Genomic DNA, 72,089 nt, shown 5'->3' with positions numbered 1-72,089 from the left:
TGTTACGGTCCGCGGTTAAGGATGTTATATTTGCCGAGCGGAGGCCCCGCGACCTAACAGTTTTTTCCGACTCACCCGATTCACCCAGACGTTGGCCGTATCGCGCCACAGCTATTCAATATGGAAACCTCTAAAGCGACTGAATGTAAAGAGGAAGAAGAAGAAGACGTACGGAGGAATAACAGGTTTTATTAATTATTTTCACAAGCCAAAGCAAAGAGAGCAGTTGGTTATGTTCAGAAAATGGAAGGAGCAGGCACACAGTGAAATCTTTAGCTTACCTATACAAGCTTAATTGCTAAACCCCAGGACAACGTTGAAGACAGACGGACGATCACACTTACACGGGGAAATGCAGGCAGGAATGAATGGCTTGGAGATGGGTGGCTTTTAGAGGCAAGGAAGGTTCAGCGGGTACTGGGCACGGTCGGGCCAGAAGGCACCGCCGTCAAGAAGCCGAGCTTTGGTCCCAAACTGCGCGGGCGAAGTTCCTTTCTCTGTACTGCTGCCTCGTGCGCTCCTTGCGTTGCCCCGGGCCGCTTTTCCTGCAGCGCGGCACGTCTCACGGCGGCTCGGTCACACCTGCTCGTCTCCAGCGCATCTCCTAGACCCATCTCCGTCAAAGCTCATCTCGTATCTCCTTGGGAGCGTCCCGCGGCGGGTTATATAGGCCCCGCCCTTCACCCTTTTCGAACCTTCCCCAAACGTTCTCTCTCCGCCCTCTCAAGCCAAACCCCTCGTTCTGGGTTGGATGAGCAGGGCTGACTTACTCCTCCCCTCTATGACGAGGTGGAGACCCGCCTTTCTTCTTCGGCGTTACCTCGTGCGTAATGGAGTCAAATGCAGCACAGTGGACGGCAGATGGAAATGCAGCAAAGTGCCTAAAGAGGAAATTGCAGCAAAGTGGCGAACCTGGCACTTGGAAGCTGCCATGGGGCGTCAGAGGGCCTACTCTTATTTAATCTATCTATAATTCCACTAATCTCTGTGTGTATGTGTGTATACGACAACGATTTCTCGACAACTACCGGTCCGATATACTTGAAACTTGCCAGGTATATTGCTGGGGACCCGAGGATGTGCCTTTTCAAGGTTTGAAATTAATCGGACAAGTACTTACCGAGCTATGTCCAAAAAACGATTCAACCAATCAGAGAGCAGCGAGCTATCGCGTGTGCCGAACGTGGCGAACACACTCTGCCTCGGACGGCACATTTGAGAGCGTATTCATTTATTTCACGTTGGCAAACTATGTTGCCGCTATGTTGGCGTTAAACTATGTTTTAAAACTAATTAAAACTAATTTGCGATTCTTTCGCTTTCCTGCGCGTTTGTGCACGCTATGGCGATTTCTTTACCAAACTCCGCAAGCCGTTCGCTTTGGACCAAACCATTTCATGTAAATACAGGGGGGGGGATTGTCACCGTACTCGCAAGCCGTTCGCTTTGGACCAAACCATTTCATGTAAATACAGGGGGGGGATATAATTTTAGATAGAGATATAGTACGGGCATGCGCCCGTATACGGGAAAATAATAATTTCTCGATTTCTTATGCGCACTTTAAAAACATTCTCCCAATTCAGTCAGAGCGAAGGGCGGAAGCGAAGAGCGTTTTTTTTTTTTTTCCCCCCCCCACGCACGATCACGCGAAAGCGAAGAGCGTTTATTTTATTTTTTTTAAATTCAGTTGCCGGACGGTGAAGGTTTTTTTTTTTGGGCGCAGGTACAGCCAATCACAGGACACGTTGTTGTGTAGACGTGCCGTGTTGTTTTTGCCTCGCGGTTTGGAATGTTTTCTCTTCTCTTTCTACTTTTCATTGCGATTAAATTGCAAAAAGCCAAAATACGTTGGCGCTGGCGCTAATTGAATAATTAACACTAAATGTCGAATAATCGTAACTGCGATATGCCAACTTCCGGACAGTGAAGACTGCACTTCCGGCAGCCAATCACAGAAGCCGTTGTTGCGTAGCCTATTAATGTTTTTCCTTTTCTTTTTTTTATTGAATTGATTGATTCCTTGCGATTAAATTGCACAAAGCCAAAATACGTTGGCGCTAATTTAATACTTGGACATTAACACTAAATGGCGAATAATCGTAACTGCGATATGCGAACTTCCGGACAGTGAAGACTTCACTTCCGGCCTTACGAAAGTGCCGACTAACTGTCTCGATTGTTACGATTGTATCTTCCCACTGTCTTATTGTTAGATCTATCTATTCTATCTTCTCTATATTATACTTACCGTCTATATACTTACTGTCTATCTTATAGATAGATTGTAGATAAAGACAATGCCCCAATCGAGTCGTCGTTTACGAGAACGAAGGAACGAAGCTGCACGCCGTGCGCGCGCAATGCAATCTGACGAAGAACGCGCTGCTCGCTTGACACGCGCCGTTACGCACGTGACAAGTCGTCGTGCAGCTGAAACGGATGAAGAACGGACTGCTCGCTTGGCAGACAACACTGCACGCATGACAAGGCGTCGTGCAGAAGAACCGGATGAAGAACGGACTGCTCGCTTGGCAGACAACACTCGACGCATAACAAGTCGTCGTGCAGAAGAAACGGATGAGGAACGGACTGCTCGCTTGGCAGACAACACTGGACGCGAGACAAGGCGTCGTGCAGAAGAAATCCCTCACCAGCGAGAAGACCGGCAAGTAAGGGATGCCCTGCGCCATCAGGATGTACACCGTGTGAGACTAGAGCAGGCTCACCATGCCAATCGCAACCTTGCTCGATACGATGATACCGATTTCTTCCGAGAGGTACTTCATGGTGAGTACAGGCACGCGCTGAGCAGGACCTCAATATTTCAATGCACTAAATGCTCGCATTGTGCTGCTTTGGTGTGGAATGAGGAGAGAAGAGGATTTTGCTGCAACCACGGCAAGGTCGATCTTATGCATGATCCTACGAATCCAAAACCCGGTTCAATTCCATCACAACCTCCAGATGCTATTAAAAACCTTTTCCTTAACCAGGCCTTTGTGAAGCACGCGAAACAGTACAACAACGCGCTGGCAATGGCAAGTATCGGTGTCCGAGAGATACGTATGCCTGGCTTCAATCCTGGAGTGCGCATACAAGGTAAGGTTTACCATTACATTGGTGCTCCTCTTGCCGATCTGGGTTGTACCCCACGCTTTGCTCAGATCTACTTTCACGATCCAGCCCATGAGCTGGATTATCGTCGTGCCCACACCTCGAACAGTGACCTGAATGAGCAGTTTTTGCTAAGAGCACAACAGGCCATTCATGAGTGCAACCCATACGTCCAGCAATTCAAAACTGCCATTGAGTATGTGGTTCATAATGATAGCGCCAATGAACTGAATATTGTGTTAACAGGTCGCACGCGGCGCCGAGACCTTCATCATGGTACCGTCAACCTTCCCTCACCAGACAGCGATGTGGCTGTCATTGCTCCAGGGGCTATGACAACAGAGCAGTTTGGAAGGCTGGCAGTCGCTGTTCACCTCAGAGGAGGAGGTTTACAGACAATAGATGCCATGCATCCAGCGTATGACCCACTATCATACATACTTCTGCTACCCTGCGGCTCTCAGGGGTACCACACTGAGTTGGCAGGGACAACGCCAACAACTTTCTACCGCTTCCATCTACAAGTACGTGATCCTACTCATCACTTCAATCTACTGCTTCGTGGTGGAAAGTTGACACAGCAGTACGTATGCGACATGATGGCAAAAATTGAGTCGCACCGTCTCACTTGGATTCGCTGCAACCAGAAGTCAATTAAGGCAGAAAAGTATAAGATCATCGTTGATGCGTTGAACAGTGATGCTGAGGTGCTACCTGGACGCCTCACCATTCTGCCACCGTCAATTTATGGGTCGCCACGTTGGTATGCCAAAGAGTTTCAGGATGCAATGGCTTTAGTCCGAGTCAAGGGAAAACCAGACTTTTTCCTAACATTCACCTGCAACCCAAAGTGGCCAGAAATTAAAGAATCGGTTTTTGAGGGTCAGCCACCCAATGCAAGACCTGATATCATCGCCCGGGTGTTTCATATGAAGGTGGAAGCACTCCTCGCTGACATCCTCAAGCATGACATCTTGGGGCATGTGGACGCTTACGTGATGGTGAAGGAAACGCAAAAGCGTCACCTTCCCCATATACACATGCTCCTGACCGTGGTACCTCGCGACAAGCCCAGAACACCAGCAGATGTCGATCGCGTGGTCTCTGCTGAGATTCCTGACAGACTCACAAATCCGGAACTACACCGTATCGTGACATCACACATGATTCACGGCCCATGTGGGGAATGGAACATCTTGAGCCCTTGCATGGCAGACCGGAAGTGCACAAAGGACTATCCCAAAGCCCTACGACAAACGACAAGCTTCTCTGATGACTCCTATCCCCTGTACAGAAGACGGGCAGAAGCAGCACCTGGTGATCCCATCATGAAGACAATACGAGGCGGTGCTAACGTATTAGTTAACAATGCATGGGTTGTGCCTTACAATCCATATATTGTCCTCAGGTACGATGCTCACATCAACCTTGAGATCGTCTGTGCTGTCACCTGTGTCAAGTACCTGTACAAATACCTTGAAAAGGGCCCGGACCAGTGCCTGGTCAGACTGGAGCCTCATGAGAGGATGCGAGAGGCATTACGACATGATGAAGTGGCACGCTACGAACTAGGGCGTTACATCACCGCATCTGAGGGATACTGGCGCATATACGATTTCCCCATTCAACGCAAGTACCCACCAGTCGAGATGCTGGCACTCCATCTACAGGATGAGCAGGTGATCACGTTCAATGACGAAGGTGCCGTACAGAACGTGGCAGAGTCAGGACCCCCTGCAACAACCCTCACCGCCTTTTTCGAAGCCATGAATCTCCATCCACACATGCGTCATGTTCTATATCCAGATGTATTCCAACACTTCACCTACTTGAGGAAAAGGTTTCAATTGCGGAAGAGAAGGCTGAGTTTCCAGGATAACCATAAGGCTGATACGGTTGGGCGGCTCCCCATTATTCCCGTCAACTCACATACTGCCGAGTTGTACTATCTCCGCATGCTACTGTACCGCGTGCCTGGCCCCACATGCTTTCAGGATCTCCGTCGTGTTGGTGGTAGGGTCATGGAGACCTATCTGGCAGCCTGCATTGCATATGGCATCGTTGACAATGACCAGGAGGTGGATTCTGTTATGGAAGAGGCTGCAAATATTGCATTTGGCCCTGCAGTCCGCGAAGTATTTGCCAACATGCTCATTTTCGTTCTCAGAGGCAACCACGTGCAGTTCTGGGAAAGGCACAAGTATGTGCTGTGCGAGGACTTCATGCGTGCAGCAGGTGTGAATGAACCAAATGGACGCATTGTGAGTGCAGTGCTACTAGAGCTGAGGAACAAAGTTGAGTGCCACGGCTTTTCGCTCAGTAAGACCTTTGGCCTTCCTGAGCCTGAACCAGTTCATTTCCAGTCTCGCATTCCGCGCGTCATCGAGCACGAAACAGTGCACAATATAGGAGAACTTGAGGCTCACATCGCTCAAACAGAGTGCCTTCTTAATGACGAGCAGCGCGTTGTTGTCGATAAAGTGATGCGGAGTGTGGAACACGGACATGGCTGCATGCTTGCAGTTGATGCAAGTGGTGGGACTGGGAAAACATTCACATTGTCTCATATACTCAACAAAGTGCGAGCAATGGGCAAAGTGGCTCTTGCAACTGCTGCAAGTGGTATTGCAGCTACGCTGCTGCCTAAAGGGGCCACCTTCCATAGTAGGACCAAGTGTCCTCTCATTCTCACTGATGAGTCCACTTGCAACATCAGTGAAAATGACACCACTGCAGCACTCATACGCATGACTAATCTAATGGTGGTGGATGAGGTTTCAATGATGGATCGTCGAGCATTGGAGGCAGCAGATCGAACATTCCAGTGGCTTCGGGGCTCAGAGGAACCATTTGGCGGCATTACAATGCTTTTCAGTGGTGACTGGAGGCAGATCCTTACTGTTGTGCCACACGGTAGCCGTATTGACATAGTTGGAAGGTGCTTCAAGAGCTCATACCTGTGGAGAAAAGTGCAGATACTTCGTCTCAGAGTAAACATGAGGATCATGCAGGGTGCTGGAGAACAACAGGACGAATCTGCTTTTGCAAAATTCCTGCTGGATCTGGGTGAAGGGAAGATTCCTGTCCATCCAGCAGAGGGTGAATTTGCTATTGAGCTCAGGGAACCGCTCATTCTTCCAGGTGAAAAACTTCAGGATATTGTCACTTGGGTGTACGAAGACTTGCATAACAACATTAGCAACCCCAAGTGGCTATGCGAGCGTGTTATACTATGTCCGACCAATTCCGAAGTCGATCAGGTAAATGCCTACATGACGACCATATTCCCAGGGGAGGAACATGTTTGCTGTAGCGTCGATACAGCGGAATCTGAGGGTGATCATTTGTATCCGCCTGAGTTCCTGAACACCCTCTGTCCATCTGGTATGCCTCCACATCGAATCTCTCTCAAGGTGGGTATGGTAATCATGCTGCTGCGAAACTTCGACCAGCAGAGCGGGCACTGCAATGGCTCAAGGTACATCATACTTCAGATCCTTCCAAATCTGTTGGTTGCAAAATCTGTGATGGGTGTCAATTCTGGACGCACATTGCTCATTCCACGCATAACCTTGAGTCCATCTGACAACATGTTCCCGTTCACTCTGCGGCGTCGGCAGTTTCCGGTACGACCCTGCTTTGCCATGACTGTGAATAAATCCCAAGGACAGTCGCTACACCATGTTGGGATCTTCTGCACAAGAGACTTCTTCAGCCATGGTCAGTTCTACGTGGCGGCCAGTAGGGTTGGCAGTTCCAGCAGCCTCCGCATTCTTGCCCTGGACGAGGAAACAAAGAAGAAGCGCCGTTTCCTCAGCAGCGTTGTTTATGAAGAGGTGCTAACGACATAAAGGTGTGTACAATGTACATGTAGACAATTTTTATTATTATTTATTTATTGAAGAAAAATTGTTTCGAAACGAATTCATCAAAAAAAGTTCACAACTTCTTTTGCCAGTCGTACACCATGTTAGGATCTCCTGGAGAAGTGCCGTTTCCTCAGCAATGTTGTTTATGAAGAGCTGCTAACGACATACAGGTGTGTACATGTGGACAATTCTTATTATCTATTTATTCATTGAAGAAAAATTGCTTCGAAAATAATTCATCAAAATAAGTGCACAACATATTTTGGCAGTCGCTACAACATGTTGGGATCTTCTGCCCAAGAGCCTGCTTCAGCCATTGTCAGTTCTACGTGGCGGCCTGTAGGGTTGGCAGATCCAGCAGCCTCCGCATTCTTGCCCAGGACGAGGAAACAAAGAAGAAGCGCCGTTTCCTCTGCAATGTTGTTTATGAAGAGGTGCTAACGACATAAAGGTGTGTACAATGTACATGTAGACAATTTTTATTATTCTTTGTTTGGGAGGGAGATGGGAGGGTGATGGGGCAGGGTGATGGGCCAGGGTGATGGGGCAGGGTGATGGGGCAGGGTGATGGGAGGGTGATGGCAGGGTGATGGGAGGGTGATGGCAGAGGGTGATGGCAGAGGGTGATGGCAGAGGGTGATGGCAGAGGGTGATGGCAGGGTGATGGCAGAGGGTGGTGGGAGGGTGATGGGAGGGGGATGGCAGAGGGTGATGGCAGAGGGTGATGGCAGAGGGTGATGGCAGAGGGTGATGGCAGAGGGTGATGGCAGAGGGTGGTGGGAGGGTGATGGCAGAGGGTGATGGCAGAGGGTGATGGCAGGGTGATGGCAGAGGGTGATGGGAGGGTGATGGGAGGGTGATGGGGCAGGGTGATGGGAGGGTGATGGCAGGGAATTAACATTAACGAATAAAATTTGTAATGTAATAATTTGTAATAATTTAATAACGAATTCTGCTCTGTTTAAATTCTGTTTCAATTTGTTGATATGCTTTGCAAACCTTTTTGGAATACATACTGACACTGCACTTTCAGGTCTCCTACAAATCCTACCCTGTCGCCTCACCGTGGCGTAGGAGTGGCAATGGTCAATGGCATCGAATGTCATGGCTAGCAAAGACAGGGAGGTAAACTTGATTTAAATTTGGAAAAAATTTTTTTTATTTTTTTCCCCCAAGGAACGGGCACCCACGTACGGGCACGTCCTAGTTCGGTGCAATGAAGAGTCAAACTAGTGGGAAACACATCCTTAGCCTACACAGAGAATAAGGGACTAACTATTTAAAAGGATATATCGTGTCCTGTGTGTAGGTTTATGGAATTAACTAAGAGGACGAGCTGCGACCATTCTTTACATTACGAGGGTCAGTTACACACAACAAAACCATACTTTTCACATTCGTTACACTTTCTCAAAATTGTTACACTTCTCAAATCCGTTACACTTCTCAAATTCGTTACAATATATATATATATATATATATATATATATATATATATATATATATATATATATATATATTGAGTTTGACACACAGTCGCGGCTGAAACTATTGGCACCCTCGCACATTTTTCAAATAACACAATTTTCTCGAAAAATAAGTTGAAATTCACAAAAGTATTTGGTCTCCACAATTCTTTGTTTCACTTAATATTACACAACCTTTGTTTTTGTTCCAAAACTTAATATATCCTTTTTAGTCACAAAATAGAAAGAAATGGCATTGACAAAATTATTCACACCCGAGACTTAACATTTGGTAGCATGGCCTTTGGACAAAATAAGCGCTTCAAATAAGCGGTGTCAAGCGATTTCCTTTAGCCATGAATGAGCTTCCTACACCTCTCTACTGACAGTTCCACCCACTCTTCTTGTGCAAACTGCTCCAGTTCTCCCAAATTTGAAGGGTACCTTCTCCCAACTGCTGTTTTCAGATCTCCCCACTGGTGTTCAATAGGATTTCGATCTGGACTCATTGCTGGCCACTTTAGAACAGTTTAGTGTTTTGTCTTGAACCATCCCTGGGTGTGTTTTTGGGGTCATTGTCCTGCTGCAAGAACCATGACCTTTGACGGAGATTCAGCTTTCTGACACTGGGTTGAACATTGTGCTCCAAAATGCCTTGGTAATCTGATTTAATGATGCCATACACACACTCAATGCACCCAGTGCCAGAGGCAACACAACAACCCCAAAATATCATTGAACCTCCTCCATGTTTGACTGTCGGGAAGGTGTTCTTTTCTTTAAGGCTTCATTTTGTTTTCTGTAAACATAGAGATGATGTGCTTTACGAAAAAGCTCTAATTTGCTCTCATATGTCCACAGGACATACACCCAGAAGGATTTGGCTTGTTCAGGTGTGTTTTGGCAAACTCCAGTCGGGCTTTCTTAGCAGCAGGGTCCTCCTGGGTCTCCTGCGATAGAACAGCCTTTCATTGAGTTGGCGACGGATGGTGCGAGTTGAAACTGTCGAACCTTGTGTCTCACGGTCAGCATAAATCAGTTTGGCAGTTCATTGAGGTGCTTTCTTCACCATTCGAACAATCCTTCGCTGCAATCTTCAATCAAGCTTTCTCTTGCAGACAATTATCTGGTTTTCTTTCTTTTCTCCATGCTCATTGCGGTACACATCGCGACACAAAACAGCAGAATGACTCCTTTTCTCTCTTCAAACTGGTTGAATGAGTGATTTTTATATTGCAGGCATTTTGAACTCACCACAGGTGAGGTATTTTTAACATGGTGGTGAGGTATTTTTTAATAACGTGGTGGTGAGGTATTTTTAATAACGTGGTGGTGAGGTATTTTTAATAACGTGGTGGTGAGGTGTTTTTAATAACGTGGTGGTGAGGTATTTGTTAAAACGTGGTTGTGAGGTATTTTTAATAACGTGGTGATGAGGTGTTTTTAATAACGTGGTGGTGAGGTGTTTTTAATAACGTGGTGGTGAGGTATTTTTTTTAAACGTGGTTGTGAGGTATTTTTAACAACGTGGTGGTGAGGTGTTTTGAAATACGTGGTGGTGAGGTGTTTTTCATAACTTGGTGGTGAGGTGTTTTGAAATACGTGGTGGGGAGGTGTTTTTAATAACGTGCTGGTGAGGTGTTTTGAAATACGTGGTGGTGAGGTGTTTTTAATAACGTGGTGGTGAGGTGTTTTGAAATACGTGGTGGTTCGATGTTTTTAATAACGTGGTGGTGAGGTGTTTTTAATAACGTGGTGGTTAGGTGTTTTTAATAACGTGGTGGTGAGGTATTTTTTAAAATGTGGTTGTGAGGTATTTTTAATAACGTGGTGGTGATGTGTTTTGAAATACGTGGTGGTGAGGTGTTTTTAATAACTTGGTGGTGAGGTGTTTCCAAATATGTGGTGGTGAGGTGTTTTTAATAACGTGGTGGTGAGGTGTTTTTAATAACGTGGTGGTGAGGTGTTTTTAATAACGTGGTGGTGAGGTGTTTTTAATAACGTGGTGGTGAGGTGTTTTTAATAACGTGGTGGTGTGGTGTTTTAATAACGTGGTGGTGAGGTGTTTTTAATAACGTGGTGGTGAGGTGTTTTTAATAACGTGGTGGTGAGGTGTTTTTAATAACGTGGTGGTGAGGTGTTTTAATAACGTGGTGGTGAGGTGTTTTTAATAACGTGGTGGTGAGGTGTTTTTAATAACGTGGTGGTGAGGTATTTTTTAAAACGTGGTTGTGAGGTATTTTTAATAACGTGGTGGTGAGGTGTTTTGAAATACGTGGTGGTGAGGTGTTTTTAATAACTTGGTGGTGAGGTGTTTCGAAATATGTGGTGGTGAGGTATTTTTAATAACGTGGTGGTGAGGTGTTTTGAAATACGTGGTGGTGAGGTGTTTTGAAATACGTGGTGGTGAGGTGTTTTGAAATACGTGGTGGTTAGATGTTTTTAATAACGTGGTGGTGAGGTGTTTTTAATAACGTGGTGGTGAGGTGTTTTTAATAACGTGGTGGTGAGGTGTTTTTAATAACGTGGTGGTGAGGTGTTTTTAATAACGTGGTGGTGAGGTGTTTTTAATAACGTGGTGGTGAGGTGTTTTTAATAACGTGGTGGTGAGGTGTTTTTAATAACGTGGTGGTGAGGTGTTTTTAATAACGTGGTGGTGAGGTGTTTTTTAATAACGTGGTGGTGAGGTGTTTTTTTATAACGTGGTGGTGAGGTGTTTTTAATAACGTGGTGGTGAGATGTTTTTAATAACGTGGTGGTGAGGTGTTTTAATAACGTGGCGGTGAGGTGTCTTTAATTGCATGGTGGTGAGATGTTTTGAAATATGTGCTGGTGTGTTTTGAAATACGTGGTGGTGAGGTGTTTTTAATAACGTGGTGGTGAGGTGTTTTGAAATGCATGGTGGTGAGGTGTTTTTAATAACGTGATGGTGAGGTGTTTTGAATTTACGTGGTGGTGAGGTGTTTTGAATTTACGTGGTGGTGAGGTGTTTTTAATAACATGGTGGTGAGGTGTTTTTAATAACGTGGTGGTGAGGTGTTTTGAAATGCATGGTGGTGAGGTGTTTTTATTAACGTGGTGGTGAGGTGTTTTGAATTTACGTGGTGGTGAGGTGTTTTTAATAACATGGTGGTGAGGTGTTTTTAATTTTGTGGTGGTGAGGTGTTTTAAATTACGTTGTGGTGAGGTGTTTTGAATTTACGTGGTGGTGAGGTGTTTTTAATAACATGGTGGTGAGGTGTTTTTAATAACATGGTGGTAAGGTGTTTTTAATAACGTGGTGATGAGGTGTTTTTACTAACGTGGTGGTGAGGTGTTTTTAATAACGTGGTGGTGAGGTGTTTTTAATAACGTGGTGGTGAGGTGTTTTTAATAACGTGGTGGTGAGGTGTTTTTAATAACGTGGTGAGGTGTTTTTAATAACGTGGTGGTGAGGTGTTTTGAAATACGTGGTGGTGAGATATTTTTAATAACGTGGTGGCGAGGTGTTTTTAATAACGTGGTGGTGAGGTGTTTTTAATAACATTGTGGCGAGGTTTTTAATAACGTGGTGGTGAGGTGTTTTTAATAACGTGGTGGTGAGGTGTTTTTAATAACGTGGTGGTGAGGTGTTTTTAATAACGTGGTGGTGAGGTGTTTTTAATAACGTGGTGGTGAGGTGTTTTTAATAACGTGGTGGTGAGGTGTTTTTAATAACGTGGTGGTGAGGTGTTTATAATAACGTGGTGGTGAGGTGTTTTACTAATGTGGTGGTGAGGTGTTTTTAATAACGTGGTGGTGAGGTGTTTTTAATAACGTGGTGGTGAGGTGTTTTTAATAACGTGGTGGTGAGGTGTTTTTAATAACGTGGTGGTGAGGTGTTTTTAATAATGTGGTGGTGAAGTGTTTTGAAATACGTGGTGGTGAGGTGTTTTGAATTACGTGGTGGTGAGGTGTTTTGAATTACGTGGTGGTGAGGTGTTTTGAATTCCGTGGTGAGGTGTTTTAAATTACATGGTGGTGAAGTGTTTTGAATTATGTGGTGGTGACGTGTTTTGAATTACGTAGTGGTGAGGTGTTTTAAATTACATGGTGGTGAGGTGTTTTTAATTACGTGGTGGTGAGGTGTTTTTAATAACATGGTGGTGAGATGTGTTTAATTTCGTGGTGGTGAGGTGTTTTGATATATGTGGTGGTGACGTGTTTTGAAATACATGATGGTGAGGTGTTTTTAATAACGTGGTGGTGAGGTGTTTTAAATAACGTGGTGGTGAGGTGTTTTTAATAACGTGGTGGTGAGGTGTTTTTAATAACGTGGTGGTGAGACATTTTTAATAACGTGGTGGTGAGTTGTTTTTAATAACGTGGTGGTGGGGTGTTTTTAATAACGTGGTGGTGAGGTGTTTTTAATGACGTGGTGGTGAGGTGTTTTGAATTCCGTGGTGGTGAGGTGTTTTGAATTCCGTGGTGGTGAGGTGTTTTGAATTCCGTGGTGGTGAGGTGTTTTGAATTCCGTGGTGGTGAGGTGTTTTGAATTACATGGTGGTGAGGTGTTTTAAATTACGTGGTGGTGAGGTGTTTTTAATTATGTAGTGGTGAGGTGTTTTAAATAACATGGTGGTGAGATGTTTAATTTCGTGGTGGTGAGGTGTTTTGATATATGTGGTGATGACATGTTTTAAAATACGTGGTGTTGAGGTGTTTTTAATAACGTGATGGTGAGTTGTTTTGAAATATGTGGTGGTGAGGTGTTTTTTTAACGTGGTGGTGAGGTGTTTTTATAATGTGATGGTGAGGTGCTTTTAATAACGTGGTGGTGAGGTGTTTTTAATAACGTGGTGGTGAGGTGTTTTTAATAACGTGGTGGTGAGGTATTTTTTTTAAACGTGGTTGTGAGGTATTTTTAACAACGTGGTGGTGAGGTGTTTTGAAATACGTGGTGGTGAGGTGTTTTTCATAACTTGGTGGTGAGGTGTTTTGAAATACGTGGTGGGGAGGTGTTTTTAATAACGTGCTGGTGAGGTGTTTTGAAATACGTGGTGGTGAGGTGTTTTTAATAACGTGGTGGTGAGGTGTTTTGAAATACGTGGTGGTTCGATGTTTTTAATAACGTGGTGGTGAGGTGTTTTTAATAACGTGGTGGTTAGGTGTTTTTAATAACGTGGTGGTGAGGTATTTTTTAAAATGTGGTTGTGAGGTATTTTTAATAACGTGGTGGTGATGTGTTTTGAAATACGTGGTGGTGAGGTGTTTTTAATAACTTGGTGGTGAGGTGTTTCGAAATATGTGGTGGTGAGGTGTTTTTAATAACGTGGTGGTGAGGTGTTTTTAATAACGTGGTGGTGAGGTGTTTTTAATAACGTGGTGGTGAGGTGTTTTTAATAACGTGGTGGTGAGGTGTTTTTAATAACGTGGTGGTGTGGTGTTTTAATAACGTGGTGGTGAGGTTTTTAATAACGTGGTGGTGAGGTGTTTTTAATAACGTGGTGGTGAGGTGTTTTTAATAACGTGGTGGTGAGGTGTTTTTAATAACGTGGTGGTGAGGTGTTTTTAATAACGTGGTGGTGAGGTGTTTTTAATAACGTGGTGGTGAGGTGTTTTTAATAACGTGGTGGTGAGGTGTTTTTAATAACGTGGTGGTGAGGTGTTTTTAATAACGTGGTGGTGAGGTGTTTTACTAACGTGGTGGTGAGGTGTTTTTAATAACCTGGTGGTGAGGTGTTTTTAATAACGTGGTGGTGAGGTGTTTTTAATAACGTGGTGGTGAGGTGTTTTTAATAACGTGGTGGTGAGGTGTTTTTAATAATGTGGTGGTGAAGTGTTTTGAAATACGTGGTGGTGAGGTGTTTTGAATTACGTGGTGGTGAGGTGTTTTGAATTACGTGGTGGTGAGGTGTTTTGAATTCCGTGGTGAGGTGTTTTAAATTACATGGTGGTGAAGTGTTTTGAATTATGTGGTGGTGAGGTGTTTTGAATTACGTAGTGGTGAGGTGTTTTAAATTACATGGTGGTGAGGTGTTTTTAATTACGTGGTGGTGAGGTGTTTTTAATAACATGGTGGTGAGATGTGTTTAATTTCGTGGTGGTGAGGTGTTTTGATATATGTGGTGGTGACGTGTTTTGAAATACATGATGGTGAGGTGTTTTTAATAACGTGGTGGTGAGGTGTTTTAAATAACGTGGTGGTGAGGTGTTTTTAATAACGTGGTGGTGAGGTGTTTTTAATAACGTGGTGGTGAGACATTTTTAATAACGTGGTGGTGAGTTGTTTTTAATAACGTGGTGGTGAGGTGTTTTTAATAACGTGGTGTTGAGGTGTTTTTAATGTGGTGGTGAGGTGTTTTGAAATACGTGGTGGTGATGTGTTTTGAATTACGTGGTGGTGAGGTGTTTTGAATTCCGTGGTGGTGAGGTGTTTTGAATTCCGTGGTGGTGAGGTGTTTTGAATTACATGGTGGTGAGGTGTTTTTAATTATGTAGTGGTGAGGTGTTTTAAATAACATGGTGGTGAGATGTGTTTAATTTCGTGGTGGTGAGGTGTTTTGATATATGTGGTGATGACATGTTTTAAAATACGTGGTGTTGAGGTGTTTTTAATAACGTGATGGTGAGTTGTTTTGAAATATGTGGTGGTGAGGTGTTTTTTTAACGTGGTGGTGAGGTGTTTTTATAATGTGATGGTGAGGTGTTTTTAATAACGTGGTGGTGAGGTGTTTTAATAACGTGGTGGTGAGGTGTTTTTAATAACGTGGTGGTGAGGTGTTTTTAATAACGTGGTGGTGAGGTATTTTTTAAAACGTGGTTGTGAGGTATTTTTAATAACGTGGTGGTGAGGTGTTTTGAAATACGTGGTGGTGAGGTGTTTTTAATAACTTGGTGGTGAGGTGTTTTGAAATACGTGGTGGGGAGGTGTTTTTAATAACGTGCTGGTGAGGTGTTTTGAAATACGTGGTGGTGAGGTGTTTTTAATAACGTGGTGGTGAGGTGTTTTGAAATACGTGGTGGTTCGATGTTTTTAATAACGTGGTGGTGAGGTGTTTTTAATAACGTGGTGATTAGGTGTTTTTAATAACGTGGTGGTGAGGTATTTTTTAAAATGTGGTTGTGAGGTATTTTTAATAACGTGGTGGTGATGTGTTTTGAAATACGTGGTGGTGAGGTGTTTTTAATAACTTGGTGGTGAGGTGTTTCCAAATATGTGGTGGTGAGGTGTTTTTAATAACGTGGTGGTGAGGTGTTTTTAATAACGTGGTGGTGAGGTGTTTTTAATAACGTGGTGGTGAGGTGTTTTTAATAACGTGGTGGTGAGGTGTTTTTAATAACGTGGTGGTGAGGTGTTTTTAAAAACGTGGTGGTGAGGTGTTTTTAATAACGTGGTGGTGAGGTGTTTTTAATAACGTGGTGGTGAGGTGTTTTAATAACGTGGTGGTGAGGTGTTTTTAATAACGTGGTGGTGAGGTGTTTTTAATAACGTGGTGGTGAGGTATTTTTTAAAACGTGGTTGTGAGGTATTTTTAATAACGTGGTGGTGAGGTGTTTTGAAATACGTGGTGGTGAGGTGTTTTTAATAACTTGGTGGTGAGGTGTTTCGAAATATGTGGTGGTGAGGTATTTTTAATAACGTGGTGGTGAGGTGTTTTGAAATACGTGGTGGTGAGGTGTTTTGAAATACGTGGTGGTGAGGTGTTTTGAAATACGTGGTGGTTAGATGTTTTTAATAACGTGGTGGTGAGGTGTTTTTAATAACGTGGTGGTGAGGTGTTTTTAATAACGTGGTGGTGAGGTGTTTTTAATAACGTGGTGGTGAGGTGTTTTTAATAACGTGGTGGTGAGGTGTTTTTAATAACGTGGTGGTGAGGTGTTTTTAATAACGTGGTGGTGAGGTGTTTTTAATAACGTGGTGGTGAGGTGTTTTTAATAACGTGGTGGTGAGGTGTTTTTAATAACGTGGTGGTGAGGTGTTTTTAATAACGTGGTGGTGAGGTGTTTTTTAATAACGTGGTGGTGAGGTGTTTTTAATAACGTGGTGGTGAGGTGTTTTTAATAACGTGGTGGTGAGATGTTTTTAATAACGTGGTGGTGAGGTGTTTTAATAACGTGGCGGTGAGGTGTCTTTAATTGCATGGTGGTGAGATGTTTTGAAATATGTGCTGGTGTGTTTTGAAATACGTGGTGGTGAGGTGTTTTTAATAACGTGGTGGTGAGGTGTTTTGAAATGCATGGTGGTGAGGTGTTTTTAATAACGTGATGGTGAGGTGTTTTGAATTTACGTGGTGGTGAGGTGTTTTGAATTTACGTGGTGGTGAGGTGTTTTTAATAACATGGTGGTGAGGTGTTTTTAATAACGTGGTGGTGAGGTGTTTTGAAATGCATGGTGGTGAGGTGTTTTTATTAACGTGGTGGTGAGGTGTTTTGAATTTACGTGGTGGTGAGGTGTTTTTAATAACATGGTGGTGAGGTGTTTTTAATTTTGTGGTGGTGAGGTGTTTTAAATTACGTTGTGGTGAGGTGTTTTGAATTTACGTGGTGGTGAGGTGTTTTTAATAACATGGTGGTGAGGTGTTTTTAATAACATGGTGGTAAGGTGTTTTTAATAACGTGGTGATGAGGTGTTTTTACTAACGTGGTGGTGAGGTGTTTTTAATAACGTGGTGGTGAGGTGTTTTTAATAACGTGGTGGTGAGGTGTTTTTAATAACGTGGTGGTGAGGTGTTTTTAATAACGTGGTGAGGTGTTTTTAATAACGTGGTGGTGAGGTGTTTTGAAATACGTGGTGGTGAGATATTTTTAATAACGTGGTGGCGAGGTGTTTTTAATAACGTGGTGGTGAGGTGTTTTTAATAACGTTGTGGCGAGGTTTTTAATAACGTGGTGGTGAGGTGTTTTTAATAACGTGGTGGTGAGGTGTTTTTAATAATGTGGTGGTGAGGTGTTTTTAATAACGTGGTGGTGAGGTGTTTTTAATAACGTGGTGGTGAGGTGTTTTTAATAACGTGGTGGTGAGGTGTTTTTAATAACGTGGTGGTGAGGTGTTTTTAATAACGTGGTGGTGAGGTGTTTTACTAATGTGGTGGTGAGGTGTTTTTAATAACGTGGTGGTGAGGTGTTTTTAATAACGTGGTGGTGAGGTGTTTTTAATAACGTGGTGGTGAGGTGTTTTTAATAACGTGGTGGTGAGGTGTTTTTAATAATGTGGTTGTGAAGTGTTTTGAAATACGTGGTGGTGAGGTGTTTTGAATTACGTGGTGGTGAGGTGTTTTGAATTACGTGGTGGTGAGGTGTTTTGAATTCCGTGGTGAGGTGTTTTAAATTACATGGTGGTGAAGTGTTTTGAATTATGTGGTGGTGACGTGTTTTGAATTACGTAGTGGTGAGGTGTTTTGAATTACGTAGTGGTGAGGTGTTTTAAATTACATGGTGGTGAGGTGTTTTTAATTACGTGGTGGTGAGGTGTTTTTAATAACATGGTGGTGAGATGTGTTTAATTTCGTGGTGGTGAGGTGTTTTGATATATGTGGTGGTGACGTGTTTTGAAATACATGATGGTGAGGTGTTTTTAATAACGTGGTGGTGAGGTGTTTTAAATAACGTGGTGGTGAGGTGTTTTTAATAACGTGGTGGTGAGGTGTTTTTAATAACGTGGTGGTGAGACATTTTTAATAACGTGGTGGTGAGTTGTTTTTAATAACGTGGTGGTGGGGTGTTTTTAATAACGTGGTGGTGAGGTGTTTTTAATGACGTGGTGTTGAGGTGTTTTTAATGTGGTGGTGAGGTGTTTTGAAATACGTGGTGGTGAGGTGTTTTGAATTACGTGGTGGTGAGGTGTTTTGAATTCCGTGGTGGTGAGGTGTTTTGAATTCCGTGGTGGTGAGGTGTTTTGAATTACATGGTGGTGAGGTGTTTTAAATTACGTGGTGGTGAGGTGTTTTTAATTATGTAGTGGTGAGGTGTTTTAAATAACATGGTGGTGAGATGTTTAATTTCGTGGTGCTGAGGTGTTTTGATATATGTGGTGATGACATGTTTTAAAATACGTGGTGTTGAGGTGTTTTTAATAACGTGATGGTGAGTTGTTTTGAAATATGTGGTGGTGAGGTGTTTTTTTAACGTGGTGGTGAGGTGTTTTTATAATGTGATGGTGAGGTGCTTTTAATAACGTGGTGGTGAGGTGTTTTTAATAACGTGGTGGTGAGGTGTTTTTAATAACGTGGTGGTGAGGTATTTTTTTTTAACGTGGTTGTGAGGTATTTTTAACAACGTGGTGGTGAGGTGTTTTGAAATACGTGGTGGTGAGGTGTTTTTCATAACTTGGTGGTGAGGTGTTTTGAAATACGTGGTGGGGAGGTGTTTTTAATAACGTGCTGGTGAGGTGTTTTGAAATACGTGGTGGTGAGGTGTTTTTAATAACGTGGTGGTGAGGTGTTTTGAAATACGTGGTGGTTCGATGTTTTTAATAACGTGGTGGTGAGGTGTTTTTAATAACGTGGTGGTTAGGTGTTTTTAATAACGTGGTGGTGAGGTATTTTTTAAAATGTGGTTGTGAGGTATTTTTAATAACGTGGTGGTGATGTGTTTTGAAATACGTGGTGGTGAGGTGTTTTTAATAACTTGGTGGTGAGGTGTTTCGAAATATGTGGTGGTGAGGTGTTTTTAATAACGTGGTGGTGAGGTGTTTTTAATAACGTGGTGGTGAGGTGTTTTTAATAACGTGGTGGTGAGGTGTTTTTAATAACGTGGTGGTGAGGTGTTTTTAATAACGTGGTGGTGTGGTGTTTTAATAACGTGGTGGTGAGGTGTTTTTAATAACGTGGTGGTGAGGTGTTTTTAATAACGTGGTGGTGAGGTGTTTTTAATAACGTGGTGGTGAGGTGTTTTTAATAACGTGGTGGTGAGGTGTTTTTAATAACGTGGTGGTGAGGTGTTTTTAATAACGTGGTGGTGAGGTGTTTTTAATAACGTGGTGGTGAGGTGTTTTTAATAACGTGGTGGTGAGGTGTTTTTAATAACGTGGTGGTGAGGTGTTTTACTAACGTGGTGGTGAGGTGTTTTTAATAACGTGGTGGTGAGGTGTTTTTAATAACGTGGTGGTGAGGTGTTTTTAATAACGTGGTGGTGAGGTGTTTTTAATAACGTGGTGGTGAGGTGTTTTTAATAATGTGGTGGTGAAGTGTTTTGAAATACGTGGTGGTGAGGTGTTTTGAATTACGTGGTGGTGAGGTGTTTTGAATTACGTGGTGGTGAGGTGTTTTGAATTCCGTGGTGAGGTGTTTTAAATTACATGGTGGTGAAGTGTTTTGAATTATGTGGTGGTGAGGTGTTTTGAAATACGTAGTGGTGAGGTGTTTTAAATTACATGGTGGTGAGGTGTTTTAATTACGTGGTGGTGAGGTGTTTTTAATAACATGGTGGTGAGATGTGTTTAATTTCGTGGTGGTGAGGTGTTTTGATATATGTGGTGGTGACGTGTTTTGAAATACATGATGGTGAGGTGTTTTTAATAACGTGGTGGTGAGGTGTTTTAAATAACGTGGTGGTGAGGTGTTTTTAATAACGTGGTGGTGAGGTGTTTTTAATAACGTGGTGGTGAGACATTTTTAATAACGTGGTGGTGAGTTGTTTTTAATAACGTGGTGGTGAGGTGTTTTTAATAACGTGGTGGTGAGGTGTTTTTAATGACGTGGTGTTGAGGTGTTTTTAATGTGGTGGTGAGGTGTTTTGAAATACGTGGTGGTGATGTGTTTTGAATTACGTGGTGGTGAGGTGTTTTGAATTCCGTGGTGGTGAGGTGTTTTGAATTACATGGTGGTGAGGTGTTTTTAATTATGTAGTGGTGAGGTGTTTTAAATAACATGGTGGTGAGATGTGTTTAATTTCGTGGTGGTGAGGTGTTTTGATATATGTGGTGATGACATGTTTTAAAATACGTGGTGTTGAGGTGTTTTTAATAACGTGATGGTGAGTTGTTTTGAAATATGTGGTGGTGAGGTGTTTTTTTAACGTGGTGGTGAGGTGTTTTTATAATGTGATGGTGAGGTGCTTTTAATAACGTGGTGGTGAGGTGTTTTTAATAACGTGGTGGTGAGGTGTTTTTAATAACGTGGTGGTGAGGTATTTTTTTTAAACGTGGTTGTGAGGTATTTTTAACAACGTGGTGGTGAGGTGTTTTGAAATACGTGGTGGTGAGGTGTTTTTCATAACTTGGTGGTGAGGTGTTTTGAAATACGTGGTGGGGAGGTGTTTTTAATAACGTGCTGGTGAGGTGTTTTGAAATACGTGGTGGTGAGGTGTTTTTAATAACGTGGTGGTGAGGTGTTTTGAAATACGTGGTGGTTCGATGTTTTTAATAACGTGGTGGTGAGGTGTTTTTAATAACGTGGTGGTTAGGTGTTTTTAATAACGTGGTGGTGAGGTATTTTTTAAAATGTGGTTATGAGGTATTTTTAATAACGTGGTGGTGATGTGTTTTGAAATACGTGGTGGTGAGGTGTTTTTAATAACTTGGTGGTGAGGTGTTTCGAAATATGTGGTGGTGAGGTGTTTTTAATAACGTGGTGGTGAGGTGTTTTTAATAACGTGGTGGTGAGGTGTTTTTAATAACGTGGTGGTGAGGTGTTTTTAATAACGTGGTGGTGTGGTGTTTTAATAACGTGGTGGTGAGGTGTTTTTAATAACGTGGTGGTGAGGTGTTTTTAATAACGTGGTGGTGAGGTGTTTTTAATAACGTGGTGGTGAGGTGTTTTAATAACATGGTGGTGAGGTGTTTTTAATAACGTGGTGGTGAGGTGTTTTTAATAACGTGGTGGTGAGGTATTTTTTAAAACGTGGTTGTGAGGTATTTTTAATAACGTGGTGGTGAGGTGTTTTGAAATACGTGGTGGTGAGGTGTTTTTAATAACTTGGTGGTGAGGTGTTTCGAAATATGTGGTGGTGAGGTATTTTTAATAACGTGGTGGTGAGGTGTTTTGAAATACGTGGTGGTGAGGTGTTTTGAAATACGTGGTGGTGAGGTGTTTTGAAATACGTGGTGGTTAGATGTTTTTAATAACGTGGTGGTGAGGTGTTTTTAATAACGTGGTGGTGAGGTGTTTTTAATAACGTGGTGGTGAGGTGTTTTTAATAACGTGGTGGTGAGGTGTTTTTAATAACGTGGTGGTGAGGTGTTTTTAATAACGTGGTGGTGAGGTGTTTTTAATAACGTGGTGGTGAGGTGTTTTTAATAACGTGGTGGTGAGGTGTTTTTAATAACGTGGTGGTGAGGTGTTTTTAATAACGTGGTGGTGAGGTGTTTTTAATAACGTGGTGGTGAGATGTTTTTAATAACGTGGTGGTGAGGTGTTTTAATAACGTGGCGGTGAGGTGTCTTTAATTGCATGGTGGTGAGATGTTTTGAAATATGTGCTGGTGTGTTTTGAAATACGTGGTGGTGAGGTGGTTTTAATAACGTGGTGGTGAGGTGTTTTGAAATGCATGGTGGTGAGGTGTTTTTAATAACGTGATGGTGAGGTGTTTTGAATTTACGTGGTGGTGAGGTGTTTTGAATTTACGTGGTGGTGAGGTGTTTTTAATAACATGGTGGTGAGGTGTTTTTAATAACGTGGTGGTGAGGTGTTTTGAAATGCATGGTGGTGAGGTGTTTTTATTAACGTGGTGGTGAGGTGTTTTGAATTTACGTGGTGGTGAGGTGTTTTTAATAACATGGTGGTGAGGTGTTTTTAATTTTGTGGTGGTGAGGTGTTTTAAATTACGTTGTGGTGAGGTGTTTTGAATTTACGTGGTGGTGAGGTGTTTTTAATAACATGGTGGTGAGGTGTTTTTAATAACATGGTGGTAAGGTGTTTTTAATAACGTGGTGATGAGGTGTTTTTACTAACGTGGTGGTGAGGTGTTTTTAATAACGTGGTGGTGAGGTGTTTTTAATAACGTGGTGGTGAGGTGTTTTTAATAACGTGGTGGTGAGGTGTTTTTAATAACGTGGTGAGGTGTTTTTAATAACGTGGTGGTGAGGTGTTTTGAAATACGTGGTGGTGAGATATTTTTAATAACGTGGTGGCGAGGTGTTTTTAATAACGTGGTGGTGAGGTGTTTTTAATAACGTTGTGGCGAGGTTTTTAATAACGTGGTGGTGAGGTGTTTTTAATAACGTGGTGGTGAGGTGTTTTTAATAACGTGGTGGTGAGGTGTTTTTAATAACGTGGTGGTGAGGTGTTTTTAATAACGTGGTGGTGAGGTGTTTTTAATAACGTGGTGGTGAGGTGTTTTTAATAACGTGGTGGTGAGGTGTTTTTAATAACGTGGTGGTGAGGTGTTTTACTAACGTGGTGGTGAGGTGTTTTTAATAACGTGGTGGTGAGGTGTTTTTAATAACGTGGTGGTGAGGTGTTTTTAATAACGTGGTGGTGAGGTGTTTTTAATAATGTGGTGGTGAAGTGTTTTGAAATACGTGGTGGTGAGGTGTTTTGAATTACGTGGTGGTGAGGTGTTTTGAATTACGTGGTGGTGAGGTGTTTTGAATTCCGTGGTGAGGTGTTTTAAATTACATGGTGGTGAAGTGTTTTGAATTATGTGGTGGTGAGGTGTTTTGAATTACGTAGTGGTGAGGTGTTTTAAATTACATGGTGGTGAGGTGTTTTTAATTACGTGGTGGTGAGGTGTTTTTAATAACATGGTGGTGAGATGTGTTTAATTTCGTGGTGGTGAGGTGTTTTGATATATGTGGTGGTGACGTGTTTTGAAATACATGATGGTGAGGTGTTTTTAATAACGTGGTGGTGAGGTGTTTTAAATAACGTGGTGGTGAGGTGTTTTTAATAACGTGGTGGTGAGGTGTTTTTAATAACGTGGTGGTGAGGAATTTTTAATAACGTGGTGGTGAGTTGTTTTTAATAACGTGTTGGTGAGGTGTTTTTAATAACGTGGTGGTGAGGTGTTTTTAATGACGTGGTGTTGAGGTGTTTTTAATGTGGTGGTGAGGTGTTTTGAAATACGTGGTGGTGATGTGTTTTGAATTACGTGGTGGTGAGGTGTTTTGAATTCCGTGGTGGTGAGGTGTTTTGAATTCCGTGGTGGTGAGGTGTTTTGAATTACATGGTGGTGAGGTGTTTTAAATTACGTGGTGGTGAGGTGTTTTTAATTATGTAGTGGTGAGGTGTTTTAAATAACATGGTGGTGAGATGTGTTTAATTTCGTGGTGGTGAGGTGTTTTGATATATGTGGTGATGACATGTTTTAAAATACGTGGTGTTGAGGTGTTTTTAATAACGTGATGGTGAGTTGTTTTGAAATATGTGGTGGTGAGGTGTTTTTTTAACGTGGTGGTGAGGTGTTTTTATAATGTGATGGTGAGGTGCTTTTAATAACGTGGTGGTGAGGTGTTTTTAATAACGTGGTGGTGAGGTGTTTTTTAATAACGTGGTGGTGAGGTGTTTTTAAAACGTGGTGGTGAGGTGTTTTTAAAACGTGGTGGTGAGGTGTTTTTATTAACGTGGTGGTGAGGTGTTTTGAAATGCGTGGTGGTGAGGTGTTTTGAAATGTGTGGTGGTGAGGTGTTTTTAATAACGTGGTGGTGAGGTGGTTTTAATAACGTGGTGGTGAGGTGTTTTAAATTACGTAGTGGTGAGGTGTTTTAAATTACGTGGTGGTGAGGTGTTTTTAATTGCGTGGTGGTGAGGTGTTTTTAATAACATGGTGGCGAGATGTGTTTAATTTCGTGGTGGTGAGGTGTTTTAAATAACGTGGTGGTGAGGTGTTTTTAATAACGTGGTGGTGAGGTGTTTTGAAATATGTGGTGTTGAGGTGTTTTGAATTACGTAGTGGTGAGGTGTTTTAAATTACGTAGTGGTGATGTGTTTTAAATAACGTGGTGGTGAGGTGTTTTTAATAACGTGGTGGTGAGGTGTTTTGAAATATGTGGTGGTGAGGTGTTTTTAGTAACGTGGTGGTGAGGTGTTTTTAATAACTTGGTGGTGAGGTGGTTTTAATAACGTGGTGGTGAGGTGTTTTTAATAACATGGTGGTGAGGTGTTTTTAATAACATGGCGGTGAGTTGTTTTGAAATACGTGGTGGTGATGTGTTTTAATAACGTGGTTGTGAGGTGTTTTTAATAACGTGGTGGTGAGGTGTTTTTAATAACGTGGTGGTGAGGGGTTTTTAATGACGTGGTGGTGAGGTGTTTTTAATAACGTTGTGGTGAGATGTTTTTAATACGTGGTACGTGAGGTGTTTTTAATAACGTGGTGGTGAGGTGTTTTTATTGACGTGGTGGTGAGGTGTTTTGAAATGCGTGGTGGTGAGGTGTTTTAATAACGTGGTGGTGAGGTGTCTTTAATTGCGTGGTGGTGAGATGTTTTGAAATAAGACAAGGAAGACAGGGAAACGCAACAGTCAAGAGGGTTCGGCTTTGTCACGTTTGCAAGCACAAAAGACGCCAGAGAGGAATTGGAATGGTAAGGATTTGGAGGGTCGGACCATAACAGTAGGGAAAGCATTTCGTAGGCGTCGAGAGGTCTACAGAAGAGGAAAACTTGGCGGTAGTTTTGGTGTTGGCAGCAGCCGATATTACTATGGAGGCTCCCAGAGTTACGGCATCCCCCGAAAGAATGATTGTCAGAGCACTGGCCGAGACGGAGACTGCCAGTCAGGTGACTACTGGGTCAAGTGGTCCCACCGTAACTGTTAGGAGTCCAGAGAAGTTGAAGCACTATATACGGCGGAGCCGCTGAGCCTGGGCTCCTACACGGACTAACCGACCGTGAACGCCACGTTCTTAAAGGCGTCCAGGTAGTGAACTTTCCTGCACAGACTAACCGTGAACTCCACGTTCTTAAAGGCGTCCATGTAATGAACTTTCCTCCCCGGACTAACCGTGAACTCCACATTCCTTAAGGCGTCCATGTAGTGTATACTCAGCTTGGCCTCCAGAAAAAGTGCTAGCGAGTTGTTTAACTTTGGGGTTTTGGTCACCACCCCTTAACCGGCATTCAAGAGAAACTAGAAGTGTTGACGCTTGGTCCAGAGTGAATTACCTTTGGAATCTCTGGGGGTTTTGTGAAATTTTGTTGCTTTGTTTTTGAGATGTGATAATTGTGCCCGGGGGAACTGATGATTTGGGGGGTGAGTTATCTTGTTTGTTTATCAAAGTTGGCCTGCAAAGAAAGTTTTCGCTGGGTTCAAACTTTCTTTCTTGAAGGTGGGGAGTGTTACGGATTCCGGATTTATGTGAATTACTATTCAGGTCATTGCTTATTAATGTTTATTCTATTAAAGGTTGTTGTGGTTAAATGGTTAGAAGCGCTCCTGATAACAGGAGACCGGAAACGGGATGGTGAACCGGAAGAAGAAAAAGACAAGGTCGGGAGAGAAGCGGCCATCTTGTTCCTCGACCAGCTCCGACGCGAGCCGAGTCGATCTTTATCCGCTTTGGAACGCTGCGTTTGAAAAGCCCATCTGGCGAGAGGAGTTACCTGCGCGGGGTGAATGCCTGTTACGTGTCAGGTTGCCGTGGGCTCCTGGAAGGAACCAAGCGTCTGGCACTGTTCGCCTCGACGCCTACGAGGGCGTGTACGGGTCGCACCTTGGGCCTCGCACGCTTTGCGAGCCGTTCACAGCCCAGAGGCCGCGATCACGGGCTCCGACCCCGGTGGCGTCCCGAGGAGGTGTCCGCTGCAGCAGCCGTTCCCGGTACGGGCCGTTCACGTTTGGAGCACGTCAGCCAGGGGTCCGTTCAACCGCCCGTGTGTGGAGAAGTCGACCTTCACCTTGGTCTGGAGGGGCCCAGCGACATTGTGAGGGACAGTGACCATTGAGGGTGCAGTGAGTGGGGTCAAGGGGGGAAATATATGATATGGCCATCTTAGTCATATTGTTGATTGATTGTTGATTGTTGTTGATTGATTGGGAATATATTATTGATTAATCCGGATCCTTGGTGTGGGGTTTCTTATTGACTGGAATTCATATTGATTGCGTTACGAAAGCGTATAAATCATATATCTTTCTGGCGGGGTTCCTCTCACGGTCCGGGGGTCACCGAGACCAGGTAGTCACCGGGAGGACCACGTAACACGATCAATATTGTTGAAATGAAGATCAAATAGCTGTATGTTGAAAAAGTCAAAACTTTACATGGGGTGTACTTACTTTTTCACGTGACTGTATATATATATATATATATATATATATATATATATATATATATATATATATATATATATATATATATATATATATATATATACATACACACACATATATATATATATATACATACACACACATATATATATATATATACATACACACACATATATATATATATATATATACACACATATATATATATATATATACACACATATATATATATATATATATATATATATATATATTGGAACCTTGACTTACGAGTTTAATTCGTTCTGTGACGGAGCTCGTAACTCAAATTGCTCGTATCTCAAATCAAATTTCCCCATTGAAATGCTATTAATCCGTTCCAGCCCGCCAAAAACCACACCAATTTTTTTTTAAATATACAGTATATATAAAAATATCTCGCGCTTTATATTTCACCTGTATGCAGCATACAAGTTGGCAGGATGGCCTGGACTGGAGGTACGCACACTTGACTCTAAAGTCTAAACTGTCCAGCCTGGGTTTGAATCCCGACCCAGCTATAACCTGTCATGGGTGAATCACAGGCAGGGTGATTCATCAATGTGTGTACCGCTAAACTGGGCGCCCCGTTTGCGTCCCATTAGTTGTTGGATGTTAAGGATCTCACCGTGTTTTCCACAAAGAGAAGGCGAGCTATCGCCGGCACTCTGAACAAGTTGTGGCCTGGCATGGCATGAACATGAAAACATGAACATGAACATGAAATGTTCGACATGAACATGAAATTTTCCAAAATAACCAAAATGCGAAAACAAAAATGCAGCGCTATACGACAGATACTGTACGTGCACGTCAAGATAACCACGTGACCGGAACCCACCTGGCGGCGTAAACTCAAAATAACCTAAATGCGAAAACAAAAATGCAGCGCTATACGACAGATACTGTACGTGCACGTCAAGATAACCACGTGACCGGAACCCACCTGGCGGCGTAAACTCAAAATAACCTAAATGCGAAAACAAAAATGCAGCGCTATACGACAGATACTGTACGTGCACGTCAAGATAACCACGTGACCGGAACCCACCTGGCGGCGTAAACTCAAAATAACCTAAATGCGAAAACAAAAATGCAGCGCTATACGACAGATACTGTACGTGCACGTCAAGATAACCACGTGACCGGAACCCACCTGGCGGCGTAAACTCAAAATAACCTAAATGCGAAAACAAAAATGCAGCGCTATACGACAGATACTGTACGTGCACGTCAAGATAACCACGTGACCGGAACCCACCTGGCGGCGTAAACTCAAAATAACCTAAATGCGAAAACAAAAATGCAGCGCTATACGACAGATACTGTACGTGCACGTCAAGATAACCACGTGACCGGAACCCACCTGGCGGCGTAAACTCAAAATAACCTAAATGCGAAAACAAAAATGCAGCGCTATACGACAGATACTGTACTTTCACGGAAAGATAACCACGTGACCGGGTGGCGAACGCTCGTAACTCAAATCTCGGCTCGCATCTCAAAGCAATAAACCGCCCGAGCGACGGCTCGTATCTCGAAAAACTCGTAAGTTGGGGCACTCGTAAGTCGAGGTTCCACTGTATATATATATATATATATATATATATATATATATATATATATATATATATATATATATATATATATATATATTCAGACTTGGCATTTAATATGGGATTTTTTTTTTTCTTGACTTGGGTTTACTTTCTGATCTCAGTATATCAATATGGTGAGTTTCTTTTACCCTTCGGTGATGTCTTTGTTGAAAGAACCATGTCACTGATTGTCTTTCGCAGCAAGAAGTCAATAACAGGATTATATCACAGGTGGTGTGACAAAAGGTAAGGACAGGTACATTTGACGATTGGCTTCACAATCGGGTATATAAGGGTTGTTGCGTTCTGTATTAGTGGAAAACAACTGCTGCACGTCTACAAAAGTTATTGCCGCTTCCTCTGGAGATGGTCCGTCACCTTGACAATGCTGTTTGTCATGGAGTGGTGGCTTTCCGAAATTCTGGCATGAAACAGCGTGCTATTGCTCGGCAGTATGGCATCACTCAAGGTCAGGTGTCAAAGATCCTGAAACGAAATGCTTAGAGGGGTGTCCCTACTCCAATACCGAGGCCAGGACCTCCACACAGAACCACAAGGAGAGATGATCGCCAGCTGCACCGGTTAGTCTGCAATGGCCGTACCAAGTCAGCTAATCGGCTTTGGGCTGAATGGCAGCAACTGACAAATGTGCCTGTTTCCAGAAGGCTAGTCAACCAACGACTGGTTCAAGCAGGCTATCGTGCCAGGTGTCCCCTGAGAAAGCCAGGCCTGACCAGACAACACAGCCATCGCCGATTGCAGTGGGCCAGAGAGCACCGTCAATGGCAGCCAGGACACTGGAATCACATGACCTTCAGTGACGAGTCGAGATTTCTGGTCTATCATCAAGATGGCCACATCCGAGTGCGCAGACAAGTGCAAGAAGCCCACAACAAAGATTGTATAGTGCCAAGAGTCCAAGCTGGAGGTGGTGGGGTGACCGTTTGGGCTGCTTTTCATGCAGGGGGCAAAACCGATCTGGTTGTTCTGAATGGAAACCTGAACCAGTTCAAGTACAGGGTCATTCTGGGAGAAACATTGCTTCCATTTGCTCGTGCAGCCTTTCGAGGAAACTTTGTCTTCCAAGATGACAATGCACGGCCTCATCGTGCTCGCATGATCCAACACATTCTTGCTGACCGTGGTGTAGAGCATATGGAGTGGCCTGCCATGTCCCCGGATATGAATCCGATAAAGAACTTGTGGGCAGAATTAACGCGTGAAATCGACAACTTGTACCAGCAGCCTACCTCTGTGCGTGAATTGCAGCAGACTATTGTAACTGCATGGCAAGCGATTCCTGTCCAAACCTTGGCAAATCTCGTGAACAGCATGCCTCGACGTGTACGTGCTCTCCTGAATGATCGTGGGGGTTACACGAAGTACTGAACTGTAATTTTACTGTCCGTAATCCCAGTCATAATTTAGCTTTTGTTTTTGTTGAAATTTTTTTGGGCTAATGTGTAAAATAAAGAGATACTTCTGGAAAACGTACAGAAGTTTAACACAGTACTGTCCGTGAATTGAGTTCGATATCAGTTTACATCACTTTCAAGGATCAATTTATTTGCTTCGAAATGTCAAATGTGGTTTTTGTTTCTTTTAAAGGTCACATTAACAAAATCTAGAATAATTTCAACATAATTCCAATGAACTTTTGGTTCTAAGTCATCTTGAAAAGTAAGTTCACCCCCACAAAAAAAATATTCCATATTAAATGCCAAGTCTGTATATATGTATATTAGTCAGGCAGCTTAGCAGCATATTTATCGAAAATGGGGAACGGCTTGACAAAAGCGCCATTTTTATTTCGGTGGTCCATGAGACCATATACAATACATTTAGGACCGGAGGCAAGAAATATACAGTGTTCTTCACCTTTTTATTGGACAAAAACCAAGGACAAAAACCAATTATGTATATATTTTCAACAAGGAGGCTAACTTTTATTTCATTACATGCAGTGTTATTTGTAAAACTTATGCATGCCTGCATAATAAATCTTACGCTTCCGTGTAATAATAATTAGTAATATAATACCGAGTGTTTATACAAATGTGTTATACTTGTGACTCGCGCACCTCTCATATATCTATCATGTACGCAACTACAAGGATGTAATGACAATATAGCTTTAGAACAGACAACATGTTGTTCAAGGTCATTTGTCCAGCAATTTATGTATTTACGATTTTAGTCTAACTCCAATAGCTGATGATTTATTTGCATAAATGTATTGCTCGATATTATGCTGTGCGAGTCGTATTTGCGCAAAAGTCAAACACTGTATATGTCTTGCCTCCGGTCCTAATTCTATTGCATATGGTCCAATGAACCACTAAAATAAAAATGGTACTTTTGTAAAGTCGTTCCCCCAAAAATTGCTCAGCTGCCTAATTATATATACACACTATTTGGGATCCTAGGATCCTGGGTTCGAATCTCGGTTGATCGCTAAATTAATGCCAGGGGGTTGACTCAGCCTGTCATCCTTCCGAGGTCGGCAAATTGAGTACCAGTTCACCGGTAATTCCCTGTGTGTCACAAGAGGCGACTAACAGGGTTGGCGGCAGGAAGGGCATCCGGCTGTAAAACATTGCTTCTTAAAAAAAGGGGACCACGGTGCCCAAAAAGGGCGAACCCCTGCTCTGCAGGGAAAAATGGCCTCTAAAGGTGGTTCTTCTTTATATATGCACACACTGTATGTATGTTTGCCTCACAAAATAGGGGGAGAAGGGTGATGCTCCTGTTGCAATTGCTCTGGTAGTGGGAGAAGGGTGAAGACAAAGTGGGATGTCAGGCATGAACAGCTGGTTCGTGAAGGACTTGGGCAAAAAACGGCGAATGGAAAGCCATGAGCCAATAAATTCCACATTCCTGTGCCACCTTCTGTCAAAAGTCAGGCATTGACAACCAGTTTGTGAAGCACTTGGGCAGAAAAGGTACTGCAGCTGAATGTTTCTATACCCAGTCAGTAATGAAACTGCAAATTGTGAATCCATGAATGTCATGGGTGGAAACCCTCACATCATTTCCTTTAAACTAAATGTCTCTGTATTTTCATTCCAAACAGCATCATTCCAATCACAAATTAATACTACAGCATTAATATAACAAAATACAATGTTCCAAACACTCATTTGGTGAACGAATATATACACAAAGAAGTAAGTTAAGCACCCCCCCCCCCGTTTTTTTTACAACCTCGCACATTACAAGTTTGTTGTCGTCAAAACAGTGTAATATACCCATGATATTGCTATATTTTCTGGAGAAGTGATATTATGGTCACATAAAAACATAACAATCATGCCGTTTTCAATATTTTATTCTGAATAATTTAAGGTGAAATTTTTTGGGAATTTTAGGCATATTTTCACCTCAATTTAAGTATGGAGCTATAGGTCCATCACGGACAGTGTGGATGACGTTTATGTTTTCTAACGTACAGTCATTGTTCTGAGAAGACCTCTAGCGATCTTTGCGTCAATAACGTGTGTAGGACCCACGTGATCGGATCACTGACTCAGCCCTACGTCTCATAGACCCTGTAAGCCGTCGTATGCGTTGCTGTGGCAGGTTGAACCCCCTCGAGCACGTTTGGGACATGTTGGGACGACAAATTGCGAAGATGGTCCCTCCAATAGCCAATCTGGATGAATTGGAACGTGCATTACATCGGGAATGGAACAACCTGCCACAGCAACGCATACGACGGCTTACAGGGTCTATGAGGCGTAGGGCTGAGTCAGTGATCCGATCACGTGGGTCCTACACACGTTATTGATGCAAAGATCGCTAGAGGTCTTCTCAGAACAATGACTGTACGTTAGAAAACATAAACGTCATCCACACTGTCCGTGATGGACCTATAGCTCCATACTTAAATTGAGGTGAAAATATGCCTAAAATTCCCAAAAAATTTCACCTTAAATTATTCAGAATAAAATATTGAAAACGGCATGATTGTTATGTTTTTATGTGACCATAATATCACTTCTCCAGAAAATATAGCAATATCATGGGTATATTACACTGTTTTGACGACAACAAACTTGTAATGTGCGAGGTTGTAAAAAAACGGGGGGGGGTGCTTAACTTAATTCTTTGTGTATAGATGCCATTCTGACACAATAACCCATACAGACAAATTTACCAGCGAGAAAGAGCGGATACGGAACAACTCGTACAGATCGAAAATCAAAATCATAATTTTATTGAGAAATTTATGGAATCTTCCACCCACCTTTGGATGGATAAAAGCGACGTCGGTCAGGTGGAAACTCAAAATCACAATTGCGTTGAGATATTATCAAACCAGCGAATGTTTCTGCTGAAGCCGTGAATGTATGTTTTCTTCCGGATCGGGAGCAGCTTTGCAGAGATCGAAACTCAAAATCATAATGGTACTGAGGAATTTACGAAAACTTGCACCTTAGTACAGACACCTGCTAGGACCCCAAAACGTGGTTTGGCTGGTTTTGCCAGGGATAGCCCCAAAAACTGAGGGAGTAGTTCGAGGACGGACAGATGGATGGGCAGACAGATGGACACTCCTGTTTTATAATATAGATATATCAGATCAGATATTATGCGACTCCAAACAGTGAGTGGTAAATGCAAAAATACATTTGGTATGAGCGAAAGTACCCATCCCCAGTGATGGGAAAAGTAAGCAGAATACCCTTTTCCAGTGATGAGATATGTTAAAGTTTATGTTAATCTATCAATTTAAATTATGTAATAGACTTTTAAAAGGTTGATTGTGTTGAACGACAAATATCCGGCCTTTTCAATCAGAGACCAATTGGTCGTCCTGTTTGCCAAAAATTGCTATATTGGTAACTTTGGCTTCAATTTGCGGCCTCAAAATGGCATCTGAGGCCACAGCCACATGGCCCATGTTGCATAAACACACATTTGTATCTTTATCCCGAGTATGGAGTTTGTGGCTTTAAATATGTGGCCGCGCATATGGAACAGAGAGAGAGAGAGAGAGAGAGAGAGAGAGAGAGAGAGAGAGAGAGAGAGAGACAGACAGACAGAGAGAGAGACAGAGAGAGAGAGAGACAGACAGACAGAGACATAGACAGACAGAGAAAGACAGAGACAGAGGCAGAGACAGACAGATTCAAATATATACATATACACTACATGACCAAAACTATGCCGACACCCCTTCTAATTAGTGGATTTGGCTATTTCAATCACACCCACTGCTGAGAGGTATATATAATCAAGCACACGTCCATGCAATCTCTATAGACAAACCTTGGCAGTAGAATGGGCTGGACTGAAGAGTTCAGTGACTTTCAATGTGGCACCGTCACAGGATGCCACCTTGCCAACAAGTCAGTTCATCAAATTTCTACCCTGCTAGAGCTGCTCCGGTCAACTGTAAGTGCTGTTATTGTAAAGTGGAAACGTCTCGGAGAAACAACAGCTCAGCCGCGAAATGGTAGGCCACACAAGCCCACTGAATGGGACCGCCGAGTGTTGAAGCGCGTAGTGCATAAAAATCGTCTGTCCTCGGTTGCATCACTCACTGCCGAGTTCCAAACTGCCTCTGGAAGCAACGTCAGCACAAGAACTGTTCGTCGGGAGCTTCATGAAATGGGTTTCCATGGCGGAGCAGCCACACACAAGCCTAAGATCACCATGCGCAATGCCAAGCGTCGGCTGGAGTGGTGTAAAGCTTGCTGCCATTGGACTCTGGAGCAGTGGAAACGCGTTCTCTGGAGTGATGAATCATGCTTCACCATCTGGCAGCCCGATGGACAAATCTGGATTTGGAAGATGCCAGGAGAATGATACCTGCCCGAATGCATAGTGCCAACTGTAAAGTTTGGTGGAGGAGGAATAATGGTCTGGGGCTGTTTTCATGGTTCGGGCTCGGCAGCTTAGTTCCGGTGAAGGGAAATATTAATGCTACAGCATACAATGGCATTCCAGATGATTGTGTGGTTCCGTCTTTGTGGCAACAGTTTGGAGAAGGCCCTTTCCTTTTTCAGAAGGACAATGCCCCGGTGCACAAAGCGAGGTCCATATAGAAATGGTTTGTCGAGATCGATGTGGAAGAACTTGATATTTTCATCAAACCCCATCAAACACCTTTGGGATGAATTGGATCGCCGACTGAGAGCCAGGCCTAAATCGCCCAATATCAGTGCCCGCCCTCACTAATGCTCTTGTGGCTGAATGGAAGCAAATCCCCGCAGCAATATTCCAACATCTCATGGATGTTGAACGGTCTCATTCCCAGAAGAGTGGAGGCTGTTATAGCAGCAACGGGGGGACCAACTCCATATTAATGCCCATGATATTGGAATGAGATGTACACATCGACAAGCCACACCATAGACACATAGACAAGCCACACAATCACCCGCATTTAAACTCACTAATTAAAAAGCTAACCGGAAGTCATGCATCAAGCCCTACCGCTGACAACCCTGACTTGGGAAGCAAACAGGTCGGGCAGACCGAGACCATGCCCCGAGGAGTCATGATTTGGCGGGGTTTTGATTGACAGGAAGGACTGGTAGGGAGCAATTTGCTGATTGGTAAAGCAGGACAGATGACGTGAGAGCCTGGGTGAGAAAAGAATTATATTGCAGACATTTTGCGCTTCTTCTTGGCTTCTCGCTGCGAGTGGACATTCTCTTTGTTCTTTGTTATTCGCTCTTCTCTTTGCTCTGTTCTCTTCTCCTTGGCTCCTTGTTCTGACTGATTCCCTCTTGTGCCTGCTCGTTTTGAACTTTGTAGGTGAACGATCGCATTTTTATCTCTCTCCGCATCGGCGCCTTCTGACCTTTCTCTGATTTTGGATCTCATCGCGGGCGGCCGTGTGCCAACATCTTGCTGATGGTCGTGAGGAGGAAGAGCCACGGACTGGGAGCCGCAGGTTTCCAAGCAGGAACGGTGAGTGGACAGGCGCGGCCCATTCGATTCGCGCACAAGGCCCGGGGTGAGCACGACCCACCGCGAGGCCTAGTTTTTAACTGCCCACGGGCTGCGTGGAAGAGCGAGTGCATTTTACCGCGAAGGCCTGAGACAACTTTGACGATTCCTGGCAAGACGCACCGATCGAGTTGAGCTAAGTGCAATAAAATTACACCTTTTATTTTTACATCATTATATTTCCCTTTGTCCGTGTTTTGGTCTGGCGTGGAGGGTCCCTCAAGTTAGGAATTTAGTTTATCGCACAGTTTCTTTGTACTAACCGGCATTTCATTTAATAAACCTGTTATTTTTGTACATTTTAATTCCGTTTTTGTTTGAGTTAATTTATTGCAGGGTTTGGAGACTGCCGGTGGGACCGTGAAGGTAAGTGCTCCGGTTTCTTGCCCTCCCTCTTGTTTCCCCATGCGTATTCTCCGCCATTTGATGAACGCCTCGGAGTAACAGCTCATTTGGTCATCCGTGCTACCCTACGGTGGTCATCACACAAGGTAGTCATGCAACAATATAATCAAGTACACAGCCATGCAATCGCCATAGACAAACATTTTCAGTAGAATGGAGCATACTGAAGAGCTCAGTGACTTTCAACGTTGCACCGTCATAGGATGCCACCTTTCCAACAAGTCAGTTAATCAAATTTGTGCCCTGCTGGAGCTGCCCCGGTCAACTGTAAGTGCTATTATTGTGAAGTGGAAACGTCTGGAAACAACAACGGCTCAGCCGCGAAGTGGTAGGCCACACAAGCTCACAGAACGGGATCACCAAGTGCTGAAGCGCGTCGTACATAAAAATCGTCTTTCCTCGGTTGCAACACTCACGACCGAGTTCCAAACTGCCCCTGGAAACAATGCCAGCATAACAACTGTTCGTAGGGAGCTTCATTAAATGGGTTTCCATGGCCGAGCAGCTGCACACAAGCCTAAGATCACCATGCTCAATGCCAACCGTCGGCTGAAGTGGTGTAAAGCTCGCCGCCATTGGACTCTGGAGTACTGGAAACGCGTTCTCTGTAGTGATGAATCACGCTTCACCATCTGGCACTCCGACAGACGAATCTGTGTTTGGCAGAAGCCTGGAGAACGCTACCTGCCCAAATGCATAGTGCTAACTGTAAAGTTTTGTGGAGGAGGAATAATGGTTTGGGGCTGTTTTTCATGGTTTGGGCTCGGCCCCTTAGTTCCAGTGAAAGGAAATCTTAACTCTACAGCATACAATGACATTTGAGATGATTGTGTGGTTGCAACTTTGTGGAAACAGTTTGGGGAAGGCCCTTTCCTGTTTCAGCATGACAATGCCCCCGTGCAAAAAGCGAAGTCCATACAGAAATGGTTTGTCGAGATCGCCGTGGAAGAACCTGACTGGCCTGAACAGGGCCCTGACCTCAACCCCATCAAACACCTTTAGGATGAATTGGAACACCCACTGCGAGCCAGGCCTAATCGCCCAACATCAGTGCTCGACCTCACTAATGCTCTTGTGTGGCTGAATGGGAGCAAATCCCCGCAGGTTCCAACATCTAGTGGAAAGCCTTCCCAGAAGAGTGGAGGCTGTTATAGCAGCAAATGGGGGGACCAACTCCATATTAATGCCCATGATTTTGGAATGAGATGTGTGATGTTCGGCTGTGCACATACTTTTGGTCATGTCGTGTATGTGTATATATATATGTGCCTATATATATATATATATATATATAGGCTAAGGGGAAGGGAGAGTTTAATTCGATATATTTGATGTCTCCTATGTGCTATTTTACATGTCTATCATTTCTCTGATTATTTCATTGTTTTTATTATATTTTCCATGTTCTTCACGGATAGTGTCATGCGTGACATGACGTAAGCCCTATGCCGTCACTGAGCCCCAGGCCACATCCTGATTGGACAGTCTGAATGCCAGGGTATGAGTGTTCCGCTTGCTGGACCAATCATAGATTGCAACCTCTGGATGTTTTCTACCAGTGTTTTCTGAACTGACATCTGCTCCTTCATTCAGGACGTGGATAGTCCATCCTCCAATCAGAAAGGCAGGATGACACATCTCCACAAGTTGGTGCAGAATTGGATGGTTGGCTGGATTGGTTCACGATGTACTTACTGCAAGAAGAGAAAAATCAAATGTGCTCCATTGAGTTCGTTTTGCTGAGAGCTCTGCAAACATCTCAGTCCCATGGAGTTTGCTTCACCCGGGGACCTGCCAACTCACAAGGTCCCCAAGAGTTTTTGACGAGTTGCCCCAGGTGAGTATACCATAATTTTAATAATGCATGATCAATGTGGAGTACAGAATGAATAACACAGGTGAAGAAAATTATAATTTCAATTTAATAATGCCACCAACATTTATTGAAATAATCTTTACACAAGTTGTCAATATGGGTTTTCCATGACAATTTATCATCAATTGTTAGACAAAGTAACTTGGTACAATAAGCTTTGTTCACATTTATATATGAACACAGGTGAAGGTGAAGAAATAGGTGAAGGTGAAGAAAAGGTGAAGGCATAACACAGGTAAAGAAAAGTATAATTTCAATTTATTAATGACACCAACATTTATTGAAATAATCTTTACACAAGTTGTCAATATGGGTTTTCCATGACAGTTTATCATCAATTGTTAGACAAAGGAACTTGGTGCAATAAACTTTGTTCATATTTACATTGTCAATCATAACATCCCCTGGGAGGATAATTATGGAATTACTAAACACTATGTAATTCGTTTTCGGTAAATTAAGTGACCATTTATTGGCTTTTATGCAGCCGGAAATGGATTTCAATTCCAAATTAATATTTGTGAGACCATTTGGGTCTCGATGGGAGAAACAAAAAGATTTGAATAATCAGCAAAAATAATAAAAGACATAGCATTTGATGACTTGCAACAACGGACCCTTGCTGCACACCACACCTGACCAATTTCATAGCGGAATCACAGCCATTCGGAAAGACAAATTGTTTCCTTTTACGTAAAGAATACCTGAACCACTCCAAGGCCACACCTCTAATTTTGATGATAGTTTATACAAGAACATCATGATTAATTGTATCAAAAGCCTTGGAAAAGTCCAGGAAACTACCCACTGTGTGAGATAACTTATCAATGGTGTGGGCTGCTTTTTTAATGAAAGTTAAAACTGCATGTGACATGTTATGTTTTTCTCCAAAGCCAAATTGTGAGTTACAAAAATATACTGTATACCTTTTTAAGAATAACAGTTTGTTAATAAACAACTTTTTGAATAAATTTTGAGAATGAGGTCAGTAGAGATATTGATCTATAATTGCTTAACCTCTATCCAAATTACCTTTTAATAATAGCGATCACTTTAGTTACAGGATCTTCATTTTATCAGGTATAACACCAATACTAACAGATAGCTCACTATAATTCACCAAATGTCCGTCCGTCCGTTCGAAGGTACCGCAAAAACGGCTCGACCGAACGCAACGATATTTTGGGTGGGTATTCCTGGGACCCCTGGGAGTAAAATAGGCTATATTGTTTTTCAAAGTTTTCCAATTTTCCAATTTTCCAGTTTTTCCAAACACGATGGAATAATATTTACCGATATGAACAGTGATGTGGCTTTTGTTGAAATTCTACAAATACTGTTTATTCTACGTACCAGGAGAGAGTAGATCGACTCCTAACGAACTCTTCCTCTATAAACGTGTGACTCCGAAGTAACATGGCAGCGTGTGCAAAGCGATGCAGCAGCCATGCCGTTTTGCAGAATTCAATCTTTTTTCAAAATTTAGCGCCATGTACTTTTTAGATTTTGATGATTTGCGTGTGATATGATTCAACGGATGTTTATATGAATCGTTTAAAATAAAAAAGCCTTCAATTTCTGATATTTTTCCTTTCCATTTGGGCCTCCCAATTCAAGCCCCACCCATAGGGTGTGTAACATGTCATCAATTCAAGACCCACCGTTGCTAGTATTCAAAATATGAACAAATGGATGTGCAATTTCCAAAAAGATGTTTTTTAAAGAAAATTCTCTGTCCCATCATGTCCAACACTTTTCTTGTGTTTGGTATGTAAATTATTCACAATATATACAACCTCTGTTTCGTGAATAAGGATACAAATATAAAGAGTTCGAGTTTGGATTTTTCAAAAATTCATCAAATGATCTATTTATAACAGGAGTAATTATAGAAAGATTTAGACCAACATTATCAAAAACTCATGAAAACATTTAGCCATGGTGTGTGGATCCTCAATATAATCAATACTCTCTCTCTCTCTTTCCAAAAGGACCGTTCAGCAAACCCTCCACTCTACTTTCTCAACAACAGTCTCGAAGAGATTCAGTCACTCAAACTCTTGGGTCTCACTCTCCGCTATGATATATATTGGACAAGCCACATTTCCAAGTTGGCCTCCAAAGCCAGCCGCCGACTGGGCATCCTCCGTCATGAAAATTCCTTCATTGATACACCTGAGCTACTATCCACATTAAAGGCTTTCATCCTGTGACTGGTGTTGGGTTGGTGTTGGGCTACCCTGGTGTTGGGCTAGCGGCTAGGGTGTCAGCTTAGGATCCTAGGATCCTGGGTTCGAAACCCGGTCGATCGCTGAATTAACGCCAGGGGGGTTGACTCAGCCTGTCATCCTTCCGAGGTCAGCTAATTGAGTACCAGTTCACTGGTAATTCCCTGCTTGTCGTTAAAGGCGGCAAAAAGGGTTGGCGTCAGGAAGGGCATCCGGCCGTAAAACATTGCTTCAAAAAGGGGACCGAAAAACAACAACTACCACGGTTCCCGAAAAAGGCCAACCCCCGCTTGCGGGGAAAAATGGCCTCTAAAGGTGGTTTTTTTTTTTTTTTTATCCACAACTTGATGGAGTACTGCTCTCCCCTCTGGGCTGGCTCTCCAGCCTTACATATTTCTAAGCTTGACACGATGGAAACCAAGCCTTTCAAGATCAATGTAATCTCTCGCATTGAAGCTGAGTCTATGGGCCTATCACTTTGCCATCGCTGACAGGTCAGTAGACTCCCTGTCTTCTTCCACCTCATTTCTGGCCTTGCACCCTCTGCCCTCTCTGTGCTCTGTGTAACCCTCCCCCCACCCCCCCCCACCCCCCCCCCAAGTATCTGCAGGCAACCCCGTCCGAGTGAAACTGCCTAAATCCAGAACCACTTGTCACCTCCACTCATTTATTCCTCTATTTTCCTGCCTGTGGAAATGCCTTCAACACTCTCTTCAATATCATTCTTCCCTCCGGATCTCAGGTCATCCCCCATCCAAAGCCATGATCTTTTCTGCACCCATTAAACCACCCCCACCCTTCACAAACTTTTGCTTTTGCATCCACCTTTTCCACCCCTCACGTTCTCCCCAGACCCTCATCGATACCTCCCTTGTTTGTCCGTCTCCGTGTAACTTCTCCCTCTGCCCTGCTATTGGCGTTTCCCCCCCTTCTCCTGCCCGTGCGTGGGAACGTTTGGGAATGGGCGCACTTTCCATTAGTATTTAATAACATTTGTATAAGAATTAAATTGGCTAGAAAAAATAACTCTTTTTCTCTCTCTGAAACACTCGTGAGAGTATTTTTACAAGTTGTATTTGTTTTTTGGGATTGCTCATCAGCATTTAATTTGTATTTATAGAATAAATGTTTTTTTGCGGTTGATTGATCTTCAGAGTCTTTTGTTCATGTTGATGTAGATACATTTTAAAGTTAGAATAACTTTTGATGCACACAATAATATTTTGGTCATAATGTGACATAAGAATATCCATAAAAATATCAAAACATTGATTTACATTTTCTAAATCATAAAAGCTTTAGCCAGTTAACTAGATTTAAGACTTTTTCATCCTCCTTTTGGATCTTCAGAGGCATAGGGCTGCTGGGGCAGTTTCTTGGCTATTGGGCACAATCCTTAATGGTTCACCACTCCAACGTAGGACACTCGAATGGATCATTCATTCCAGTAAGCTGGTACTCATTTTGTCGACCTTGGAAGGACGGCAGGTTGAGTCAACCCACCTGGTGTTATTTCATTGGAATGACAGGGGCTCAAAATCAGGACCCTAAGATGTTAAGCCAGCCACCACCTTTGGGGAGCAGTTGAATATTGGTTAAAAAATAATAATAATATCAACAAATCAGGTTGGCTGACTGGCTGGATCAAGAGGAATAAAAGCCGTGAAATCTTCACTTGCCACTTTGCATCACTTTTGGAGACTTTCAGCTTTCGACTTTGATTACCTCCATTATTCACACAAGCGTGACTTTGTGCGCTCCGTGCGCCTCACCACACGTCGTTTCAGAGGGATAGGCATCTTTGACCATTTCGGTGTCTTTGGGGTATTTTGGGTCTTCATGGTGTTTTGTGTCTTCTGGGCCTTTGAGGGTATTTTTGGTCTTTGGGGTGTTTTGGGTCTTTAGGGTATTTTGGGTCTTCGGTGTCTTCGGTGTCTTCAGGGGCTTTTGGGTCTTAATGGTCTTTTGCTTCCTCTGAGTCTTTAAGAGTCTTTGGGGTATTTTGGTTCTTCAGGGGTATTTACAGGTCTTTTGGGTCTAAAGGGTCTTTAAGGATCTTTGGGGTCTTCAGGGTGGTTTGGGTCTTCAAGGTGTATTGGGTCTTCATGGTGTCTTTCTGGTCTTTGGGGCCTTCGGGGTCTTTTGGTTATTCAGGGTCTTTTGGGTCTTTGGGACCTTCAGGGTCTTTGGGGTCTTCAGTGCCTTCAGGGGCTTTTGGGTCTTAAGGGTCTTTTGGTTACTCTGGGCCTTCAAGGGTAATTTGGGTCTTTGGGGTAATATGGGTCTTTGGGGTATTTTGGGTCTTCGGGGTATTTTGGGTCTTCTGGGTCTTTTGGGTCTTCGGGGTATTTTGGGTCTTTGGCGCCATTTGGGTCTTCAGGATCTTTTGGATCCTCTTGGCCTTTAAGGGTATTTTGGGTCTTTGGGGTGTTTTGGGTCTTCAGGGTATTTGGGGTCTTTGAATATTTGGGGTCTTCAGGGTATTTAAGGGTCTTTGTGGTCTTCAGGGTGTTTTGGGTCTTCAGGGTGTTTTGGGTCTTCATGGTCTTTTGGGTCTTCCAGGTCTTTTGGGTCTTCGGGGTGTTTTGGGTCTTCGGGGTGTTTTGGGTCTTCAGGGTGTTTTGGGTCTTCGGGGTCTTCAGTGCCTTTAGGGTCTTTTGGTTACTCTGGGCCTTCAAGGGTATTTTGGGTATTTTGGGTCTTTGGGGTATTTTGGGTCTTTGGGGTATTTTGGGTCTTCGGGGTATTTTGGGTCTTCCGGGTCTTTTGGGTCTTCGGGGTATTTTGGGTCTTTGGCACCATTTGGGTCTTCAGGGTCTTTTGGATCCTCTGGGCCTTTAAGGGTATTTTGGGTCTTTGGGGTGTTTTGGGTCTTCAGGGTCTTTGTGGTCTTCAGGGTCTTTTGGGTCTTCAGGGTGTTTTGGGTCTTCAGGGTGTTTTGGGTCTTCATGATATTTTGGGTCTTCATGGTCTTTTGGGTCTTCGGGGTGTTTTGGGTCTTCGGGGTGTTTTGGTTCTTCGGGGTGTTTTGGGTCTTCGGGGCCTTTGGAGTATTTTGGGTCTTCAGTGCCTTCAGGGGCTTTTGGGTCTTATGGGTCTTTTGGTTACTCTGGGTCTTTAAGGGTCTTTGGGTCTTTGGGGTGTTTTGGGTCTTCGTGGTGTTTTGGGTCTTCGGTGTCTTTTGGTTCTTCAGGTTTTGGGTCTTTGGTGTCTTTTGGGTCTTCAGAGTCTTTGAGGTATTTTGGGTCTTCAGTGCCTTCAGGGGCTTTTGGGTCTTATGGGTCTTTTGGTTACTCTGGGTCTTTAAGGGTCTTTGGGTCTTCAGGGTCTTTGGCACCATTTGGGTCTTCAGGGTCTTTTGGATCCTCTGGGCCTTTAAGGGTATTTTGGGTCTTTGGAGTGTTTTGGGTCTTCGGGGTCTTCAGGGACTTTGGGGTCTTTAAGGGTCTTTGTGGTCTTCTGGGAGTTTTGGGTGTTTTGGGTCTTCGGGGTGTTTTGAGTCTTTGGGGTGTTTTGGGTCTTCGGGGTGTTTTGGGTCTTCGGGGTGTTATGGGTCTTCGGGGTGTTTTGGGTCTTCAGGGTCTTTTGGGCTTCGGGGTCTTTTGGGTATTTTGGGTATTTTGGGTCTGCGGCACCATTTGGGTCTTTCAGATCCTCTGGGCCTTTAAGGGTATTTTGGGTCTTTGAGGTATTCAGGGTCTTTTGGGTCTTCGGGGTGATTTCGGTCTTTGGGGTCTTTTGGGTCTTTGGGGCCATTTTGGGACTTTAGGATCTTTTTGAGCCTCAGGGCCTTCAAGGGTATTTTTGGTCTTTGGGTTGTTTTGGGTCTTTGGGGTGTTTTGGGTCTTCGGGGTGTTTTGGGTCTTCGGGGTGTTTTGGGTTTTCGGGGTGTTTTGGGTCTTCGGGGTGTTTTGGGTCTTTGGGGTGTTTTGGGTCTTCGGGGTGTTTTGGGTATTTGGGGTCTTTTGGGTCTTCGGGGTGTTTTGGGTCTTTGGGGTCTTTTGGGTCTTCGGAGTCTTTTGGGTATTTGGGGCCATTTGGGTCTTTAGGGTCTTTTTGAGTCTCAGGGCCTTCAAGGGTATTTTGGGTCTTTGGGGTGTTTTGGGTCTTCAGGGTCTTGGTGGAATTAAAGGGTCGTCAAAGGTCTGAGGTGTCTCAGCAGTCAAAACGTAATTAAGATGGTTAATTAAGAGGGTAATAATTTTATTTGAAGAAGAAGACGTTTTGGCCGCATATATACGTAACGACATAACCACATACGTTTGCTCTATAATAATAATATTCTCAGTTTCACATACACCAAACAAGGAGTGTGGCCACGGTTTATTGCATGTAGTGTCCTTCACGTGCAAACCTTGCATTTTGAAATGATGCAACATGGATCTGATGACCTATATGTTTTTTTTTCTGTACGAATTCATATATTTTGTTATATTTCCCTGTATTTCCATCTCTTAGATTGATTCATTCTAGTCTAGTAGGAAGACTAGGTCCCCCTGCACCCCCCGGAGATATACTTCTAATCAGTGTTTCTAGATTGGAAAAAATGTGTAGAAAATGACTAGCTATGGCCCCAAGCTGAAAAAATGTCCCACATACCATTTTTATGCAAATTACTGCTGCCATTATCAAAAAAAGACTAGGTCCCCCTGCACCCCCCGGAGATATACTGAAACTGGCAGTGACTGGTGATTGAAATGCGGTGCCTTTTTGTGTTTCAGGTCGAGGTACGTGAACTCCCCACGATCTACAGCAACCAGGAAGAGACTGATACCAGGGTGGTTCTGTACCTCCATCATGCTGCTACCATCGGATACAAGAACGCTGTAGTCAGAACACCGGACACAGACATCCTCCTGATCCTGCTCCACCATGCCCACAACATCAAGCTGACGGTGTACCTGGATACAGGGTCAGGGAAGCATCGCCAACTTGTCAACGTCTCTGAGCTGGCAGAATCCCTGGGAGAGGACTACTGTGCCACTCTCCTGGGGTACTATGTGTTCAGCGGAGAAGACTGCACCAGTGCCTTCAAAGGGAAGGGAAAAGTCGGGCCCTTGAAAAAGCTGGAGAAGAATCCCAGGTTTCACAGGGCATTCGGTGAATTTCACAGGGTATTTAGAAAAATAAAACTTTGTGTTAACGTCTGTGTAGACGGACCTTAATATGAGTCTATTATTTCGTAAAACTGTGATTATTTTGTAAATAAAGCACTAATTAGCATACTAGTATACCATAGACACATGTAATCATGTTATGAATAGTTCTATCATGATCTATGCCCTTCAAAACATGGGTCTAGACACCTTCATTTTTCAATTATCTGCAATATTGGCTGAGATATGTCAAAAATCGTTTTTTTGATAATGGCAGCAGTAATTTGCATACAAATGGTATGTGGGACATTTTTTCAGCTTGGGGCCATAGCTAGTCATTTTCTACACATTTTTTCCAATCTAGAAACACTGATTAGAAGTATATCTCCGGGGGTGCAGGGGGACCTAGTCTTTTTTTGATAATGGCAGCAGTAATTTGCATAAAAATGGTATGTGGGACATTTTTTCAGCTTGGGGCCATAGCTAGTCGTTTTCTACACATTTTTTCCAATCTAGAAACACTGATTAGATGTATATCTCCGGGGGGTGCAGGGGGACCTAGTCTTCCTACTAGACTATTCAATTATTTTCACCGAATACAAGTTAAAATAAAATATTTTAATGATCATAAAACTATTATTGAATATAATTCTGATTTAGTTAGCCTCTGACTTCAACATGCTCAACCAATACCAAACGTTGCCGTATCTGTGGTATAAACCTACAATTCTGGACGGGAATAGTTGAATATCTCGTAATCTCGCCGATAAAATTTATATAGTGCCTTGCGTTGCTCATGGCTTAGTTGTTGCAGAAAGTGCTTTGTCAAAGCCACATCAGTCCTTGAATCATTTGTCGCCTTATGGCGTGAGTATGAAAGAGGCACTCCAACACTCTCTAAGAACCATGGTGCTTCAACAGAAATATGTTCAATTTTCCCAATGAAGTCATAGTTAATATCACAGGGATAACAGATATTTCCCATGGGAAACCAGTGCCAATTCTTGAAATTATTATGTTGGATGACAAATTGGGCAAATTCCGAAAAAGTTACATTATCACCAGTGGCAAGTAGAGATTTATCGGCATTGGGCCGAAACTCTCTTAGGATCAAACGACCTAGAGTTTTATGGAAAAGAGGATTGGGTCGCTCCATCTTATCACGGTAACAAGAGACCAGGCGGGTGAAGGGCTCACGTACGAACAAGAACTTTGTATAGTTATGGAGCCGCACACGTATTTCATCTTCACTGTAAGAGGAAAGCAAGCGCAGAGCTTTATTGGAATGTATATCCTTCCCTGTTAGTGAATCAGGTGGGACTTTCAGATGACCACCAAGTGTGAGCAATAATCGACGCCAGTTGGTGCAACCCACCTTGGGCACCTGACAGTACAGCAGCTGAAAGTTGTCTTCGACAAATATTCTTTGCAGCTTATTTCCGTTGATGTTCTCACTGGTTTCAGCAAATGGAGACATGGAAAATATTAAATTGAAGAATGCATTATACACTGGGCAACAAAAAAAACTTTTCGTCTGCTACTCAGGGAAATGCAGGTGTTCTTGGCTAAATCTAGGCCACTGATTTCAAATCTGGAATAAGAATTTAGCCAGCACGTCAGGTTTTCAAAATATGTATATATATATTAATGATACTCGGCATGCTATATTAGATACTTTATTATTGCAGATCGCCATATTGTACATCTAATATCAGTGCTTAGTAATTACTTTCACGTTGAAGGAACTGCGCTCCAACGCGAGTCGAAAGAATTGACGCGACCAAAGACGGAATTCGTCCGAGTTGCTTTATTGAAACAAAACAGCTCAGGTATTCTGACAAGCCCGTTTATCGGGCAGCAATATATATACACATTTATGTCGGGAAGTTTGCCCGGCAAAAGCTATACCGGGCATGCCCGGGTGTCAAGGGCGAGCCTTGGAAAGGCGAGTCTGGACCTGCCCGGGCGTGTTTGGCTGCGGCCTGGCAAGTCGAGGCTGGGCGTGCCCGGGCGCTCTGGACGAGCACTGGAAAGGCGATAGCGGGCGTGCCCGGGCGCTCTGGGCGAGCCCTGGAAAGGCGATAGCGGGCATGCCCGGACGCTCTGGGCGAGCCCTGAAAAGGCGATAACGGGCATGCCCGGGAAAGACGAGACCGGGCGTGCCCGGGAGGTTCGGGCGTGCCCGGGAACAGTGAGTCCGGGCATGCCCGGGAGAGGCGCGTCTGGCCGTGTTCTGGCCGGTGCAAGGCGATTGTGTGCATCCAGCGGTAACCGCTACAACGTCATAAATAATATTATAATGAAGGAGCTGGGGCTCCCACGTCGATCGGAAGAATGGACGCGACAAAAAGCTGGAATTCATCCGAGTTGCTTTAATCAAACCAAACACTCAGGCACTCTGAAAAGCCCGTTTATCGGGCAGAAATATATATACATATTATCCCGGAGCGTTTGCCCAGGAAAGGCGAGAGGGGGCGTGGCCCAGCGTTCTTGCTGCGGCCTGGCAAGTTGAGGGCGAGCCTGCCCGGGCATGCCCGGGCGTCCCGACCGAGGCCTGGCAAGTTGAGCGCGGGCCTGCCCGGGCGTCCTGGACGAGCCCGGCATGGTGATTGCTCCGCGTCCTTGATAGGTGCAAGGCGATTGTGAAAACCCAGCGGTAGCCGCTACACACGTCCCCGCAGAAACGACTTGCACCGGCAGGGTCAATTTGAGGGGGGTCCTGATGACCCGGCCGAAGCGACCCCTGGCGGGTCGTGGGAGGGGGTCCGGTGTGGTGGTGGGCGGTCGAGTGGGGGGCACCGTGGACGGGGGGCGGCCTCGCCGCGGCGGAAGGGCCACCCGTGGTGGGTGGTCGACGTCCACGTGCGCCGGCTTGAGGCGGTCCACCGCAATCCGGTCCGACTTGCCGCCGATGTCGATGACGAACGACTTGTCGTCCGGTCGCAGCACCCGGAAGGGCCCGTCGTACGGCGGCCGGAGTGGCCCCCGATGTGCGTCGTGACGCACAAAAACATACTCCGCTGTGCGAAGTGCTGGGGGGACGTAGGACTGGGGGTCACCGTGGTGGGATGTTGGCATGGGGGCAAACCGTCGGGCGGCCTCCTGGAGGTCCGAGCGCTGGTGAGCTGCGGACCAGGGACTGGTAGCGTCGGGCACGAATTCGCCCGGGACGCGTAGCGCCTGGCCATAGACCAGCTCGGCGGTGGATGCCTGGAGGTCCTCCTTGGGGGCCGTGCGGAGGCCCAAAAGGACCCACGGCAGCCGGTCGGCCGAACCGCCGTCTTGAAGGCCGGCCATGAGCGCAGCCTTCATGGAGCGGTGGAATCGCTCGCACAACCCGTTTGCTTGGGGGTGGTAGGCCGTAGTATGGTGGAGCTTGACCCCCAGGTTGCGGGCGACCGCGCCCCACAGCTCGGAGGTGAACTGTGGTCCGCGGTCTGACAAGATGTCCGCCGGTGCACCGAAGCGGGCGACCCAGGTGGCGATGAAAGCCTGCGCCACGTCGGCGGTGGTGGTGGAGACGAGGGGAACGGCCTCCGGCCACCTGGTGGTCCTGTCCACCATGGTGAGCAGGTGTGTGAACCCCCGTGACGGGGGGAGGGGGCCCACCAGATCCACGTTGACGTGGTCGAAACGTCGTTCGGGCACGGTGAAAGGTGCCAGCGGGGCCTGGGTGTGTCGGTGGACCTTGGCCCGTTGGCAGGCCGTGCAGGTGCTGGTCCAATCGCGGACGTCCCGAAGAAGGCCGTGCCAGACGAATCGCGCCGACACCAGCTTCTGGGAAGCTTTCCGGCCCGGGTGGGAAAGGCCGTGGAGGGATGCGAAGATGTGGCGTTGCCAGGTGACGGGCACGATGGGGCGAGGCTGGCCTTGGGAGACGTCGCAGAGCAGGACAGTGTCCGCGAAGGGGATGTCGGCCAGGCGGAGGCCCGTGGCCGCCGCCCGGAGGGCTTGCACCGTGGTGTCGGTGGTTTGGTCCGCCGCCATAAGCGCAAAGTCCACGCCCAGGTGGACCGCGTTCGCGCTGGCCCGGGAAAGACAGTCGGCCACGGCGTTGTTTTTGCCGGCGACGTGCCGGATGTCCGTGGTAAACTCCGACACGGCGGAGAGGTGGCGCTGTTGGCGGGCCGACCACGGCTCCGTGACCTTGGCCATGGCGTAAACCAACGGCTTGTGGTCGACGAACGCCGTGAAAGGTCGGCCCTCCAGGAGGTGGCGGAAATGGCGGACGGCCAGGTGTAGACCGAGGAGCTCCCGGTCAAACGTGCTGTATTTGAGCTCGTTCGGCCGGAGCTGCCGGCTGAAAAAAGCGAGTGGCTGCCAAACCCCGTTCACCCATTGCTCATGTACGGCGCCCACCGCGTAGTCGGAGGCATCCGTGGTGAGGGCGATGGGAGCGTTGAGCACCGGGTGAGCGAGCAGTGTTGCGTCGGCGAGGGCCCGCTTTGAGCTTTGGAAGGCCGCATCCATTGCTGCGGACCAGGCGATGTCGTGCTTGGCCGGCTTGCCCCGGAGGGCTTCGTAGAGGGGCCGCATGAGTTGAGCAGCGCGGGGCACGAAACGGTGAGAAAAATTCACCATTCCCAGGAATTCCTGCAGGGCCTTTATGGTGCGGGGACGCGGGAACGTGGTGATGGCCTCGACCTTGGTTGGCAGCGGCACGGCCCCGTTCTTGGTGATGTGGTGGCCCAAAAAATCAACGGCCGTCGTGCCGAAGTGGCATTTGGCTGGGTTGACGATGAGGCCGTGCTCGCTGAGGCGCCCGAACAGTGTTCGGAGGTGGAGGAGGTGCTCGGCCCGGGACGTGCTGGTGACGAGGATGTCGTCCAGGTAAACGAAAAGGAACGGCAGGTCACGCAGCACGCCGTCCATCAAGTGCTGGAACGCCTGAGCCGCGTTCTTGAGACCAAACGGCATCCGCAAGAATTCGAATAAGCCGAACGGCGTGATGACTGCCGTTTTAGGGACGTCGGCCGCCCTGACAGGTACCTGGTGATATCCCCGTATGAGATCAATTTTCGAAAAAATGACCCGTCCCGCCAGACGGGCGGAGAAGTCTTGGATATGCGGGATCGGGTACCTGTCGGGGGTGGTAGCGTCATTGAGACGGCGGTAGTCGCCACACGGGCGCCATCCACCCCCCGGCTTTGGCACGATGTGCAGTGGCGAGGCCCACACGCTATCGGAGCGCCGCACGATGCCGAGGTGCTCCAACGCGTCGAATTCGGCCTTCGCCACGGCGAGCTTGGCTGGGTCGAGGCGGCGGGCCCTGGCGTAGACCGGCGGGCCCGTGGTTGGTATGTGGTGCTCGATCCCATGCCGTACTGCGACGCCCGAAAACGTCGGCCACGTGAGGGCCGGGAACTCCGTGAGCAGGCGAGCAAACTCGTTCGCCGCCGGGACGGCGCATGCCAGCTCGGTCGGCGCGGAGCTGCTCAATGTGCATACCAGGGAGCTGAAGGCTTCGGCGTTGATTAAACGACGCCGTTGGACGTCCACCAGCAGTCCATGTGCGCAGAGGAAGTCGGCGCCTAGCAGAGCCATGGGCACGTTTGCGGTTACAAACGTCCAAGCAAAGCGTTGGCCGCCGAAGCAGAGTGTGACGTTGCGCGGGCCGAAGGTGCAGATGGTCGATCCGTTGGCCGCAACCAAGGAGGGGCCGCAAACTGCGGACTGCCTGTCCTGGTCAGAGGCGGGTATGACGCTCAGTTGGGCGCCGGTGTTGCACAGGAAGCGCCGTCCGGACGCTTTATCCGTGATGAACAGTAAGTTGCCCGTGTGGCCGGCGCTCATGGCTGGTAATGAACGCCGGCCCGGCCGTTTCCCGGCCTGCCGAAGGTGCACGGGGGTCGGCATGTCCGGGCCTTCTGTCCGAACCTGGCATGATAGTAACACCACGCTTGGTCAGGTGGAGGCCCCGGTCGTCGTGCTGGAGGTGCTCGGCTCGGTGTAGCGGCCGCCAATTGCGTCGGCAGTTCGGTCGTCGACCGTGCCGGGTGCTCGGGCGCCATGGGTGTTGCGTCGGACGGCGGTGGGTCCCATGTCGCCGCTGCGATGCGCTGACTTGCGGCGGAGATCTTGTCGGCTTCTCTGGCAAGGGCCCGGGGATCTGTGATCGTCGTGCTTGCCAGGGCTAGGCGTACCGGGTTAGGCAGCTGACGGAGGAACAGCTCCCGGAACAGGAATGCCGGAGAGTGCTCGCCGAGCAGTGAAAGCATGTAGTCCATTCGCTCGGAAGGGCGCGTGTCGCCGAGCTCGGGCAGGTCGAGCAGGCGCCGTGCGCGTTCCGCCGATGGGAGGGCGAAAGCGTCAAGGAGAAGCTTCTTAATCGCGCCGTATTTGTCAGCGGCTGGCGGGCTCTCGAGGAGGCTCAGGGCGCGGGCCGCGGTGGCCGAACCGAGCGCTGCTACCACATGGTGGAAGCGGGTGTCGTCGGCCGTGATGCCTCGCAGGGCGAACAGGGAATCCGCCTGTGCGAACCAAACCGCCGCGTGAGCCTCCCAGAAGGTAGGCAGTTAAAGGGCGACTGCCATGTCCATGTCGGTAGGTCACCAATGAAGGAGCTGGGGCTCCCACGTCGATCGGAAGAATGGACGCGACAAAAAGCTGGAATTCATCCGAGTTGCTTTAATCAAACCAAACACTCAGGCACTCTGAAAAGCCCGTTTATCGGGCAGCAATATATATACATATTATCCCGGAGCGTTTGCCCAGGAAAGGCGAGAGGGGGCGTGGCCCAGCGTCCTGGCTGCGGCCTGGCAAGTTGAGGGCGAGCCTGCCCGGGCGTCCTGGACGAGCCTGGCATGGTGATCGCTCCGCGTCCTTGATAGGTGCAAGGCGATTGTGAAAACCCAGCGGTAGCCGCTACAATAACAATGATTAATCTCCGTGTATAATGCGTAGTGTACAAACCAAGAACATAAACAAGTTGCAGAAAAAGAAGTTAATAAAACATTAGAACATGGTAATCTTCGCAAGGGTGTAAACTTGACAGGTAAATCTGCTCCATTGTGAGTGATCCAGAAACAACACTTCAGGTTTACACTCTTCCTTGCAATATAGTCAGCGCAGGCCCTGTTCAGACGTGTTCAGAAGTGTGTGAGACACTTGCTCTTGCGCTTGTGTGTGGAATTGGTCTCACGTTGTAAGAACCAGCAGTAATCACCCATCATGTGTGGGTTGAACTGTCCTTGATACCTAGTTTCCATGACCGAAATGTCTTGGTGGAACCTTTCGCCATGCTCATCGCATACCTCACCCAGATTAGATGAGAAAAAATCAAGATGAGAATACAAGAAGAAGTGCATTTTAAGACATATCCTACAGCAAATTCGCTGATATGCCTTTTGCATGTTGTCCACGAATTCAGAATACTGTTACATTTGTGGGAATGTCAATCATTTAGGAGTCGTGTTGTTTAGGGTGTAATGCATGGAAGTGCCAGTTCAGCTGTGAATCCCCAAATAGGACCTTTTCGTATTTATTTTTCCTTTTTCTTAAAGTTTACCCCATATCGACTCCCTTTACGAGTATTTATCCATGTTGCATCATTTCAAAATGCAAGGTTTGCATGTGAAGGACACTACATGCAATAAACCGTGACCACACTCCTTGTTTGGTGTATGTGAAACTGAGAATATTATTATAATAGAGCAAACGTATATGGTTATGTCCTTATGTATATATGCGGCCAAAACGTCATCTTCTTCTTCCTATAATATTAACACACTCTTAATCAACCTTTACGCCATGTGATTTTGACTGTTGGTGGTGTTGCACAAAAACAGCTTTAGGAAGGATTCAACCCTTTTGCTTTCAAGCAAGAGAAAGTGCGGGAAAAGAATAGAGAGAAGAAGAAGGCGACTCTTGGTGGGGTGGTGAAAAAGCGAACCTTGCTCGTGGTGTGAACGGCTTCAGAGAGCTTGTTGGTGTGAGACTCGACCTCAACGATCTTTCTGAGCTGAGGGATTTGCTGTGTTGTATGAAGGAGGTTGACGAAAGGAAAGGGATCAAAGGAGAAAGGAGTCACAGGGCGTGATGACTGGTCCATTCCCGTTTGTTCCTGCCAAGTCCCGCTCTGACGAACGTTGATGAACCTGCTCTTCAAACAGGCCTGAACCCCATTCCATCCCCATCCTCATATCCCGTTTTATTTAAATTCCCTGCGAATATTATTTTATTACTTTGCTTCCCTTCCCTTCCCTGGGTTAGATAGAGTGTTGTGTGTGGATGTTATGTCGGCCTTTCGTATCGGTTGTATGTGGCCTGTATTGATTGTTTCAATCTGTTATTATTAATTAATTAAGTCCATCATCATACCTACTGTATATGATTTGCTTATTGTATCGTTTTGCATTCTGTGAAGTAAATTTATTGTTCTTCATTTTGTTTGATTGACATTTTTCGGATTGGGTTGCGAGCTCCCCTGAGCTGCCAGTGTGGCAGTTTAAACTCTTTGCACTAAGCCAAACGTTCAAGCTTCCAAAAAACGCTCGGCCAGTTTGCGGGCCTCGGCCCGGCGGGTTGGGGATAGGACTTAGAGTCGCTGACATGAGTCACCCGATAACACACTTAGTCGGTCAGAAGTGACGTTTGGGACTCAGGTCCTCATCCCTGACGCATGTAACAATACTTTTCAGCTCTATGGTTACCAAGGAAGTTCTGCACAACCAACACAAATGCTTCCCATGCTGCAAACACAAGTGGGTTCTGTTTATTTTTGAACTCGGGATCACACATCAGTTCTCGGATCTGGGGCCCAACGAAAATGCTTGCTTTGAGTTTAGCATCAGTTTTCTCTGCGCCAAACCTCTCTCTGAGATATTGGAAGCCATTACCGTCGTGATCCAATGCCTTTACAAAGTTTTTCATCAGGCCAAGTTTGAGGTGAAGCGGTAGAAGTTAGACTTTTTGTGGGTCTACCAATGGCTTATGATGCACATTGTACCTGCTAAATATGTGCTCATGCCTTTCAGGCCAGTCTTTTACAACATAATGATTGCTGTCATCGCAGCTGTTCCATCGGCACAAGAAGCACATGTATTTTGTGTACCCCAGCTGCAGTCCGAGGAGAAGAGAAATCACTTTTAGATCACTGCAGATGTTCCACTTATGATCAGAGTGTTTAATCACTCTTAGAAGGATTTCCATGGACTCATATGTCTCCTTCATGCCGACAGCATGAGCTACAGGAACAGAGGAGGTTTTTGTTACCATTGTGCAACAAAACAGCTTTGAGGCTCACTTTTCTGGAGTCTATGACGAGTCTCCATTTAGTCAGGTTCACTATGTTTTTTCGTTCAAAATTATGGTAGATTAGCAAACCTATACATTTTTGGAAACGTTATTTCATGGAAAATCTGAAAATCAATGTTTACATTTGCCAATTCCGACCAATTCGATTCGACCAATTCGACTAATCAACCAATTCCATTCGACCAATTCGACCATTCGACCATTCGACCAATCGCTTCGATCGACCATTCGACCATTCGACCAATTCGATCGATTCGATTCGATTCGATTCATCGAATTCGATTCGATCGACCATTCGACCAATTCGATTTGCCAATCAATTTGACCGACCTTTGCTTGTGTGGAACGGACTGTGAAAACGATGCGGACTATATTGTCGGATACGACACACAGGACAGTGATGACGAACTCTAAATGGCATATTCTGTAATCGTGTATGTTTGATGCCATTGACTGCCTGTGTATATTTTGTCATTGACTGCCCGTGTAGATGTGAAGTTATACTGACTGCATGTGTATATATGATTTTTGCTGACTGCCTGTGTATGTTTGGTGATATGAATTATTGTGACACATTTTGATGTTATTAACTGCCTGTACAAAATGATAACATGTTGTAGCGGCTGCCGCTGGGTTTTCACAATCGCCTTGCACCTATCAAGGACGCGGAGCGATCACCATGCCGGGCTCGTCCAGGACGCCCGGGCAGGCCCGCGCTCAACTTGCCAGGCCTCGGGCGGGACGCCCGGGCATGCCCGGGCATGCCCGGGCAGGCTCGCCCTCAACTTGCCAGGCCGCAGCCAGGACGCGGGGCCACGCCCCCTGGCGCCGGGCCTGGGCAAACCCTCCGGGATAATAGTTATATATATTGCTGCCCGATAAACGGGTTTTCAGAGTGCCTGAGTGTTTGATTTGATTAAAGCAACTCGGATGAATTCCAGCTTTTTGTCGCGTCCATTCTTCCGATCGACGTGGGAGCCCCAGCTCCTTCATTGGTGACCTACCGACATGGACACGGCAGTCGCCCTTAAACTGCCTACCTTCTGGGAGGCTCACGCGGCGGTTTGGTTCACACAGGCGGAGTCCCTGTTCGCCCTGCGAGGCATCACGGCCGACGACACCCGCTTCCACCATGTGGTAGCTGCGCTCGGTTCGGCTACCGCGTCCCGCGCCCTGAGCCTCCTCGAGAGCCCGCCAGCCGCTGACAAATACGGCGCGATTAAGAAGCTTCTCCTCGATGCTTTCGCCCTCCCATCGGCGGAACGCGCACGGCGTCTGCTCGAACTGCCTGAGCTCGGCGACACGCGCCCTTCCGAGCGAATGGACTACATGCTTTCACTGCTCGGCGAGCACTCTCCGGCATTCCTGTTCCGGGAGCTGTTCCTCCGTCAGCTGCCTAACCCGGTACGCCTCGCCCTGGCAAGCACGACGATCACAGATCCCCGGGCTCTTGCCAGAGAAGCCGACAAGATCTCCGCCGCAGGACAGCGCGTCGCAGCGGCGACATGGGACCCACTGCCGTCCGACGCAACACCCATGGCGCCCGAGCACCCGGCACGGTCGACGGCCGAACTGCCGACGCAATTGGCGGCCGCTACACCGCGCCGACCACCTGCAGCACGACGACCGGGGCCTCCACCTGACCAAGCGTGGTGTTACTATCATGCCAGGTTCGGACAGAAGGCCCGGACATGCCGACCCCCGTGCACCTTCGGCAGGCCGGGAAACGGCCGGGCCGGCGTTCATTACCAGCCATGAGCGCCGGCCACACGGGCAACTTACTGTTCATCACGGATAAAGCGTCCGGACGGCGCTTCCTGTGCGACACCGGCGCCCAACTGAGCATCATACCCGCCTCTGACCAGGACAGGCAATCCGCGGTTTGCGGCCCCTCCTTGGTTGCGGCCAACGGATCGACCATCCGCACCTTCGGCCCGCGCAACGTCACCCTCTGCTTCGGCGGCCAACGCTTTGCTTGGACGTTTGTAACCGCAAACGTGCCCATGGCTCTGCTAGGCGCCGACTTCCTCTGCGCACACGGACTACTGGTGGACGTCCAACGGCGTCGTTTAATCAACGCCGAAACCTTCAGCTCCCTGGTATGCACATTGAGCAGCTCCGCGCCGACCGAGCTGGCATGCACCGTCCCGGCGGCGAACGAGTTTGCTCGCCTGCTCACGGAGTTCCCGGCCCTCACGCGGCTGACGTTTTCGGCCGTCGCAGTACGGCATGGGATCGAGCACCACATACCAACCACGGGCCCGCCGGTCTACGCCAGGGCCCGCCGCCTCGACCCAGCCAAGCTCGCCGTAGCGAAGGCCGAATTCGACGCGTTGGAGCACCTCAGCATCGTGCGGCGCTCCGATAGCGCGTGGGCCTCGCCACTGCACATCGTGCCCAAGCCGGGGGGTGGATGGCGCCCGTGTGGCGACTACCGCCGTCTCAATGACGCTACCACCCCCGACAGGTACCCGATCCCGCATATCCAAGACTTCTCCGCCCGTCTCGCGGGACGGGTCATTTTTTCGAAAATTGATCTCATACGGGGATATCACCAGGTACCTGTCAGGGCGGCCGACGTCCCTAAAACGGCAGTCATCACGCCGTTCGGCTTATTCGAATTCTTGCGGATGCCGTTTGGTCTCAAGAACGCGGCTCAGGCGTTCCAGCGCTTGATGGACGGCGTGCTGCGTGACCTGCCGTTCCTTTTCGTTTACCTGGACGACATCCTCGTCGCCAGCACGTCCCGGGCCGAGCACCTCCTCCACCTCCGAACACTGTTCGGGCGCCTCAGCGAGCACGGCCTCATCGTCAACCCGGCCAAATGCCACTTCGGCACGACGGCCGTTGATTTTTTGGGCCACCACATCACCAAGAACGGGGCCGTGCCGCTGCCAACCAAGGTCGAGGCCATCACCACGTTCCCGCGTCCCCGCACCATAAAGGCCCTGCAGGAATTCCTGGGAATGGTGAATTTTTATCACCGCTTCGTGCCCCGCGCTGCTCAACTCATGCGGCCCCTCTACAAAGCCCTCCGGGGCAAGCCGGCCAAGCACGACATCGCCTGGCCCGCAGCAATGGATGCGGCCTTCCAACGCTCAAAGCGGGCCCTCGCCGACGCAACACTGCTTGCTCACCCGGTGCTCAACGCTCCCATCGCCCTCACCACGGATGCCTCCGACTACGCGGTGGGCGCCGTACATGAGCAATGGGTGAACGGGGTTTGGCAGCCACTCGCTTTTTTCAGCCGGCAGCTCCGGCCGAACGAGCTCAAATACAGCACGTTTGACCGGGAGCTCCTCGGTCTACACCTGGCCGTCCGCCCTTTCCGCCACCTCCTGGAGGGCCGACCTTTCACGGCGTTCGTCGACCACAAGCCGTTGGTTTACGCCATGGCCAAGGTCACGGAGCCATGGTCGGCCCGCCAACAGCGCCACCTCTCCGCCGTGTCGGAGTTTACCACGGACATCCGGCACGTCGCCGGCAAAAACAACGCCGTGGCCGACTGTCTTTCCCGGGCCAGCGCGAACGCGGTCCACCTGGGCGTGGATTTTGCGCTTATGGCGGCGGACCAAACCACCGACACCACGGTGCAAGCCCTCCGGGCGGCGGACACGGGCCTCCGCCTGGCCGACATCCCCTGCGCGGACACTGTCCTGCTCTGCGACGTCTCCCAAGGCCAGCCTCGCCCCATCGTGCCCGTCACCTGGCAACGCCGCATCTTCGCCTCCCTCCACGGCCTTTCCCACCCGGGCCGGAAAGCTTCCCAGAAGCTGGTGTCGGCGCGTTTCGTCTGGCACGGCCTTCGTCGGGACGTCTGCGATTGGACCAGCACCTGCACGGCCTGCCAACGGGCCAAGGTCCACCGACACACCCAGGCCCCGCTGGCACCTTTCACCGTGCCCGAACGACGTTTCGACCACGTCAACGTGGATCTGGTGGGCCCCCTCCCCCCGTCACGGGGGTTCACACACCTGCTCACCATGGTGGACAGGACCACCAGGTGGCCGGAGGCCGTTCCCCTCGTCTCCACCACCACCGCCGACGTGGCGCAGGCTTTCATCGCCACCTGGGTCGCCCGCTTCGGCGCACCGGCGGACATCTCGTCAGACCGCGGACCACAGTTCACCTCCGAGCTGTGGGGCGCGGTCGCCCGCAACCTGGGGGTCAAGCTCCACCGTACTACGGCCTACCACCCCCAAGCAAACGGGTTGTGCGAGCGATGCCACCGCTCCATGAAGGCCGCGCTCATGGCCGGCCTTCAAGACGGCGGTTGGGCCGACCGGCTGCCGTGGGTCCTTTTGGGCCTCCGCACGGCCCCCAAGGAGGACCTCCAGGCATCCACCGCCGAGCTTGTCTATGGCCAGGCGCTACGCGTCCCGGGCGAATTCGTGCCCGACGCTACCAGTCCCTGGTCCGCAGCTCACCAGCGCTCGGACCTCCAGGAGGCGGCCCGACGGTTTGCCCCCGTGCCAACATCCCACCACGGTGACCCCCAGTCCTACATCCCCCCAGCACTCCGCACAGCGGAGTATGTTTTTGTGCGTCACGACGCACATCGGTGGCCACTCCAGCCGCCGTACGACGGGCCCTTCCGGGTGCTGCGACGGGACGACAAGTCGTTCGTCATCGACATCGGCGGCAGGTCGGACCGGATTGCGGTGGACCGCCTCAAGCCGGCGCACGTGGACGTCGACCACCCACCACGGGTGGCCCTTCCGCCGCGGCGAGGCCGCCCCCCATCCACGGTGCCCCCCACTCGACCGCCCACCACCTCACCGGACCCCCTCCCACGACCCGCCACGGGTCGCTTCGGCCGGGTCATCAGGACCCCCCTCAAATTGACCCTGCCGGTGCAAGTCGATTCTGGGGGGACGTGTGTAGCGGCTGCCGCTGGGTTTTCACAATCGCCTTGCACCTATCAAGGACGCGGAGCGATCACCATGCCGGGCTCGTCCAGGACGCCCGGGCAGGCCCGCGCTCAACTTGCCAGGCCTTGGTCGGGACGCCCGGGCATGCCCGGGCATGCCCGGGCAGGCTCGCCCTCAACTTGCCAGGCCGCAGCCAGGACGCGGGGCCACGCCCCCTGGCGCCGGGCCTGGGCAAACCCTCCGGGATAATAGTTATATATATTGCTGCCCGATAAACGGGTTTTCAGAGTGCCTGAGTGTTTGATTTGATTAAAGCAACTCGGATGAATTCCAGCTTTTTGTCGCGTCCATTCTTCCGATCGACGTGGGAGCCCCAGCTCCTTCAATGTATTTGATTATGCAACTTATCGCGAAAATAAAGACAGTATTTTGCAATTCAAAACCTTTGATTCGTGTCTTACCATTCCCCATAGCACGAATTTTATACTTTCATTGGATTCCTTGTCCCTGAAAATATAGGTTTAGTGTATTTTTAAAAGTTTTTAGGGTAATTAGAGGCAGAAATAGAACAAAATATGTATTTTACAGTGGCCATTTTGAAAATCCAAAATGGCCGCCATACAGGTATCTCTCCAAATGTAAACATTGATTTTTAGTTTCCTTATGCTATAACCTTTCCAAAAATGTATAGGTTTGCTAATCTACCATGATTTTGAACGAAATATAATTTATTGACATCGTGAACCTGACTAATTCATCGGGCACGTGTTTGTTTCTTAGCTCATGCATTAGGCCATTCACATCAGCAAAGAAACAAACATCATTGTCTATCTTAATTGCTGTATTGCTGTAGTCTGGAGCCCAACACTTCAGTCTTCTCCTTTGACAATGACAGGTCTCTCACCAGATCGTTTAATGCTGCTTGATTAAGCAAATGTGGCTTCTTTTCTTCAGATTCAGGTTCATTCAGTTCATCCATATCACCCATAGCATCGTCAGAGTTGTCATCGCTTTCATCTGCAGCAGCTTCTGGTGGAACTGGCACAGGATAATCCAAGTAATGGGGGACAGGTTTCAGAGCAGACTGACAATCTGGATATACAATTTTTTACTTGTTTTTCGTTGAGAAACCAGCAATATTTGTCATACAAAAGTAGCAGTCAGTGTGATAATTCATTGGCTCACACCATATCATTGGCACAGCAAAAGGCATTCCCTTCCTTTTGCCACTCAACCACTGCGTAAGCCCGAGTTACACATGGTGCAGCACACATGAGGTGCCCAGCTCTTGTCTTGGTCTACTTATTACCAGATAAATTGATCCTTTTAACGTCGCGTCACTTGCCATTGTGGTTTTCAAGAACGTAAACACAACGTTAACCGAGGACCAAGTGTATATGTATTTCACCTCTTTGGTTTTGGTTGCCCATTACTTGATTTAACTAGATGGTATTCATAGAATACTTACCCTGCGCAGTCAATTTGTTGCGAGCCAACTCTTCTGTATTTTGAACATTTTTTTTTCTTTGATCCAATATGGCTGCCAGACAACGTGAGCGATGACATCATAAATTTATATTCTCGAATATAATTGTTGCATAGATCATGCTCAATAAATTTCAAACTGATAAGACTAAGCATTGGCCCTGTCAAATTATGACGTCATAATTATGGCACCAAGGACGTAATCGTTAACAACACCTATTCCCCTTAAGGAGTTCTTTACAATGAGCCACGTTTAAATTTTTTCCATAGAGCGGTTTTGGAGATAATGAGGTGCAACGTTTGTTTTTTTTACAAGATTGCGCCTGTACCACATGACCTATGACGTCATGATTATCATTCATATATTTTACAGGAGGAGGTGCTTCACCCACCCACCAGAGCAAAAAGGTGCTCCTATGGTGAAAATTTCGTGTCAATGGGACCAAGAATTGCAGAGAAAAAAAATTCATACTGATCGAATCAAGCATTGTACTTGTCGAATTATGATGTCATAATTAAGGTATGGATGATATCATCATGAACGTATCTTATTCCCTAATGGGAGTACTTAACAATGAGCCATGATTCAATTTTTTCCATGGAGCGGTTTCAGAGATATAGAGATGCAACTTTTTTCGATTTCTCCAAGATGGCGCATGTACCACGTGACCTATAACATCATAATTATCAATAAAAAATTATACAGGAGGAGCCGCTCATATTCTGAAAAGTTCGCATCCATCGGACTAACAGTTGCAGAAGAATTTTTTTTTTTCATACTGATCAGATCAAGCGTTGTACTTTTCGAATTATGACGTCATAATGAAGGAACCGATGACATCATCATCAACATATCTTATTCCCCATGGGAAGTACTTGACAATGAGCCATGTTTCAATTTTTTCCATTGAGCGGTTTGGGAGATATAGAGGTGTAACTTTTTTCCAAGATGCCATCCGTACCACATGACCTATGACGTCATAATTATGAATAAAAAAATTATACAGGCGAAGGCACTCCTGTGGTAAAGTTGCGTGTCAATCGGACCAACGGTTGCTGAGAAAATGAATTTTTAAAATTCAGACATGCACGCATGTACGCCACACATACGCACCCGAATGCCTAACCCTGCTTTTCGCTGCGCGAGCGCAGGGTAAATATATACATTGTATTTAAACATTTTAGTGTCAAGTTATTAACTCTTCAGCATAGAAGCGGCACGCAAAATTGAAATGCCGTGTGGAAAATTTTACTTAAAAATTCATACCTTGGTCAGTTTTCATCCATTTTAAATAATTTAAAGTGCATTCCAAACCTCTTTTTATGAAAAATAATATTCTACAACAGTTGTTGTGGATAATTATTGTTGGACCAAGTTAGGACCAAGTTATGTGAGTTAGGACCAAGTTAGTTAGGACCAAGTTAGGACCAAGTTATTTATGTAGTTTTAGGACCAAGATAATTCCATGTTGAAAGTGTGGCTAATTGGTTGTAATTGAAGCGTAATTGAAACAAAAAACTAATAATTTATGCTCACTCAAAATCACCCCCCAGAGTAAGCTACTGTAATTGGACCATATGTATAACTCCAAATCCTGACCTGCTAAGAAAATTCTGACCACATTCAGAATCGGCATACTCGATTTAGTCTAGAACATATGTTTCTACCCCAGTAGCAAAATCTTTGTTTTCCAGTGTTATGTCGTGTGGAGTCTTATTTGGAGCAGCAGTTTTTCAGAAGGTTTTTTCTGAGATAATAGCAAAATATTGTTTTACACTCGTATTTATTTATTTCCTTGTTGTTCTTATATTAACATTCATCTCAAGTCGTGTAACAATGAAGGAAACTGTGTTGTGTACATGTATATTCACGATAATTTGTTTACCTTTTTTGACTGTTCTCCTGCCTGCAGACAGATTTAATAATGGCTTTCCGTCTTATTTGTTCCATTTGGATGTTGTTGGCTACTTCTCGCTGTGTGTCAACCTTCCACTTGCTTCCAAAAGGACCTGTAACACAATTTATGCTCATTTAGTACAATTACAAGCTGTACAGGAGTAGGTAGGACCAACTTAGGACCAATTCATCTATGTAGTTTTAGGACCAAGTTGTTTCCTGTTGAAAGTGTGGCTAATTGGTTGTAATTGAAGCGTTATGGATCCGTCACTTCCGTCACTTCCATTTTATACTTGTAGGATTTTTAGTTTCAGGTAATATTGTTGTTAAGATTTTTGTGTGAAATGGAGATGACTTTAGTAAAAGGTGAAAATAAGTGTTTGTGAAGGAAAAAGGAATACGAGGCAAACAAACCGGAAGAAAAGGGCAAAGAGGAGGAGCTTGGGAGAGTCCGAGTCGAGATCGGCAGGGAGAGGAGAGGGAGATAGAGCCGTGAGTTGCATCGAGGCTGCGAGTGGACTTTTTTATATTGGTCACGAATGAGTTGAGGCTTCCCCAGAAAGGGATTGCCCGCGACATCGTCATGTATTGGGAGTGCAATTATTAAACCTGAGTCTCAGGTTTTATCACCAAGAGTGAGTCATTGTTGGAGGGAGCCAGCGCCTCCATTACAGGCCGATACACCATTTTGTTCTCGAAGAGGCTGTCAGCTTGGTGCATCTTGTCTGGTCATTGGGATTCCCATATCGACCTCACCGTGTGGATTGCCGTTGGATTCCATATCGGCTCAATTCCCATATCGACCTCTCACCTCGTAACTCCTCATCCACAGTCGCGCCAATACCTGCTTGTTGGTTTGTCATTCTGCACGGCTTCAACCAGCGTGGGGATCTGTGCACGGACTTTGGGGAATGTTACATTCCACTCATGTCTGGCGTATCATGAGTTTATTGCTTTGAGAGCATTGGGGAATGATGGTACCATCATTTGTATTGTTCATTTGATGCAAGTGATATTTTCATTGTACTTTCGTTAAGAGTGTTGTTATTGTGTATGTGAGAGTTATTAATACAATTACTTGTTTTGTTCTGCAATTGCATTGGTGTGGCTTTACCATGGTTTATTAGAACACTCAAAACTAGAACGGGCACTCGGTAGAGCGCATACCTTCGCCGCAGCTACTGTTCTGTACTTGGCATGGGAGTGTAGGGAACAGAACAACAAAAATACGATTTTGACCTTTTCGTGACCTTGACCTTGACCTTTGACCCGATTGCTCCCAAAATCTAATCAAATGTGTCCCGTATAATAACCAATCATCCCACCAAATTTCATGCAATTCGGTTGAATACTTTTTGAGTTATGCGATTAACATACACACACACACACAGACATACAAATAAATACACAGCGATCAAAACATAACCTTCCGCTTTTTGCTCCTCGTCCTGGAATGTTCTATGATGATGTCACCTGCATGCGCCAATCAACTAGCGCCATCGCATCACCTCATCCAATTGTCCTTCGGGGCATAGCCTCATGGTCACTCTTCGCACCCCTTGCGATGACTTGGCTGGTGGCATCAATGGTAGTGTTCGGCTCCGGTCTGCGAATATGTTATTTAGTGGAGGAGCAAAATGCATGGCTGGTGTTGCAAGTGTCATAAGGATTGGACTTCCATTTTTGGTTCCCAAGGTGAGGTTGTGTGTCGTCTGAGCTCGTCCACGGCTATCAAAGTTAAGTTTTTTTTTCTTCTCTAAGTTAAGTATTTTGTTTTGCTGTGAATGTGTCTACTGTATTTCTGGTTCCATCATGTTTTGCATTTTGTGCACAATTGTGTATTAGTCGGTCAGTTTAGTCGTACGTGTTTGGGGCCTGGTTAGCCTCGAGGCCTGACCCCTGGATGACGCCTGCATCTGTTCAACAGTGAACACTGTTCTTCAATTTAATTTGAAACCTATGTTGTACAACAAATAAAACAAAAACCTTGTGGGACATTTTGTAAGGCTCAAATGCATGCCCAATTCCTGCATCTAAGGGTTAAACCAACTAACTTTTCTAATAGTTATATGACCCATTACAAGTACCATATGAATCCACCATATTTATCATTGAGGACCCCCCCCCCCCCCCCCCACCCCCCCAAAAGGACTGTGCTGTCTAAGATGGTAGTAGCGATGCGGAATACATCATTCCACACTCAAGTCTACTAAAGGGCTCCCCTGCTGAGGCCTCGCATCTGAGGAAGAGAAGGTCTAGTGTCATGCCAAATAGGATGGCACCAGACACAATGCTGGCTTAAAAGCGTGGGATGCTGCCATCTTGAAATTGATTGGCACTGTTCTCCTAATCACTAAATTATGGTGTGCCTCATCAAATGCATGCCACCATAAGGAACTGGGAAAACTACTTCCACCATGATGCAAGGTGAGGAGTCTTTTCAAGAAATGTGCAAGCGTGGTCTGCATTGACTCATTGGATTTCCACACCCCCTCACAATTTTTAAAAAGGTGTGTAAACCTGCAAATAGAACAATATGAACATACTGCTGTGATGGATAAGGGAATTTTGCCAGATGAAGGGCTGAACACGTGGCCTGCATTGTAGATTGTTTTTGTTGTTCATACCTGCCCTGACTACGAGAGGGTACACCCATGGAAACTTTTCGGCCTGGGGTCTTTTTTTTTTTTCTTTTTTTTTTTTTGTATACTGAATCGAGGCTCGTGAAAGAGCTGACAACCGCGAGGGAAAGACAGCACAGGGGGACCACGAGGGAAAGACAGCACAGGGGGACCACGAGGGAAAGACAGCACAGGGGGACTGAGAGGGAAAGACAGCACAGGGGGACCACGAGGGAAAGACAGCACAGGGGGACCACGAGGGAAAGATAGCACAGGGGGGCCATGAGGGAAAGACAGTACAGGGGGACCGCGAGGGAAAGACAGCACAGGGGGACCACAACGGAAAGACAGTACAGGGGGACCACGAGGGAAAGACAGCACAGGGGGACCACGAGGGAAAGACAGCACAGGGGGACCGCGAGGGAAAGACAGCACAGCGGGACCACGAGGGAAAGACAGTACAGGGGGACCGCGACGGAAAGACAGCACAGGGGGACCATGAGGGAAAGACAGCACAGGGGGACCGCGAGAGAAAGACAGCACAGGGGGACCACGAGGGAAAGACAGCACAGGGGGACCGTGAGGGAAAGACAGCGCAGGGGGACCGTGACGGAAAGACAGCACAGGGGGCCCGCGAGGGAAAGACAGTACAGGGGGACCACGAGGGAAAGACAGCACAGGGGGACCGCGAGGGAAAGACAATACAGGGCGACCGCGAGGGAAAGACAATACAGGGGGACCACGAGGGAAAGACAGTACAGGGGGACCATGAGGGAAAGACAGCACAGGGGGACCGCGAGGGAAAGACAGTACAGGGGGACCACGAGGGAAAGACAGCACAGGGGGACCACGAGGGAAAGACTGCACAGGGGGACCGCGAGGGAAAGACAGCACAGGGGGACCGTGAGGGAAAGACAATACAGGGGGACCACGAGGGAAAGTCAGTACAGGGGGACCACGAGGGAAAGACAGTACAGGGGGACCACGAGGGAAAGACAGCACAGGGGGACCGCGAGGGAAAGACAGTACAGGGGGACCACGAGGGAAAGACAGCACAGGGGCACCGCGAGGGAAAGACAGGACAGGGGGACCACGAGGGAAAGACAGCACAGGGGGACCGCGAGGGAAAGACAGCACAGGGGGACCGTGAGGGAAAGACAGCACAGGGGGACCATGAGGGAAAGACAGTACAGGGGGACCGTGAGGAAAGACAGCACAGGGGGACCACGAGGGAAAGACAGCACAGGGGGACCGTGACGGAAAGACAGCACAGGGGGACCACGAGGGAAAGACAGCACAGGGGGACCGCGAGGGAAAGACAGCACAGGGGGACCGCGAGGGAAAGACAGCACAGGGGGACTGCGAGGGAAAGACAGCACAGGGGGACTGCGAGGGAAAGACAGCACAGGGGGACCACGAGGGAAAGACAGCACAGGGGGACCACGAGGGAAAGACAGTACAGGGGGACCACGACGGAAAGACAGCACAGGGGGACCACGAGGGAAAGACAGCACAGGGGGACCGCGACGGAAAGACAGCACAGGGGGACCATGAGGGAAAGACAGCACAGGGGGACTGCAAGGGAAAGACAGCACAAGGGGACCACGAGGGAAAGACAGCACAGGGGGACCACGAGGGAAAGACAGCACAGGGGGACCGCGAGGGAAAGACAGCACAGGGGGACCACGACGGAAAGACAGTACAGGGGGACCACGAGGGAAAGACAGCACAGGGGGACCACAAGGGAAAGACAGTACAGGGGGCCCGTGAGGGAAAGACAGCACAGGGGGACCATGACGGAAAGACAGTACATGGGGACCACGAGGGAAAGACAGCACAGGGGGACCACGAGGGAAAGACAGTACAGGGGGACCACGACAGAAAGACAGTACAGGGGGACCGCGAGGGAAAGACAGCACAGGGGGACCGCGAGGGAAAGACAGCACAGGGGGACCGCGAGGGAAAGACAGCACAGGGGGTAATGAGAACAGGGGGTAAGTCTTCAGGTAATTATGAGAATTAATTAACCTGAGGACCGAAACTATAAGAACAGGAATTATTCATGAAAGCAGAATTAAATTGATCAATTGTTTCAATGAAATTGTCAAATTTGTCACGAGGTGACAAAAGGGGAGAAGTTATGGGTAAATTTAATCTTAACCATTGATCAAAGGCTATATCCAGCTCGGTTGTAGATAAAGCCGAGCTTAAAGGTAATTTGCCTCCAGTTTGAATAAAAGCCAAACTTGCTGCATTAAGTATGGGGGAGTCATAAATAACAACTAAAGGTGTTTCCCCTCAAAAAGGCAACCTTTTAAGATATATTGGGGTAGATCAACTATTGGAGAATAACATATCACGCGAAATGGATTTTAAATTCTACACTGTAATCAGATGGGGTGACAACAAGTCTATTATGCTCTCATAATAGACATTGGCAGGCGGAAGTTAGCTCACCTGGAACGAAGCTTAGCGGAGCTCATGCGATGGCGCGTCGTCCGTCAGTCCGTCCGTAAATACTTTATGATACGAAAATAAATCACTTTCGACTTCATAATTTTAAAGATGAATCATTTCACATCGTAATATTGCAGTGAGATGAACTGTTTTCTCATCAATTGACCACAAAATTATAAAATGTATTTGAATGAAACCAACCTGGCTTCATGAACATGAAAATCGTCACCAACAGAGATGCCAACACGAAGACAAGGAAATGAGAAATCCTGAAGTAAGGCATTACAATCACTTGTCTGGGACAAACTTCTCGTTCCGTGTCACCCTGGATTGTCTCACCGTGTGTGAGGCGTGTCTCACCGTGTGTGGGGCGTGTCTCACCGTGTGTGGGGCGTGTCCTCGCGCACCTGATCTCACATCAAGTACGTAACTTTTTTCATTAAGTAATATCATTAGCATGTGAATAAATAATTACAGTAAGGTTGTGAAGTTCTTGGAAGTTGTGCATTGTGGTTGATAACATTGCATTTGCGTATTTCAATGAAACAACAAAAACTAAGTGCTTCATCTGGTACAATGATTCCTCGGGTTTTCTTTTGCGACTAAACAAACTAAAACAGACCATTTGCTGCAACCCAGTAATGTAGCTTTAGATACATTATGTTTTCCTGTATTATGGGTTGAGGTATTATGGGATGAGGTATTATGGGTGAGGTATTATGGGTTGAGGTATTATGGGATGAGGTATTATGGGTTGAGGTATTATGGGATGAGGTATTATGGGTTGAGGTATTATGTGATGAGGTATTATGGGTTGAGGTATTATGGGATGAGGTATTATGAAATATCGTTTGAATTATACTCGAGGGCCCGTTGGTCCATTGGACCAAATTTTCATTGGTCTTCATCGCCTTGTAGCATACATGCCTGCCGGACACTGGGGGAGGGGGTGGGGTGGGTCTTTTGAGTCCTTGGGGACTTTTGGGTCGTCCTGGGTTATTTGGATCTTCATGGTCTTTTGGGTCCTCTGGGTCTTAAGGATCTTGGGAGTCTTAAAGGGTCTTCAAAATGTCAAAGCGGTCTCAGCGGTTTAAAGACTTGGCATGTCCTGCTTGGTTTACCAAGTATTATGCTTACCCAAGCTTACCAAGCAAGTTTACCAAGTATTATGCTTACCCAAACTTACCAAGCAAGTTTACCAAGTATATGCTTTTGTTACATCAGCATAAGTTTGCTCCAATCGTTTCTCCCCAGAGGCAGAAGTTATCATTTATTTCACAGTTTGTTGAGCTTCTTGAAGTATTTCATTTTTCTGTGAGCTTATCACGGATCTGTTCCTGAGCTTGTTGTATGAGACATCAATATGTATGCTTGGCTTTTTCTTGGGTTTCACTGCCAACCTAGCTGCTTCGACTGCAACATCTTCACACTGGGTACAATACCAATGTGCATGTTTTTTCACCACCATGAACAGTTTGTACGCATCCAGCGTGTGAATACATTTTAGGTTCTCGGGGACTTTTAGGTCCTCTGGGTGTTTAGGGGTCTTTGGGGTCTTAATGATCTTAGGGGTCTTAAAGGGTTTTCAAAGGACGAAGGGGTCTCAGCATTCTAAAGAGTTAAAAGGTACATTTCAATAGTACGTCATACGCAATTAATACACGTATATAATTAATAGACACAAACATTATGCCTCACACGCACACGCACCCACACGCACACACATATACACACACACACACACACACACACACATATATATATATATAAAGATATATATATATATATATATATATATATATATATATATATATATATATATATATTGTTGCGGTTTTGAGAACCCTTCACCAGTAAATACTTGTAAATAACAACTTGTAAATATTACCTTTGTAAAGGTCAAAGGTCGCACCCTAGTTAGGCCACGAGCAACACGTAGCAAACCATAGGCTTCTTCTTTAGTTATTTCATTAGTATGTGTTTCAGGTAAGGATCTGTTTCCAACAGTTGAATCTGCATTGTATTAATCAAATAACCTAGCCCCCTCCTCAAATTCCCATCCTATTCATTTTGCGGCTTTACCCTCTCCAAATTGTATGGCGTGCCTTTGCCAGCAGCGTTCGCTGCCTTTGAGCTGGAGCTCACCCCAAGCCGCCATAAGCCACGTGGCAGAGTGGGAGAAAAAGGGAGGCGCGGCCAGGAACATCGGCGTGGCCCCATCAACGCGTCACGAGGGGAGGTACCGATGAACCCTCGTGACCAATCCGGGCCGAGGCGTGTTCACCGGTAGGCGGAGCGAAGCGGACGCGGCTTGATACACGAGGCTGGTAATAAAAGCGCGAGTGCAAAGCCCTTTTACGCAGATGCGGGGGAGATGATCAGAAGAGAGGAGAGAAGATCGGCAGATGATCGGCAAACTTGAGAGAACAGCGCAGAGGCGGCGAATGATAAGAACATTGAGTGGAGGATCGCTTGGGACGATCGTTTTTGATACGAACTGCCGTTGGTTTTGAGAGCGTTCGGCACGCTATACGGACGCGCATTCCAGCCCCTCGCATATGTAAGGTCCGGTCGCGCGTCACCGAAACGCGAAGCTGCCTGCCGTTCTTCGCCCGCGGACCCGGAGCCTGGACGGATCCCATCGCCTGGAACCACCTGCCTGGACCTTCCTCCCCAACCAGCTACCATTCCGTGTGAGTCTGTCTGTTTGTCCTGGGGTCGTGATAAGTTAAGACTGTTTAGATAAGCTTGCCCTGTGTCCTTTTATTTCCTTCTTCTTGTATATTCCCTTCTTTCGTTTCCTCTTTTAGTGTAGTAAATAAACCATATTTGTTCTTCCTTCACCCTTCTTATTCTTTGGTTCCTCTCATCCGATCGCTTGCATCCTGTCCCCAATTGAGTACCTGTGGCACGATTTGGCCAACCGCTTTTAATCGGGGTTAGTCCTTTTGTTAACGGCTCGGATCATGGATTGCTAAACCGCTCGGCAATTACCATCACATCCGCGGATCGAGCAGGGACTCATCTCCCTGCTTTGCGGAGAGATTGGTGAAGGTATTTGGGAAACCTTTGACCAATCACCCTGGCCAATCTCATCCCGCAAAGGAGCGGGATAGTTCCAGGACCAGAGACGGCCAGCTTAACAAGACAAGGGGATTAACCCCCCCTTGCTAACGGGTGTGCCATGCTCCGAGATCCGTAATAATATATATGTATATATATATATATATATATATATATATATATATATATATATATATATATATATATTTATATATACAGACTTGGCATTTAATATGGAATATATTTTTTGTCTTAACTTGAGTTTACTTTCTGAACTCAGTATATCAATCTGGTGATTTTATTTTACCCTTCTGTGATGTTTTTCTTGAAAGAATCATGTCACATTGTCTTTCGCAGCAAGAAGTCAATAACAGGTTTATATCACAGGTGGCGTGACAAAATGTAAGGACAGGTACATTTGACGATTGGCTTCACAATCGGGTATATATGGGTTGTTGCGTTCTGTATTAGTGGAAAACAACTGCTGCACGTCTACAAAAGTTATTGCCGCTTCCTCTGGAGATGGTCCGTCAACTTGACAATGCTGTTTGTCATGGAGTGGTGGCTTTACGAAATTCTGGCATGAAACAGCGTGCTATTGCTCGGCAGTATGGCATCACTCAAGGTCAGGTTTCAAAGATCCTGAAACGAAATGCTCAGAGGGGTGTCCCTACTCCAATACCGAGGCCAGGACGTCCACGCAGAACCACAAAGAGAGATGATCGCCAGCTGCACCGGTTAGTCTGCAATGGCCTTGCCAAGTCAGCTAATCGGCTTAGGACTGAGTGGCAGCAACTGACAAATGTGCCTGTATCCAGAAGGCTAGTCAACCAACGACTGGTTCAAGCAGGCTATCGTGCCAGGCGTCCCCTGAGAAAGCCATGCCTGACCAGACAACACAGCCAGCACCGATTGCAGTGGGCCAGAGAGCACCGTCAATGGCAGCCAGGACACTGGAATCACGTGACCTTCAGTGACGAGTCTCGATTTCGGGTCTATCGTCAAGATGGCCGCATCCGAGTGCGGAGACAAGTGCATGAAGCCCACAACGAAGATTGTATAGTGCCAAGAGTCCAAGCTGGAGGTGGTGGGTTGACCATTTGGGCTGCTTTTCATGCAGGGGGCAAAACTGACCTGGTTGTTCTGAATGGAAACCTAAACCAGTTCAAGTACAGGGTCATTCTGGAAGAAACATTGCTTCCATTTGCTCGTGCAGCCTTTCGAGGAGACTTTGTCTTCCAAGAGAACAATGCACGGCCTCATCGTGCTCGCATGATCCAACACTTTCTTGCTGACCGTGGTGTAGAGCATATGGAGTGGCCTGCCATGTCCCCGGATATGAATCCGATAGAGAACTTGTGGGCAGAATTAACGCATCAAATCGACAACTTGGACCAGCAGCCTACCTCTGTGCGTGAATTGCAGCAGACTATTGTCACTGCATGGCAAGCGATTCCTGTCCAAACCTTGGCAAATCTCGTGAACAGCATGCCTCGACGTGTACGTGCTCTCCGGAATGCTCGTGGGGGTTACACGAAGTACTGAACTGTAATTTTACTGTCCGTAATCCCAGTCATAATTTAGCTTTTGTTTTTGTTGAAATTTTTTTTGGCTAATGTGCAAAATCAACGTCAAAAATCAACGCATGCGTCTGCGCATGCGCAAGATTGGAGGTCTCGTCTCTTCAAAGCTGTCCAT

At 46.3% G+C, this 72,089-nt stretch overlaps 1 protein-coding gene across 1 annotated transcript; it reads right to left on the bottom strand.

The window, feature by feature from the left end:
- Positions 1 to 43,640: 43,640 nt before the first annotated feature.
- Positions 43,641 to 67,673, bottom strand: LOC137425317 (carbohydrate sulfotransferase 9-like). The gene is made up of 4 exons (XM_078776532.1): positions 67,530 to 67,673; positions 62,240 to 62,363; positions 45,319 to 46,196; positions 43,641 to 44,115 (listed from the first exon to the last, which is right to left on the bottom strand). The coding sequence occupies exons 1-3, from the start codon at positions 67,609 to 67,611 to the stop codon at positions 45,464 to 45,466; spliced, it is 939 nt and encodes a 312-aa protein (XP_078632658.1). The 5' UTR covers positions 67,612 to 67,673; the 3' UTR covers positions 43,641 to 44,115; positions 45,319 to 45,463.
- Positions 67,674 to 72,089: the final 4,416 nt, after the last annotated feature.

This window comes from Myxine glutinosa, chromosome 4, assembly GCF_964187855.1.
Source record: "Myxine glutinosa chromosome 4, kmMyxGlut1.1, whole genome shotgun sequence".
NCBI classification, from domain to species: domain Eukaryota; kingdom Metazoa; phylum Chordata; class Myxini; order Myxiniformes; family Myxinidae; genus Myxine; species Myxine glutinosa.
The sequence above is the reverse complement of the archived record's forward strand: the minus strand, read 5'-3'. Positions and strand labels throughout refer to the sequence as shown.

Coding starts and splice junctions, on each gene's coding strand:
- LOC137425317 (XM_078776532.1), bottom strand. CDS start 67,611: ATGCCTTACTTCAGGATTTCTCATTTCCTTGTCTTCGTGTTGGCATCT. Junction 62,364..67,529: donor TTTCATGTTCATGAAGCCAG/GTTGGTTTCATT, acceptor ATTGTGTTACAG/GTCCTTTTGGAAGCAAGTGG. Junction 46,197..62,239: donor CAGGAGAACAGTCAAAAAAG/GTAAACAAATTA, acceptor TGCTGAAACCAG/TGAGAACATCAACGGAAATA.